General features: G+C 33.5%; 2 protein-coding genes and 1 long non-coding RNA gene across 14 annotated transcripts; 1 reads left to right on the forward strand and 2 right to left on the reverse strand.

The window, feature by feature from the left end:
• Positions 1-5,395: 5,395 nt before the first annotated feature.
• On the reverse strand, positions 5,396-11,714 carry LOC115959921. 3 transcript variants are annotated; one of them, XR_004085048.1, is made up of 4 exons: positions 11,323-11,714; positions 9,390-10,239; positions 7,150-7,279; positions 5,396-5,892 (listed from the first exon to the last, which is right to left on the reverse strand). It is a non-coding gene; the product is annotated as an uncharacterized LOC115959921 (long non-coding RNA). The 3 variants fall into 3 exon arrangements; XR_004085047.1 differs by lacking the exon at positions 9,390-10,239 and having other exon boundaries at positions 11,323-11,552; XR_004085049.1 differs by lacking the exons at positions 7,150-7,279; positions 9,390-10,239 and having other exon boundaries at positions 11,323-11,552.
• Positions 11,715-11,861: 147 nt separating this feature from the next.
• On the forward strand, positions 11,862-20,720 carry LOC115959920 (hyaluronan mediated motility receptor-like). Its single transcript, XM_031078591.1, has 3 exons — positions 11,862-12,088; positions 12,181-12,400; positions 20,026-20,720. The coding sequence occupies exons 2-3, from the start codon at positions 12,271-12,273 to the stop codon at positions 20,391-20,393; spliced, it is 498 nt and encodes a 165-aa protein (XP_030934451.1). The 5' UTR covers positions 11,862-12,088; positions 12,181-12,270; the 3' UTR covers positions 20,394-20,720.
• A 1,142-nt stretch (positions 20,721-21,862) lies between these two features.
• LOC115959848 (TMV resistance protein N-like) lies at positions 21,863-38,289 on the reverse strand. 10 transcript variants are annotated; one of them, XM_031078464.1, is made up of 11 exons: positions 37,484-38,289; positions 31,376-32,480; positions 30,962-31,270; positions 29,793-30,875; positions 28,915-29,699; positions 27,471-27,654; positions 26,856-27,010; positions 23,818-24,377; positions 23,423-23,685; positions 22,953-23,073; positions 21,885-22,212 (listed from the first exon to the last, which is right to left on the reverse strand). In XM_031078464.1, exons 1-5 carry the CDS (start codon positions 38,005-38,007, stop codon positions 29,127-29,129), a joined length of 3,594 nt encoding a protein of 1,197 aa, XP_030934324.1. In that variant the 5' UTR covers positions 38,008-38,289; the 3' UTR covers positions 21,885-22,212; positions 22,953-23,073; positions 23,423-23,685; positions 23,818-24,377; positions 26,856-27,010; positions 27,471-27,654; positions 28,915-29,126. The 10 variants fall into 10 exon arrangements, with proteins under 10 accessions (XP_030934329.1, XP_030934324.1, XP_030934321.1 ...); XM_031078461.1 differs by having other exon boundaries at positions 23,561-23,685; positions 23,818-24,845; XM_031078460.1 differs by having other exon boundaries at positions 23,818-24,845.
• Between the last annotated feature and the right edge of the window lie 15,849 nt (positions 38,290-54,138).

Below are 54,138 nucleotides of genomic sequence, written 5' to 3' on the forward strand. Positions count from 1 at the left end.
TGACATGGCTACTGATTAAAATAAAAAATAATTTTTATATCAACTTAGATGCCACGTGCACTTCTAACATGGATTAAACTTAAAAAATAAAAAATATAGTAAAAACAAAAAACAAAACAAACAAAATCCAGCTTAAGGAAGACGGCAAATTATGATAAAATCCTAAATGAATCATGATCCCAAAATCTATGCAGGGGGTTTTTGTTGCTAAGGTCATATTGCCAATGGGGAAGGGGACATAGGGTTTGTAGTCATTGCCAGAGTGAGGTCCTTTGTTGGAGCGAGTGGAGGAGCTATATGGCCTGAGTCGCCATGAAGCAGCTCGCGTCCTCTGGCGATATGGTCATAAGCTGCTAGATTTTCTAGCGGAATTGGAGGAATTTGAGGCCGGTTTCGTCGGGTTTAGGTTGGACGGGGCTGGATTCGACCACACTTGCTGGATCTGGCTCCATTGAGATTTCAGACTTGAGAGCTCCGATCTCTTGGAATTTAAATCAAACACTTCATTGATTAAAAACAAAACCAAATAATGTTTAACTCTTACACGTGAGGAAAATTTTGGGATTTTTATTTTATTTTATTATTATTTTTTTTTGGTTATAGAATTAGTGAACATTTTGGGTTTGCAAGGTCTAGGACGAACAAATTCACCTTACAAGCCAGAGCGCATGTGAGCATGATTTGGTCAATTCGGTGCTGGGTTTTACTTAGTTTACCTTGTTGTTGATAAGGTGATTGTGACAACAAAGCACAATGACGACGAATGGTATGTCTCCAAGCTAGTGGTTCATTCACTGTGATAAGGGATGTTAATGGAGAGCAACTTGGAAGGGGAAATATAAAACTAGTTATGATTTATGAGGTAGGGCAGGTGCTTCAACGATAGTAACGTTGCCTCTAGTTCCAGATCCAAAGCTTACTTGTACCTAATTATAATCTTTTCTTTACTTGATCGATTTGGTGTCTTCATTAGGCTAGGTTTTATTTTTATTTTTTAAGTTTAATCCATGTCAGCAGTACACGTGGCATCTAAGTTGACATAAAAATTATTTTTTATTTTGGTCATTTGCCACATCAGCATTTTCCATTCATCACTTAACGATTGGGACTAATTTGACACAATACCAAAAGGTTAAGGACTAAATCGACACATTCGAAATGTTAAGAATTAAATTGAAAAACACTAAAAAGGTTAGGAACTAAATTTGTAGTTTACCCACAAAAGGAAAACAGAAATTAATTAAAATTGAAAAATAATTTCATTTTGTAATACGGGATACTTAATTGAACAATAATATCTTTACTTTTTTATAAAAAGTATTAAAAGTAATACAAATTTTATTAAAAAAAAATTATTAGTAGATGTGATAATAATAAATGTATTTGGTACTAATTCATCAAGATAATAAATGAGTATTTGAAAATTTTTTTGTTATCAATAATTTGTAAGATTATGCTTCCCTCTTTTTTTCCTTTTTTTGTCACTTTCTTCTTCTTGTGTTTTTTTTTTTTTTTTACTATCAAACCCAACTTTAGCTGCTTTTTTCCCACATGGGCTCCATTTGTGCAGACCTCCATATGCATAGGAAAATACCCAGAAGCTAACCAAAAAAAAAAAAAAGAGAAAAAAAGAAATGGAAAACACTCAATTTTATTTAAGGAACCACATCCTTATCTTTTAAGTCGATTTGTAAGGACTCAACTTCTTTAATATATGCATTTGTTTACTTGAAAAAAAGATATGCACACTTTCAAGATTTATAAAAATAATTTATGTGAGTTGTAGAAGAAAAAAGAAATGATAAGTCCATATAAAAAGTTGTGAACAGAAAGTCTGCACCCTACCAGTTTTAATCAACTACTTAAACAAGTTGTAAAATTGAGTATACAATTGAATAAATTCTTGGGTTAATATGAATGAATTACTTGTAAATTTTGATCCCTTCATCTTATTGTGCCCATTCAAAATACAAGTTATTTCAGGATGATATAAAATAAAAATAAAATGGATTTACATGTGAATTTTGGTCATTCAAATTGTAGCTATAATTTCTTCAATATAAGATTTTACAGTTGAATACAAGTAAGTAATCTACTTAGTCTTTACGATGAAGTCTCCCCCCCTCTCTCATTGCAAAATTACACATGACCATTTCTAAAGACAATGGTGATGGCAATTGGGAGTAGATGCAATTATGCTGCAGTGTCAATATGTGAGATGGTTTTAATATGATAAGTCTTGTGTAGAAAAGACAATATATTAAATTATGTTAAGGAGAATTTAATAATATTCATTGAAGTAGTTTTCCTATATATTTTCAATAATTATACCCTTAATTTTAGGACCAAAATGTCACACACACACACACAGATGTATGTTGTTGTATCCTAGGCCCTTCCATGTCCAGGTCCTATATTTAAAATATTTGCCTTGTTACTTGTTGATATCGTATCATAGCCGCATAGCGGTATCTAATGTCCATGACACTAGTAGGAACTAGGAATATATAGGAATACATTATCTAGTGTTTCTATTCAAACATTTCTATCCATGCTCTATGTATCCACTAAGTGCCAATTAAGTTCAAAATGTTGTTATAACACACTAAACTGAGCCATTGTGGAGACATTTGGAAAAAAGTATTTAATTAATCTACATCAGTTTTTGTTTTTTCTTAATTACTCTTCCATTTCTTTTACCTACTTCTCTCTCTCTCTCTCTCTCTCTCTCTCTCTCTCTCTCTCTCTCTCTCTCTCTCTCTCTCTCTCTCCATTGTCAAATTGTTTTTCTCATTTCTCCTTTCTCACGTTAATGGTCCAAACAAGTTTTGTAATATTCACATGTAAGTACCGTAGTTGGTTAAGTAATGAAGTTCCATATTGAATAATCATGATAAGAGTGAGTGACTAATATAACATAATTGGGCCTAAAACTAATTGGATTAAGCTTTTAAGTTAAATGATGTCCTAATATGTTATGTTATCTTATTGATCAATTGGAGTCTCCCCAACAACGAGCAACTTAAGAACCTATTAAACACATTGAAGAATGTGAAGCGTGGGGACTCAAGATGCAGCATTAATCAGCACTCACATGCACAAAGAGGTTTAATGTGGCCCACAAAAGCTATATTCTTACTCTAATTGAGTGATTGTTTTGAAGTTTTATAGTTCCATTTTTGTTGTGACAGTGTCTCAACATCCAATTATGAGCTGGAAAGTTAAATGGAATTCCTAGTTGAAGAAAGAAAAATTAAATTGATTATTTTTGGGTTGTTTTGGTGTGGAAGACAAGGCTATTCCTTGAAATGAGATTTTTGCTTGGGAGGTAATGCAAGGGGAGAGACAACAAAATTTGGGTGTTGTTGACAAAAAAATTTGTAAAGCGCACAAATCAATGAGAATTTGTGAGACTTTGATTAACGTTGCAAAGTGAAGCAAAAAAGAAAGAGAACTTGCAATGTACATAGTAGTGAAGAAAGAATAAGGTTTTGTGGTAAGCATAATCAAGAAGAAAAATAGTGTGTGAGAGGAAAAAAAAAAATAGTGAGAATTTTCTTAACTGTGAGACATATACATAAGGTTGACAAATTTGGAATTTTATAATTGATTTCACAATTGTGAATTTTATTTGGAGTATTTCTTGTGGTTTTTTCCTTTTAAGGAGAAATGGTTTTTTACACGTAAATTTTTGTGTTTGTGTGTGATAGGTATTTTGTCTTGATAATTATGGTGATTATATTGAGTAATTGATTAAAATTGTTAGTTGATTGTCTTAATTTACGCTAGATTAGTTTGGGACCCAATTGTTTTTACCAAATAAAATACTAAATCTGGAATTAGAAGTCCTTTATTTTAAAAATTTTATATATAGCATAATTTTAGGAAAAATTTGAAAAATAACACCTGACCAAACTTACTTAGTTATATAGCACTTTTATGGAATTTGGATTTTGGTAAAGTGAAACCCGTGTTTTTCAAACTCAAGTTTCATGCGAAACTCAAATTCCAACCACAAAAAAAAAAAAAAAAGAAGCTAAGGGGCTGTTTGGATTCACAATTTTCATAACTCAATTCTCAGTTTCCATTACTCATAATTCAAAAATGATAGGACTCATAGCAAAAAGGTTGTTTGGCAAACGATAACTCTGTTTCCATCACTCAATTCTCTGATTTTTGAGTTATGAGTTATGGAAACTGAAAACACATTTTGACTGTTTTCAGTTTCCATAACTTATAACTCAATGGTAATATTGTAATTAAACACACATAGGAGACTCACAAATAATACTCAGCGGCAACTTTTGACCTTTGACTTTTTTTTTCTTTCTTCTCTAGGTTGGCTATTCGGTTTTTTTTTTTTTTCTCCTCCTGGGTTGGCTGTTCGGTCTGGATCTTTTTTTTACTACTGATTTGGTCTCTTCTGTTCTGTTTTGTTTTTTTTTTCTTCAATACCTATACTCACCGAACCTAGTGAAAAAAAAAAAAAAAAAAAAAAAAAAAAAAAAAAAAAAAAAAAAACCTTAGACCGAACAGCCAACCCAGGAGAAAAAAAGAAAAGAAGATGCTAGTGGGAAAAAAAAAAAAAAAAAAAAAGCTGCACTAATGACAAGTATGAGACCCACAAATAGTGTGAAAAATATTGAGTGATGAAAAGTGAGTGATGGTGCCAAACAACCTTGGTATTTAGAGTGATGAGTGACAGAAATTAAGTGACTAAAAAATGGTAGCCAAACAGCCTCTAAATAACTAAATAAGTTTGACCTAATGCTTTTTTTTCTAAGTATTTCCTAAAACCATGCTATTTGGCAAAAAAAAAAAAAAAAAGCCTTTTCTTCTTCCACATCTTCTCTTCTATTTTTATTTTTAAGCTTTACTTACATGTTTGACGTCCACCACCGACCCTCCCCTAGTCCCCACTCTTAAACGAAAAGAAGAAAATGGGATAAATGTGCTATTGTATGAAGACAATGACAAGTGCAACCATCAAACATATTACAAAATTTTAGTGTTTAGTTTTTGGCCTAGTCTGGGTGCTTCTCCTTACTCCTCAAGGCTCAGAGACGAAAAGATTGTTGCATTCTTGCATCCACCAAAAAAAAAAAAAAAAGTCTTGCTAGTTATTTTATGTGTGAGTGGAATTGTGGATAATTCAGGAATTTTTTATGATATGAAACAAAACAATACAAAAACACTAAGACTAGCTATTCCACTACAAGGGCATCTACCCTGACATAAACTCCCTACTCAAGATAAAAACAGTGTTGACTGTTGACATTATTCCAACCCAGTTTTACAGAGTCTAACACAAAGAGACGAGTCTTCAAACTGAACTACAACATCATACTGAATTTGTTGCTAATCAAACCCAATATATTGTTTTTGCTAACAAACCAATCACAAACCTAGAAACTAGCAAACTTTTAAGCAGAAGTCATGAAGGATGGAATGAGGTATACCCCTGTTAGAATGGAGAACTTGTTTAGGATAGAGTTGCAGCCACTTCATTTAAACATCATTCTAAATTTGACATCTTTTCTCACACTCTTTGTTATATTTTCCTCTGTTTTGATTTCTCCTCCTTGAACTTGAGTTACACAAAGACCATATTGATAGACAGTAGCCCAAACCACTCTGCATAACGAACTTCTGAGGCCCATTCATTTGATACGAGCAAACCCACATGGGTACCTACATGGCCCAAGCGCATGGCCATTACCAATAATAGGCATTTCTGAGATTACCAGAACATATTAGTAGTACAACATTTAATCATATTTCACACTGACACACCTTCTACCCAAGTATCCTATGTACATTCTGCCTACTTGGTTGAAATTTCATCAGCAAATGTTATAAAACCGAAGCCATCTGACACGTTTTTCTTTCATCCTGAAGCAAAGTGCATCCTGAAATTAGTTTTCTAAAAAGCCAACAACATATGGGCAAAACCCAAAAACGATGTGATAAATGCTAATGTATAACAACCATATACAGCATATGCAATTACAGTAAAAAATAGATTTCCATGATGTTGAATTAGCATTGTTAAACAACCATGCAAAACATAGTAATTGCCTATGTAGAACAAGGTCAAGAAGTAGCACCAATTCCCAACTATTGAAATTGGTTACCCACTCTTTGTTTCATAGTTAAGTATAGAATTCTAGTTATCTATAATACGTGGCCTGCAATACATGTAAAACAAGAATTCTTAATTGAAATATTAAAAGTAAGCAAGAGTGACAGTTTTATACCATTTAATTTATGAATTACTTGAAAAGGAATAATGGAGACCTGTGATTCACTGTTATTAAAAAAATGTTACAATATAATTGGCACCTTAGACTTTAAAACATCAAATTCATCTAGCATTTTAGCAGCCTTGTGAAGAACCAAATGCAAGTTGTATTAAAACTAGTTGTTTATTCAATGAGAAGCACATTCAAGAACACAACTGTCAGTATTTATAGCCTATTCATAGCCATGGTTTTGAAACCTAGACTGTTCAATGAACCATAAAAAGAAGAGGTTCAAAGTTTTTTAGGTTTGATTGGGTTTCGACTGAGGATGGACCATAATGATGTCATAAATAGTTTAATAATTAATTAATATGAAATTAAATAAAATAATTATGAAAATTTTAACAATCTTAACAAAAACAGTATTTAAAGATGTTCAAAGTATATCTTGATAAAAAATTAGATGATATTTCTCATAATTTACTATAAAGATTAAATAAATATCCTCTAATTATTTAAAATATTCAATTAAATTTGCAATACATTAAAATAATTAGCCAAAACTAATGCATTTAAAGTTTATTTCATTCATTCATACCACACACAGTTGAAACTATAAGTTACAATACAACGTATTATATTTATATACATTCAAAGGCCTTAAAAAAAAAAAAAGAAGGATTAATTTCCCAACAACAAATGTCTTAGGGAAATCAATCCAAATGAGCAAGAAGGTTCAAATGCAAATCTGTATTAGTCTAAAAAAATGCAAACCAAAGGTGGGTTTACATACAAAATATTATGTTGAGTGTGGTTCTTCCACTATCTTTGTGGAAATCCAGAATTACCATGTTTTAACACATGGAAGAATCTTGATGTTAATTCATATAGAAAGTGAATCACAGACCTGTATTTGACCTTTATTCCCAGCAGTGATATTTGAGATCGTCCAACAAGCTTTTTACTTGATGTCATTTTTGTGATTTAGTGTAAGAAGTTGATAGAAAACAAGAGAGCACTTGGTTGTCAACTACAAACTGGAAAATACATAGCAAAGTTACTCTGTTGCCATGTATAGGGAAGAAACACAGCACTTTCATTCAAAATGTATACATGAGAGAGAGAGAGAGGGCAATATGGCTTGTTTATTAATTAATATGGTCTTTCTAGTACATGCTTATCAAAGAAAAAAAAAAAAATTTCTTGCTTATCCTAGTTCAACAACAGGAATCTAAAATATGATGGCATTTATAGGCAACAGAGCAAGTCTCCACCGTTATCACAGATCACATATTCAAAGTAATACTAAAAAGTGGAGACACAATTATGTAGAACAAAGGGCCAAAAAAAAAAAAAGGCTACTCTTTTCTAGAATACAGGTGCTACGCATATGGGTGGAGAATCAGCAGAAACTGTAAAGAGCCTAAAGTATCAGTATGTTCATCGTTTGAAGGGACAGCTTAATAGTCAAAGAAAGGGAGTAGTTGCAGCTTTACTCTAAAAAATCATATTATATTTCACCAATAGAGAGAGAGAGAGGGAAACAAGGCAAGCAACTTCCAAAAGGAAGTTCAGAAAATTCTACTATAGAATTATAAGAGGTTAATAGAAAGAAAGTTAAGAAACCCATATCAAATCCTATCCAAAGCTTAGAAAAAGAAAATCAAATGATAAACACTAAATAGCTCTTGACATATAAATTCTGGATTTCCATAAAGAAAACATACAAGATGTCCACATTTGATTAGAATGGATATTATTTTTCTTACATGATTTGTAAACTATCTTGCAGATGTTATTAAGTCATATATAAATAAACATGGAATCTGTGAACTATTAGAAAAGAAGATATGAGGGTTTTTTCCACAGATCTACCAGACCTTACTGTCTTCCTTGAGACTTCGTTCAAAATTTTCATTCCATCATTTATTTATTCAATTTTAAATTAAAAAAGCCAAAAAAACTGAAAGGAACAAATATAAAGAGTATCCAGTTGGGCACTTCACAATTCCCATTATTTCATTCGTATTTATTAAAGGCAGAGAGCGAGAGAGAGCAGTCAATTTTTAACACGTTACAGATCACACTTATCAGTTATCACAGTTCAGAGAGAGAGAGAGAGAGAGAGAGAGAGAGAGAGAGCGAGATGAGAGCCTCATTGATGCAGTTCATTTTTAAAGCTAGCCGTTACTAGCTTATGTTGTATAATAAGTAGTTTCCTTTTACTTTTAATAGCTTTTATCACTTGTAACAGAAAATTAGTTAGCTAATAGGTTGTTAGTGATAAGTGCAATAGCCTATTCGTTGGTTAGAGAAGTTAGTTAGGCTTTGGCCAATCACATGGCAGCCACATGTTGGGTTCTTGTAACTAACTCAGCAGCTTGCCTATGTAACTATAAATAAGCAAGCTGCCCTCATAACCAGTTGAATTTGAATCCAAGAAATCTACATATGAGGTATTATTCCAAGAGTGTCTCTTGAAGAGCTAGTTCATTCTTTCTTTTCTCTAAGCAACTTAGCTTTCTAAAACATCTTTCCTTTTCACCATTTTTCCTCCATCACTCATGACGATTCTGAACAAATTGCAAATGAACAACTAATCAAGCCATTCTATATGCCATATCTTGCCACAAGTATTTTCCAACCAGTAACAACAATAACACAAGAATTCTTATAATTCTTAAAAGGCAATAGAAGAATATTTATGGAACAATAAGTTAATAGTCTTTTGTACATTGTAAGCATATACTTTCATAGATGACTGTAAAGATAAAAAAAAAATTTCCCATTGCTATCAAGATATGAATTACAGGTTTCTCTATTTAGAATTCAATCCCCATTTAATTTCCAACATTGAAGAGCCATTGTGATTATGTAACCTTGGATTTAACAGTTTTAACTTGAAAATGCGTAATTATGTACACAATACAAACACTGAATTTCCAACAACTACATCTCAGCCTCAAACAAGACAAACTTTTTAAACCCAAACACATAATCTTCAACTACTATAGAAGTAGCTCAAAGAGGTGACGGAACAAAAAAAAACCACAATCAGAAGCATAAAGTCATTAATATAGCAAAACTTTGCATAGGTTTACCACTATAATACCATGAAATAGGTGAAAGCCTGAAAACAAAACTCACATTCATTAATATAGCAAAGCTTTGCATCGCAGAAAGACCCCCAGCCTGAGGCTCCACTTTGTTTGTCCTCTGAACCTGCTGATTGAACAACATCACAACCTTCTTCTCCATCTCTCAAAACCACTCAGGTACAACAAATTCACAACCTAAAATTCAAGAAAGCTCCCAGCCTACTCCCACTTCTACTCAATCTCCATCTCTCACAACCAACTCTTACTACAAATTCACAACCTAAAATTCAAGAAAGCTCTCAGCCTACTCTCACTTCTACTCAATCTCCATCTCTCATAACCACTCAGGTACAACCAACAGGTCCAACTAATTCACAACCTAAGGTTCAAGAAACCTCTCAGCCTACTCCCACTTCTACTCAAACCCCATCATCTGTATCTGAGCAAGAACCAAAGCCAGTAGTTGTGTCTCAGCCACCATCACTAGAACCTCAACCAAAGGCATAACCTTAACCTATACATACCCCGTTTAATGCAATAAAAAAACCATTAAACAATGCAAACTGCAATTCAAACTCCAATCCTCTTCCATGGGTTCCAAAAGGTGATCAAAAAACACAATCATAACCCCATCCCTTCAAATCTTTAGTTATTTATTGTAGCACTAAATGGGCCCTTCTAGCCCATCTTTTGCTTCTCTCTCATGGAATTCACCTTCTCAAGCCTCCAACCATCATGGAGCCTAGCTATGAAGCTATCAGCCTTGATGTTCACATCAGGGCTGGGGCAGAAAATGGACCCACCAACACCAATACCAGCACCAGCAACAACACCATCATGAAATTTAACCAAATAGCCCTCATGACACTAGCACAAGAATTCTTATAATTCATAAATTCCTTATGCACAAAGAAACATGAAGCTATATTAGCTAATTCACAAAAAAAAAAAAATGGCTAGCACCAGTGCCAAAACTCTATAAACAAAAAAGTGTTTTTATTTGTTGCAATGAAGTTTTCAGGAGACAAAGACATAATTGATTGTAAATCTTAATTTTCTTTAATTTTTTTTTTATTTTTTATTTTTTTTAAGTCAGAGACATACTTCAACAAGGAGTTGAAAATTTGATACCAAAGCATTATACTAAAATTTGCCAATCAATGCAATGACTTCAAGTATGCCTTTGACCTACTCAATTCTATGCCTCTACAATCTCAATTGTAAACAATACACCAAATATAAACACATAAACAAACAGAGTATGAACATTTGTTAAACACTTTAATAGTTAACGAATTTGAAGGGAGAGTGAAATACAGAAGGAAACCCTAAGTTTTGATAACTAGATAAAAAAGAGTAAATTTATTGAATCTGAAGAAAAGCAAAATCAATTTGATGACAAGGAAAGCCATAACTCTGTTTGGTTGCTGAGAAAAAATTGAAAGGTTTTCTTAGCAACCAAATAAGAAAAGCAAAGTAATTGCAGAGAGAGAGAACTGATTCGTACCTAATCAGAAGAGCTGAAACCACCGCGTATTAAAGTAGAAAATTAAAGCTTTTATTAACATTTTTTAGTGACCGTGGAATAAAAAACTCAAGTCGTTTGTAGTGCAAGTAGCCAATAACATATGGGCAAAACTCGAAAAGGATATAATAATACTAATATGTAAAAATAATGTACAGCATGTGCAATTATAATACAAAATCAATTTCCATGATGCAATACCAAGAAAAGTTATTTCCATGATGTAATATCTCATCTCTTTTCCAGTTGGTGCTACCACTAAGTTTTTCATCATGTGTTCATTCAAAACCTTGAACAAACCCAAGCTGGTTTAACAACACATCTAATTACGTGCTGCATGGCCATGGTTTAAGAATTTAGAATGAAGTTGTCAAGAAAAAAAGATGCGGTAATATTTTCATTGGCTAACTAGTCTGACCATTCTCAATTAAACTAGATACAAATCAGCTACTTTTACCTTAGAAAGATACACGTCCAAAACATGGCCAAACTGACTGAAATGCGACCACACAATATCAACTCTAGCTTCAATTGCAAAGCCATTCCGCCGTAGATCGTCGTATATCGTCGACCAACGAAGATCAATCAAGAGAGAGAGTATGGAGAGAATGTTCTAGATCAAAAACGATTGGTCCAATTCCATTTAGCTTTAAACCCAAACAACCAAGCCCGAATAGACATGAGCCAGCAACCCAACCTATCACAATAAAGCCAAGATTGAAATTTAACCCAACTCAAGCCAAGCCCACAACAAAAATATACCTTAAGCTCTATTTTTCTTAATACAACAAACTAAAAAATGAATCAAACAAAAAAGTTGGTCCCTTTCCCTTCCCCCTGTTTCTTAATACATTATTCTTATTCATCAAACCAAAAAGTTGCATTAGTTTAAGTATTGATTTTATTGCGTCTTTACTTCACATGTGCATTCAAATATAACAGCATAATGAATCAAGGTCTATTGTATTCAACAAGAAAACTTTGCAAATAATTTCATTGCCTGAATCTTCCAAGTCATTTTCATAAGGAGTGATGCTACAGCTGCTGCTGCTGCACCCACGTATAGTTTGGTTCAGATCTTCAATGTCTTGCTCATATACCCAACGGGCCCCGCATTTTGTAACCTCTAATCCTGGACCTTTGGTTTCAAACTCAATCTCAATTTGACCGATTCCATTAGCATCTATTTGACTCCGATTCAAATTATAGGGATAGTAACACAGGTAAAGATGATGCGATTCAATCTTACCAAATTCAGTTGTTGTTCTTGGTTTTGTTTGCTGAGGGTGTTTTGGCATTTCCTCTATTGGTCAAGATTGGGCCTTTGAGAGAGCTTGTGATAAAGAGTTTGGATCAGCTGAAGACTGGGAAAGGTCCTGCCACTGTGAAAACTATAGCTGGTACCATGTCTGTGATTCTACTATCAAGCCTTATGAGCATTGTTAAGATCCAGAACAAGGGTGCAAAGCTTGGAACCATGTCACCCATGGATCAGGTTCTATGGAGGACCCATTTGCTTGAGGCTTCACTCATGGGTATGTCTTCTACTTTTTCCTTCTGTGATTTCTTGTTTGTTTATTTCACTGTTTAGAATTTTAATTTTTCTTTGCTTTTAATGCTGCACAGCAATATGGTTTTAGATGGAAAAAATTGAGGTTTCTAATTAATAGCTTTGATAGGTTGACAAAAAATTATTAATTATGTGGGGTAAGTATGAGCAAAATTAGGCATTTTAATTTCAATTTATTTTCATATTATGCGTTTCAATCGTCTTAAAAGTAATTACGTGGAGAAAGTATGATTTAAATTTGTGGACTGTTTTGAGATTGTGGTTGAAATATGATAAGAGTGTAGTTCTGTGCCAATGACCCTTAGGTCAGTTCCCACCTCTTGGTCTCCCCAACTTAATGTAGCAAAAAAAAAGTGTAGCTCTGTGACCAAATTGATGTGAGCCGGGATGTTGAGAAATGGCATGAAATTTTACAATTATATGTGGCCCCAGAAGGAGTAGAGTCAGTAGACTGGAAAAAGTAGGAGTTCTCTTGTATAATTGCAAGGGAAAGAATAATTATGCTTGAAAGAAAAGTAACTAGAACAAATAGGCACTAAATGTAAAGACTATGCTCAGAGGATGAAGCCGGATAAGTTAAAATCCCCAGCTTGTACTTAAGGTCTTGGTTCTTCACTTAGCCAGAAATATCCCTGTTGGTTGTCAAAACGATTTATGTCATATAGTGGTTAAGAATTGCTGCTGGAGCCCCATTTTTGTATTGACGGTAAGTTATGATTTGTTGATTGCTAGAGAAAGAAACTTTGTCCAGAAGTAGAGTAGGCAAGAGAATTTTTTTTTGATAGGTAATGAGAAATTTTATTTAGAAAAAAGAGCCAACCCAAGTACATTGGGGATGTACTGTGGGGGCAAAAATCAAAAACCAAAATTACAATCATCAAGTAACAAAAAGGGAAAAACAAGAAAAATGCGACAGAGCCACACTCCATACAAGGAGAGTATGTAAGAAAAAGGACTTAATCTCTAGCAAGGACCGTTTGCATCCCTCAAAGCATCTAGCGTTTCTTTCACTCCAGATACACCACATCAAGCAATGTGGCACAAGTCTCCAAAAATCTATATTGCATTGTCCCCTGAATTTACCTTGCCAAGACTCAAACAACTCAATTACCTTATGTGGCATAACCCAATGAAGTCCAAACAAACAAAATATTTCGAAGACCACAGCTCAAAAGCTATGGGGCAATGAAGTAGAAGATGATCCATTGACTCTCCACACCTCTTACACATGTAACACCAATCAAGAACAATAAAGAATCTTACCCAAAGAAGCTGACCATGAAAAGAAGGCCACCCTTGGAGGAACCTTCGATTGCCACACCAATCTCCAAGGGAAAGAAAGAGTAGGAGGGTAGAAAGAAAGATGAAAACCTCTAACCTCAAAATCTCTACTCCTTGCTGGCTTCCAACAAACCTTATTAGGACCAACCCCCTGCACTTTCCAAGAGTAAACAATGTCCATAAACCGGTCAAAAGATTCTTCCTCCCAATCTTGCGGTGAACGATAAAAATAAAAATTCCAATGAATCATCCCACCAGACCAACACATAACCTTTGCCACTAAAGAGTCCCTTGCCCTACAAAGACAGTAAAGATCTAGAAAAGTGTCTTTGAGAGTACAATCCCCACACCACACATGCTTCCAAAACTTCACTCTAGTACCATCACCCACATCATACTGCAGGAGTTTAGAGAAGGTCAACCAGCCACTTCTAACCGCTTCTAATAAATCTCCAGAGGCTAACACCATATGCACTTATCTCCTTTTTCATGCACCAACCACCCCAAACATTCCCATATTTCGCCAAAGCTAAAGCTGAAAAAATTGAGGCTAGCTCCATATGCACTTGTACTTAAGGTTTTGGTTCTTCACTTAGCCAGAAATATCCCTGTTGATTGTCAAAAAGATTTACGGAATAAAGCAGTTGAGAATTGCTGCTAGATCCACATTTTTGTATTGATGGTATAGTGATGATCTGTTGATTGCTATCGAAAGAAAATTTGTCCAGAAATAGAGTAGCAAGAGAGTAAAGAATCAGAAAAGTAAAAAAATAAAAAAAAGAGAAAAAGTAAAACAAAAAAGAAAAAAAAAAATCTTGGGAATTAAGAAACTGTATTTTTATCTGATGAAATAGCACAAGGTATTGATTCCATTCCTAGGCCGTGAGTCTGTATGCTGGTTAGTCATTTACTGGAATCAATGAAATACTTCACCTTGTGGTTGTTGCCAGACCCCAGCTTCTCTTGTGCCCATAGACAGTCCTGTCTTAGCATGGAGTACATCAGGTCAGTTTTCATCCAAAAGAGCCCATGTACTATCCTCTCTTGATAGCGTTCTATTGGTGTTTCTAATTCTTTTGTTTATATGTTATTCCTTAGGGCTTAATGTGGAGCAGTTGGAGAGAGGAATGTATGCACTTTTGAGGGAAACGAATTATTGATAGTGCAGCTGAAGTAACTATTTTTGAAATCCCTATACGAGTGGCCAACGAGCTCTTGCTCGATTGGCAACTTTTCCCCTTGCAAGTCTAGGTGGAGGGTGAGATCGTGGGTTCAAGACCCATTGGGTCCGTGTGCAAATTACCAATAATAATAAAAAGAAATCCCTATATGAGAGGACATTGACTACAAGTCCTTTCTCTTCCCTGAACTTTATTGAATTCCTATCTCATTTGAATTTTAGATGATAGTTTACTTATATTTATTTCTTTTTGGCTCTTCTGTTCTATACTTCCAATGTACATAATGGTAACCCTTTTTGCACTTTTTAAATGAAATTTAGTTGCTTATAAAAAAGGCACAAAATTCTTTTCATGTTTGAAATATAACTAATTTTTTTCATCTCTAAAATTTAAAAAGTTCTATTTATGTCCCTGAAAATTTAAAATGCCCATGATTTTGTCATTTTGTCCACTTTTGTTAAGGTTTTTGTTAGCGTGGCCAACAGAATATATGTTTTAGAGATGAAAATAGAAAAGGAACTAAATTTCAGAAACAAAATGAATATAATTTAGGTTTTATTTTTGACCCTGAAATATCATCAAGGTTCTAATTTTATCCCTTCTGTCAAACATGTTGGCCAAAAACTTAATGATAGTGGACGGAAGGATGAAATGCAGAACATTTTCAACTTTAAGGATGATAGCATGGGCTCCAGCTATATTCCAAGGATGAGACAGATATTTTAACTGGAAAAGAAAAAGAACCAGGTCTAGTACTAATGCTTTGTTCCTAAACTATTATAAGATTAGTAAAGCTTCTAATTTCTAACCAAAACAATTAAAGCATAACAATTTTGTTTTTTCTTTTTAATTGCGAAAACGCTGGGTTTGAAATTGGTCTCAAGTTCCTAGGGTAGTATTGTTGAAGATTTGAAGCTATATATATGGGTTTTGCTTCTAGGGATTTTTAGGCGTTGGTCAAAAGCTACAAGGGGTCAATGACATGGAAAGTGTGTTTATTGAGCCTTTTGGTTGGAGTGTATCTGCAGTAGCAACAGCTTGTACCTCCCATGAAGTTTGTAGTAAATCCCAGGAATATTCCTTCCCCATAGTACAGTGGTTTCAATGTTGTTGAGTATGGGATCTTGACTAGCCTGGCTCTCTTAATGTGATTCATTCATAAGTTCTGCTCGGTGATGTATATAATTGGTTGGAATTGGCTTTATGCTTAATCCTTTTACTGATCCATCCAAGCTTGGTTTTTGTTTGAATCTTCGTGAATAGTGAATTGGTTGGTATCTTTATCCATGGATTTGTTAAGTGAACCATGTGTTTTGTTTCTTATGTGTTCCTAGTTTGTTGAATTCTCTTGATTTCCATGCTTTTTCTGGCAGGATATGGGTGTTTTGTTCTATGTTTTAGAAATTTAGTTAATATTAATTGTATGATTTGGAAATAGAGGCCAGAAGCTGTAACTTGACTAACGTAAGTCATGAATTTGACCAGTAATGCTCCCTTGTACTTGCACATTACGTTATGTTATGTCACATGTGCAGTACACCATTATGTATTAATGAAATTGTTTTAGATTAATTGACCAAATTCACCATTTTGTACTAGTTTAATTATTTAAGACAATTGGTAATTTGTCATGGTATCATTGGATCATGCCATGTGGGGTTGTGGATCTTATAGCAAGTTGGTCAGGCAGGAGTTGTAGACTCAAAACTAAGTTGCTTTGGAGTATGATGCCTCATTTTCTTATGTGGGTCATATGGAGGGAGAGGAATACACGTACTTTTGAAGGGGGTGAAAGGTGAATTCATGAGTTGAAGCTTTTCTTCCTTCAGACTTTGTTAGAATGGGCAAATGCTTCGGGTTTCGTTACCTTCATGTCTCTTCCTGACATGCTTGGTTTGAGTGAGACAGAAAGACGTGATCTTGCAATGGAGGAATGTCGATTATCAGGCCATTTTCCTTTATCATTTGACAAGATCTTTCATCACCCTCTCTTATCATTAATGACATGCCAATAAATGTAGAAAATTGGGCAAATCAACTAAAGACCTCTAAACATTGGAAGCTTGCCTTCACGCCTACACCCTTAGCCAAGTCATCATTCCTCAAGACAGTCAATCGCTTCTCTCGCGATCATTATGCTTAGTCACCAACAGCTTCTTATGAAAGGGGAGCTTCTAATTCTTATATATATATATATATATATATATATATATATATATAAGAATTAGAAGCTAAGGGGGCTAGGAATAGCCATCAGCTGGAAGTAGTGCAGAAATAGGAGGAGAGCTTGTCTCAGCAAGTGATTGGGCTTGCCACCTTCCTAACCCGCTGACATAGGCATAAGCTGACCTTTTTCAATTTCAATGAAGTTTATTACTTATCAAAAAAATTTATCATGGTATCAAAACAAGAGGTTTTGGATTCAAATCCTGTCTCCATCTTAAATCCCATTTATAGAATTCCCATGTGTTTGGCCCCCATTTAATAAGGCCAATTTAGGCCACACGGAAGGGGGAGTGTTAGATTAAATGATTAATTCACCATTTTCTAACAGGTTAAGTTTTTAACACAATTGATAATTGATCAGAAATGGTGATGTAACCATGAATACATGAGGATATGCTTTGTATTTTCCACTTTTGTAGGCAGTGTTCCTGTGTTGCATCAACAATTGATAATTGATCAGAAATGGTGATGTAACCATGACTACATGAGCATATACTTTGTATTTTCCACTTTTGTAGGCAGTGTTCCTATGTTGCATTAACTTGAATGGTGAATAAATGGAGAAGCTTGAGTTAAACTTAAAACCCTATGAGATAATCAAACTCTATTTTATTTTATATCATTAAGGCAAGCCAAAAATAAGCTTCTCGAGTAAATATATGATTGTTTTATATTCACTTCAAGCAAATATCACTGCACTAAATTAACAAGTGATTTTATTTTTGAGAGGAAAATTAATGAGTAATTTAGGATCAATTTATTCCTTATAATTATTTGAACTTTCTAAAAAAAGAAAAGAAAAATCTTTTCTCAACTATGTAAATTTGATTGCTATTTCTTAGTATTATCTGCTGTTCCCCAATTATTATATAAATTACTTGTCACTCTTTTTATTTTTATTTTATTTTATTTTATTTTTTCTCTCTCGGACACTGAAATTCAAAGAGAAACTATTGTTTCTATGATTGTCTTAAACTACTATGTACCTGTAATCCAAGGAAACGTTAAGCCCCCCATCAAATGGGAATTTAATGCAGATCTCTAATAACAAAGAGTCCATACCAGCCAAAGTAGCTGCACCTTGACTTACATTTCCCGCTTAATGCTTTCATCTCCAAAGCATTGATGTTCTTTCATTCATGTCTAACCATGTCAAAGGAACTCTTAACTGTAATGGTTACAACCTGCAGTGATGCTAGATCAGTCTAAAAGTCATGATTAAAAAAATAATTGTTAACTTTATGGTGGAACTGCAGCGTGTATGTACTATTTTGAAAATGCGTTTTAGTCATGGTCATGATAGCCAGAGTGTATGACTAATTGGTTGAAAGGCCACATAACACCTATCATTTATGGCTAATGTGATACCCTGGATTGCTTATATTGTATTTAATTGTTTGAGTGTGTGTGTATTGAGTTTCACATCAGGTGCATATTAAGTGGATCTAGGCTACTATATAAGTGATTGCGAGGGGTCTCAATTGTAATTTGACTAGTTCTTTTAGGATATAGCATAGATGTTAATATTTTCCTAGAATAGTGACAAATGGTAGCAGAATGAACCTAGTAATGCTATGTGACTTGGTTGAACCACAACGTGACGTAAGCCCTGACTAGAATGCCATGGATTTTAAGTGGGGGGAGATTGTGATATCCTAGATTGTTTGAATTGTCTTGATTGATTTGTATCTGTGTGTTGTGTGGCTGTGTGGTGAGTCCCCTATCCGGCATGTGCTAGGTAGATTTATATAAGCAATTATGAGGAGCCCTTTTTGTGACACTCAAAAATAAATGTTAATACATTGTTATTCTAACATCTAAGCAAGATGGCCACACATGTTGTTTGGGAGGAGTCAACCATAAATTTTTTATCAGCACATTACACGGTCATGCAGTGGGTGTTGAACCCATGACCTCACTCATTAAATGTTCCTTCAAAGAATTCCACCAGAAATTTCACACCTTTTTTTTTTTGGTTGATAATTAACTTATAAAGGAAAAGTTATTTATCTTACTTCCATCAGTTTGATGCGAGGGTTTTGTGGTCACAATATGAAAGGCCAATAAACATTTACAAGAATGTAAATGCTAAATGTTAGTTTAATGCTATTCGTTCATTTGCATGTTTGTATATAAGGCGTATGTGTGCATATATGCATATGACTAAGGAGTCAATAGTCATTTGGTGCAAAAATAAATTGATAGTGAAGATGCTACCCTACATGTGCAATCTTAATGATCTCAAAAATATATATAGTAAAGTAGGAGCTAGGTGGGATGTCTTGTTTGACATTCTAATATTATAAAAGCTATACAGGGAGGGACTAGCCCCATCTACTTGTGAGGATTTAAATCAGGTGGCTACCTATATGACCATATGCTCATCTAGATTACAAATTGATTGTTGGTGGCTTCTGATTTATGCAAACTATTATCTGGCTTTAGGAAATGACTAGTTTCATTGAAGTTACTGTCTACTGCTTACTTTAGGATGATTGCATTCCTCAAAATTATGAGGTTTACATAACTAAAATCTTGTTTGAATAATGCTGGATGTTTTCTTTCGCCATTGGCTAAAGCGATTGAATAATGCAGTTTCATTACACATGTTAATGTAATTTCTTAACATCCATAAAACATAAGTTGTGGTTAGAGGCAACTGTTCTTAGTTTTGAGCGCTGTTTACCAATTTGAGCTTCTCTGGTTTTGTACAATCACCAATCAGAGCATAGCACATGTTTTGGAGCACGCTGTTCTTATTGACCAAAATACAGTGAGCAATAAGCTGATTGTAAATTTTCCTTCATTAGCAAGAAATGCTTCTCTTGCGGTAATGTATGCTTTAATTTCCTTTCAGATTGGTCCGACCAGTGTTTTCTGAAAGCCTGAATTTGATTTGCAGGTTTTACCCTATTTCTTGGATTCATAATTGACCGTATGCATCACTATCTCCAAAAGCTTATTGGATTGAGGAGTAGTGTGGGAGCTTCAAAAGAGGAAGTTGAAAGGCTTCAGAAGGAAAAGACGGAACTCAAAGAAAAAGAAGAGAAAGCTTCCAAGGAGATAAAGCGGCTGCAAGAAGAAATAGCTTCTCTATCAGAGAATTTGAAGAAGGTGAAGCTAGAATCTGAAGAGAAAGATAAGAGAGTTGAATCTGCTGAAAGCCATGTTGCTGCCCTTCAAAAACAAGCCGCAGACCTACTTCTTGAATACGACCGTCTATTAGAAGACAACCAAAATCTTCAGACTCAGGCTATGGGATATAGATAGGACTTAATTCTAAAAGACACCAAGGTTTAGTCTTGGCAGTTAATTTTGGTCACTAGTGACGTTGATGAAAATCCCATGTTTCAAGGAAATGGTCTTTATTTATTCGGCCCTGCCATTGGGGAAAGTAGATGGAATAGGTTTGTTTTTTGGTCCACTGCTATTGAAATTTTAGTTAGTCCACCCCAATGTTGTTCTAGTTGATAGCCACTATTCTTCTCTTTCAGTTTTCTGGAACAGATATCATAATTTTGTTTACTAATTTTTTCTGTGAGATAAATGTTACTAGTCTGAGGTTTGGTTATGTATCAGTTAAAAGGGTGTTAGTGATTTAATACAACAAATGCAAATAGAAAGAACAAAAAATGAAAGATAAATGTAATTAAACAATTGAAAAGAGTGAATTCACTTGCATCAATGGAAGAAGTGATTATGGTAGATTTTGTGCTTGGACCTATCGGTATCCAAGTGTAGAATGCAAAAAGTACTTGAAAATCTATGCCACCAGACTTATTCCTTTGATAAGAGAAACATCTTTGGTATTTTTTTTTTTTGAGTTTTTTGAGGGCATGATATATTTTCAAATGTTTTAATTTTTATCACATCTTTATAAATATTTAAAAAAAAAAAAATTAAGACTAAGAACTTGAAATAACGATTTTGAACAAATTGGGCACCTTACGGTCCCTACCTCTCATAGGTACACCATCAAAGAGCCTTCTGATGAGTAGATGGGGATACAAGAAAATGGTTGTTTTGATGATGCTTAATGCTTAATGTGTTCTCTCTCTCATCTTTGTAATATGATTTTCCGCAAAATCAACTTATCAAAGTTGTTGTTATTAACTTACTATCATGAAATTATGAAAAATATGAGTAATTTATCTTCAATTATATAGTATATATAGGGCCAAAAGCCTTGTAACTCCCTTAACTTCTCTTAGGAGACCAAGATATTTATAGCATATTAGCATGTCTAGGTGTTATGTATCATGCATCCCAACATCTCAAGACAACAAGATTCTACAAATAACAAAATTGGGGAATTTTGTGAATTTCATTATATGGAGAGCAAAATTTGACCCCCTAAATATGGTTGTTTATTTATAAGCAATGAAGAGCTGTAATAATAATAAAAAAAGCAAATTTGAAAGGTGACCTATACCTTCATTGCCAAAGAAAATGCACATTTGAAAGGTCACTTCTGCTGAAACAAATACTCTAAAATGTTGCCTAGGCTCTCTTGTTTTTCTACAAAATTTTCTAGTAAACTTGCTTTTTTTTTTTTGCAATTGTTTCTTGAGTGAATGACCCTTCTCACTTGAGTAAATTCTTCAATAATAGAAAAAAAAATTTCAGACTAAAAGTCTCACTTTTCTCTCACTAAAGCAAGATCTTTACAGAAAGTTGCTTGTCCTTTGCTGGAGCAGAACTTAAATCACTTGAGCAAAACTAAATTTTGCTAGAGAAAATTTAAATCTTGATCAAGTGAGATTTTGAAAAATTCAATTTAATTTTACATTAAAATACTCTATTCTTCTAATTACAGCCATGTAGAACTTCAATGTGGTAAAGGGTAGGAAATATCTGTCCCAAGAAAGATTATAGTATTATACAACTCTTTCAAGTGATTACATAATTAGCATGCATTTGACAACAAACAGAAGAAAAATACAAACTACATCACACTAAATTTATCATGGTCCATCTCAACAGATTTGATTACAAGGGAAGAAGTATATTGTTCATAATCAATGACAATGCTTTCTGTGCGTCCAGTCCATGCCAGCAACACCAATAACTACTACAACTTCAGTCCTCCCTATTGCAAACAAGCAGAAAGAAATAACACAAGTTAATAAACAAAAGTGGGTCTAGAAATGGACTTATATCTAATTACAAACATCAAGTTTAGATTGAATAAAAACTCAAATGCATATTGACTCAGCTAGAACCACTTCTTAATTAAAGTGACATACATATGAAATCAATCAATGTTTAGTCCAAGGTAATATAGGATACTAAGGATAGTATGTAGACTTTGGAAATTTTGATTGGAAAGAAAGTTAAACAAAGGAAATACATCAATTTGGATATGATAAATTTTTGGTAACTGTTAGAAGTAGTTGTCCATCAAAATTTTGAAAAAAATTCTAAATTCTAAATACTTAATACACACACACGCACAAGATTTTATTAGAATTTTGCCCCCTTGCCCTAACATAGATCTGCCAATGCAGACGCCATTGTAGGAAATTCTGGAAGCGGGACTGAGTTTACTGAAAGACTCCCAGCAAGCCAAAATGCGAGGCCAGCTGTGATAAACCGAACTGGTTGTCCTGATATGATGGGTCTAATGAACTAAGAATGTAGGCAGTTTTAGTTTGTAGCATGTCACAAAGAAGGGTTGTAACGCTATGGTGTGGAACATGGTATATTAGTTCAACAATCAGTAGCCTAATGTTATATTTACACATGTAATCTTTTCAGTAACAACTTTGCTTATTTCTTTCCTCAATACTATCAATCATCAATTAATAAAGAAGCCATGTAGGGCCTTACCGTTTGCTTGAACTCTGAATATTATCATGCTATTATGAGACGAAGCCCACACTTCTGCACTGCCAAGCTTAGGCAACAACTTGCACCTTTCAGCTTCAATGTAACGGCCACATCCATTCACCTAGATGCAACAACATGATATTGATTTCCAAGTGACAGACAAATGAGACAATGAAAAGTTTCTAATTCCAAACTGTCATCAAGAAATACCTTAGGCTCTATTTTTCTTAATACAACAAACTTAAAAATAAATCAAACAAAAAAGTTGGGTCCCTTTCCCTTCCCCCTGTTTCTTAACCATTGATTTAATTGCATCTTTACTTCACATATGTATTCAAATATAACAGCATAATGAATCAAGGTCTATTGTATTCAACAAGAAAACTTCGCAAATAATTTCATCACCTGAATCTACCTATTTCTATAAAAACTAATTAGAAGAAGCAAAAGGAAAAATCTCTTGAATCTACCTTTGAAATGATTGATGAAGTGAGGAAAAAAATAACACAAACACATGGAAGGCAACCTCTCTGGTGAAAAACAGCCCTAATTTTTTGCTTTCCTTTTGAATACCAAGAGAGCAACAAGAGTGCACTATCTGTCTTTACCCCACAAAATAATCGTGAGTGTGCTATCTGTTGCACATATCTTCTTTGATCCAGACAATGCCACAGTTTCTCCTCACCAATAAACTACAAAGTCCAACAACTTCTTCGTATCCAGTGTGGGGAAACTAGCAGAAATAAGAATCACAAATTACCGAACTCAAATGAAAGCATATATGCCAATGAATTTAAAAATGAAAAATGAAATATAAAGCTACAGAAAAAAATCTGTAAAAGGGAGAAAGATATTGGTGACTTACAAAAAATTCAGCTGCACAGATTCATCAAAGCCACCACTTTCACTCGGATTTCTCTTCCTCTCAATCAATGTTACATTGTCCTTGTGTGCTTAAATTCCCAATCCAATTTCCCAAACATGGAATGAATCTTTCAATTAGATTAGAGGTACCTTCTCCATTAGTTCCATTCTCATCCCTATCATACTCATCATGGCTTTCACTCAGTTTTGGTATCTTTTGCTGAATCTTCCAAATCATTTTCATAAGGAGTGATGCTACAGCTGCTGCTGCTGCACCCATGCATAGTTTGGTTCAGATCTTCAATGTCTTGCTCGTATACCCAACGGGCCCCGCATTTTGTAACCTCTAATCCTGGACCTTTGGTTTCAAATCCAATCTCAATTTGACCGAATCCATTAGCATCCATGAACAAATGATTCATGGTTCACCTTTTTCCAATGTTAGTAATACTAGTGACTAGAGGTAGAGGATTCCCTGCCTCACGTATGGTTTTTCACTCCTCTTGCTTATGCAGTATGGACATGAGCATGATCTGAAGGAGAGGCAGTGTCAACAGCAATCTGCACACCTCCCCCCCCAAAAAAAAAACAAAAACAGTTGACAGCTTAAGAGCCGATATATTAGCATAACATTGTAAATATTTTCTAATTTACAACATGGACATCAATAATGACAGCAAGCAGAACTAATTGATGTCCTGTAAAATGGAGCACCAAACCAGAAAACACAAAGATGCTTGGGAAATTAATTGTAGTTATAATATATATATATATGCAACAAAGTTTCTTTGGCTTTTTCATTGGTGCAGGAGCATCAAAAGGTCTGATTTCAATTACAGCAGTAGCAACAATAATCCAGCAGGAAGGTTAGTTCAGCAGTACATTCAGTCAGCCAGCAGCCTAGCCTAATGAAACTTGTTATTTGCAGCAGCCAGTTGGTGATCACTTAAGGAGATTAACTGAGTGTCTGAGTCTTTGCCAATTCATATGGAAGCAGTTGGAAGGAGCTTGGAGGGCTGGAAGTCTCAGCTGTAACAGTCAAGTTAGAGGCAAGTTATTTAGGCTTGTAACCAAACAGTAGGCTAAAGGTTGCTAGAGAAAAGTAAACATTGAGAACTTTTTGTAATATGTTAGTCAGGATGTTAAGTGGTTATTTAGTCTAGTTCAACAATAGAAAAGATCAGATCAGGTTGATTTTTTGGCTGCACTCTGATACAGCCTCTATAAATAGGCATTTAACTTTCTGTTGTAATCAGTTAGTTTTGAAGTTAATGAAATATGTAGCCTTGAGTGCTGTTTGAGAGAACTAGGTGTTTTTTGCATAGGTGTCATCCACCTATAAGCTTCTCTAATCAACTTGCATCCTAATTAATCAACCAAGCCAAAATAGCCACCCTTCTTATCATTCATTTACTGAAGTATGTTCAATAAACCATGAAAAAAACAAAACATTAAGAATATTAAGAACAGTAGTTTTACTAGCATCAAGGCTAGTATAAAGCTTCTCATTATATATACTTTTTTACTTACTAGAAAAAATCATTGTTTAAGTTTAAGAAAATTAAGGAATATTAAGGGCTCATTTAAATCTTGAGGATATATTTTCCAGTGCAGGTGGACATACAGAACAGGTCAGGGACGGACCTAGGAGGGGGCCTGAGCCGCCCCCCCCACCCCTAGGGTCCAATTTTTTATTTTTATATATATGTGTCTATATATATATATATATATATAGTTATTATATATTTTATTTTTGTAGTTGAGCCCCCTTCCAAAACTTTAGGCCCCTCTTCTCCCCAATCAACCTAGTTAGTCTAACCCAAATAGCAACTATTCAACCCAAAAAGATAACAAAAACAATAAAAACATTCACAATGGTGATTGTATTTTAGCCCCAAAAAACTATTTTACCACCAAAGAACCAAAAAAACATGTGTTATTGGAGAAGCTAAAACTAAATTTTTTGCAACTAAAGTAAATTGGTATAAATACCAGTTGACTATAGCAATTTGTTAAAAATAAAATACAATATTTTATTAAGATTATATCTTTTCATTTTATTAAAAAACTCAAATTCTCTCTCTTCCTTTATTATTTTAATGAGTTGTTTATATTATTTTAAATGAAGTGATAAAAAAATAGAACTCCTAGCCAGCCTAGTATTAAAAAAAAAAAAACATTATTTTGTTTTTGTTTTTGTCTTTTTTGGTAGATGATTGCATCTTAATGTATTTAGAAATAACGATTTTGTGCATTTATAATTTTTTAATACTATATGGATACTTATTTGGATTTTTTTTTCCTTTATACTTTGGTCCCCATTAGCTTAAAATCCTGGGTCCGTCCCTGGAATAGGTTGACATACAGAGAACAGTATAAATCATGCACATGAGATCAATCAATCCAAATTGGGATACTGTCCCATAAAATGTTTGTGGACAGTATCACACAGATTGTATACACAAGCAGTATGCTTCTCTCACACAGATTATATACAAAAATGGTATGCTTCTCTCATTTGTTACTTCCTATGACCACTCAAAATAAAGTGAAGTGCTAGTAATCATGTATTCTAAATTCATTTTCTTTTATGTCCGTGCAAATCTAATTCAATTATAACCTACAAATAACAATGATCTCAAACCTCTTTAAGTTTTCAATGTTTATCCAAAAGAATAGAAAATATATAAATGTAGGCAATATTAATCTATCTAGTTTGGTTACCCATTTTGCAATAAAATTTCCCATTTTATTAAACTTCTTATCTTAGATAACCAACATCCATATCCTACCAATGATTAATCGACAAGGCAAAGTGATGGGGTCCATGATCTAAAATCAAATTGTGATGTCCATAACAGAAGAGCACACATATAAGATCTAATCAAAACAGAAAATAACAGATCATGTAGGACAGTTTTCAACTTTGAAAAATTTGATTGACAAGAAAATTGAACCGAGCAAATGCAAATTTCATTTTATATATATATATATATATATAGGCATTACGAGAGTAACAAGAGTGCAGATTTTACTCACCAACATAATTGAACAAAAATGATTAGCACACAATTTGTTCCACTCTTCTTGTCTGCTAGTAGTTTGAGAGTTTTTCCTCCCCAACAAAGTCCAATAACTTCATCAAAGCTACCAGGTTCACTGGGATTCCTCTTCATCACAAATAGAATTACCTCCTGTGCATAAATTCCCAATCCAATTTTCAATTAGATTAGGGTGCTCTATCCACTTTTTGGAAAAGCCACAACAACCAGTTTTTTGTTTGTAGCATGACACAGAGAAGAGCTGTAAAATCTTACCATTCTACTTAAAAAAAAAAAAAAAAAACTCTTTTAAATAAGACTATTGACAGAAGACTAGGAGGTGGATGACATACCATTAACTTAAGAATAGCTCAAAAGTCACAAAGGAAGCAGTGAAAGTAGATGAAAAATTATTCTTAGTTTTCCCTTTTTCCCTAAGCATGGGATCAACGGATATCTTCATTCTTTCAAGTTATAATTCTCGATTACAACTTCTAGTTCTACTGGGTCATATTACACCATTACAGTTTTGCTTATTTCTTTCCCTAATATGAATTATAAAATAATAAATGAGACCCCATTTGTAAGATAAAGAAGCCATGCAGTGCCTTACTGTTTGCTAGAACTCTGCATATCATCGTGTTTTTATGACTTATGAGACAAAGCCCACACTTCTTTCCTGCAAAGCTTGGGCAAATGCTGGCAACTAAAAGCTTCAATGCAACTGCATTGATTCAACCAATCTGAAAGCGATGCACACCATATATATGATATATAGGACACCCACATCCATTCACCTAGACGGAAGAGCATGACATCAGTTTCCTAGTGACAGCCAAGTAAGACGATGAATAGTTTCTAATTCCAAATTGTCAAAAAGAGATACCTTAGGCTCTATTCTTAATACAACAAACATGAAAATAAAACAATTGTTCTTTAGATGGACAAAATTTTTTGAAACCACAATGTGAATGCTCTTAACTCTTAAGCCACATTAGTTACTGATATGGACAAAGAGAATATTTTGAAAACAGAATCAGATTTTATAGACAAAAATTAAACCAAAAATTAAAACAATGCCACACTTGAATAGAAAAAAAGTGTAATTTTTAGAAGTTTAGAATAGCTCATATTCTATCCAAATTGTAAATGAGTAGACCCCAAACCTCCAACAAAAACCAATCTCACTCTCCCTCCCTCCCTCCCTCCCACCCATCATGATTCCCATCCACAAACAAAAAACAACATGTTCACTCCACCATCATGGCCCGCTCTTTAACACCCCAACCCCAACTCCTCCTCTCCCACCACCACCACAACCACCACCCTCCTCCTCCTCTCCACCTCAACCCCATAATCATCCGTTGCTCCCTCCTCCTCTCCACCACTTCACTCTCCCTCACCACCACCACTCCGTAACCACCCTCACTAGCCTCTCCTCCACTTGACACCACTATCACCAACCGTATCTTCATGGACTTCAGCCTCTGCCCCACCACTTTCCTCCCCAACACCAACCCAACTCTCTCCCCTGACCCCTCCACTCCTCTTTGCACTGAATCCTTCCTCTTAGGCTGCCTCATTCTTGGCCTCTATGGCCTCTTTGTCCCTCTTACTGTCTCCAACTTCAGTCTATGCGTTCCTCCACTTCCTCTTCCTCATACAAGAACACCCTAGTCCACAAAATATTTCCACTAATATGGCTTAAGAGTTAAGAGCATTCGCATTGTAACATTATTCTTATTCATTAAAAAATAAAAAATCAAAATGAATTAAATGGGGTGAGTTTTGTCTTTATGGCATTTACTACATTTTTCCAATTCCAGTATTGTTGTAAAATCAAATGGAAAGAAGTAAATTTGGGCCATTTTTCACCAGAGAGGTCACCTTTTCTCAGACCAGCAATGTGATTTCTTTTTCCCACAACATAAGTGAACAAAAAATCAAAAAATGCAGATGGTTGAACTCAAATGAAAGCATATGCCAATGAATTTAAAAAAGAAATATATAGCAACAAAAAAAGATCCGTAAAAGGGAGAAAGATATCAGTGACTTACAAAAAATTAGAGGAAAAAGATTATCAGCTGTACAAATTCATCAAAGCCACCACTTTCACTGGGATTTCTCTTCCTCTCAATCAGAGTTATATTGTCCTTGTGTGCTTAAATTCCCAATCCAATTTCCCCAACGTGGAATGAATCTTTCAATTAGATTAGAGGTACCTTCTCCACTGGTTCCATTCTCATCCCCATCATACTCATCATGGCTTTCACTCAGTTTTGGTACCTTTTGCTGAATCTTCCAAATCATCCTCATAAGGAGTGATGCTACAGCTGCTGCCGCTGCTGCACCCACGCATGGTTTGGTTCAGATCTTCAATGTCTTGCTCGTATACCCAACGGGCCCCGCATTTTGTAACCTCTAATCCTAGACCAGCGGTTTTAAATCCAATCTCAATTTGACCCAATCCATTAGCATCTGCTTGACTCCAATTTTCTTTCAATTTCTGATTGAATGATTCATAGGGATAGTAATACTGGCAAAGATGATATGATTCAATCTTACCAAATTGTTCTGAAAATGTAAAGCCAGTTATCGGGCGACTTTCATATCCGTTGGCTTTCAAGTATAAGTAAAGCGTGTGCGTAAATATATAACCATTTTTTGAAGGAAGTTCGTGAAGTGGATGATGTTGGCGGAGTACAAAAAGTGCACACACAGCAACTCCTTTCAATTTATCTGAAGGCACTTGCAAACTCACTGAAGTCCCCACACTTTGATGGCTAAACCATTTCGAAATTTCTCTTCCAGGAATCATAATACCATAATTGTCTCCATCTCCCTGAAACATACAGAATTACAAAATCATTATATTTAGAACCTCACAAGCAAGAGAGAGAGAGAGAGAGAGAGAGAGAGAGAAAAAGAGAGAGACCTTAAATTGAATGTGATGTCTTAGCGTTGTTAATAACATGTCACCGTAGTCTTCATCATTAACCAATTTAACACAATTGAGAAGATAGAGTGTCGGATAAGGACCATCTTCAGGTTTTAATGGTAATATTTCCAATGACGTACAACCATCTGCATCAAGAAACCTAATATTTAATGGAAGCTCTGGCAAAGATCGAAGATGTGTGCAACCACACAGTTGAAGAATCTTCATATTAGATAGTTGAGTGGTACTCTCAGGAAGGTAAACAAAATAATTTCCCCTAAGATCTAAATTTGTTAAAGAGGACAAACAACCAAGACCATCAGGGATTGCTTGAAGATTGCAATAACTTAGATTCAATTTGGTCAAAGACCATAAATTAGAAAGAGAACGCCCTAACATGCCCGTGGGGTCTACTCTTCTTTTTCGCATTAAAGGAAAACTGATGAGTTTATTTGATGATATAGATGTTAAGCCTTCACATCCACGAAGAGATAGTACTTTGAGATTTTTTAAGAGAACCAACGAAGAGGGTAATTCTGTTATAGCAGTTTCACTCACATCTAGCTCCTCAAGACTTTTGATATTCCCCAAATTCTCTGGCAGTTCATTAAGTTTTGAGCAACCAGACAAAGTGAGAATTTTTAGAGACATCAAATAACAACAATCATTTGGAAGACTTGAAAGGTTTTTGCAATCTCTTAGATCTAATTTAGTAAGGCTAGTTAAATGTTCGGCTGATAATGGTAGATGTTTTATGGCAGTCCCACTGAAACAAAGTTCTGATAAATGTGACATATTTCCAACAAATTCTGGAAACTTCTTTAGTCTTGAACAACCACCAAGATTGAAAATTTCAAGTACTTTTGAGTTGATCTTGTGAGGAAGGCTTTCGAGACATTTGCAACCATTCAAATCCAATCGAATAAGTTGTTTGTGATTTCCAAGAGATGCATGAATTTTAGATAGTTTTATACAACGTTGAAGAATCAAGTGCTTAAGCTTTGGAGCTCCACTAAGGTTTGGCATCTCAATCAAGTTTTGGGAGTCACTTAGGTCAATGAGTTTTAACTCGTCTAAATTCTGTTATAAACCAAAAAAATTATTAGATAAACTCAAGTATTAATGAAAAGGAAGAAAAAACTCATTTGCTTGAGTGAAAATCTTACCATAACTCCTTTCCATAGGTGTTTGATGCTGCTGCAACACATTTTGAGTTCAACAAGTTTGTTTGGTTCAAAACTAGTTGGCATGGATTTAAAGGGATATCCATGCCATTCCATAATGCGTAACTTGTTAGAAAGATAATTAAGACTTCTTGGAAGTTGCTTAGTACCATTTATGAAGTCTTGTGGAAATTTCTCATTACCAATTTTGAGCAATCTCAAATTTTTCATCTTTGAGAAGGCTTCAGCATGCAAGTGTTCCATTTTTTGAATAGGAACTTTTAGCATTATGCCTTCAACTGCCTCGGTTCCCTAATAAATAAAAACAAAGAATTTAGAGTAATTAGTAAATTCTTAGAAAATTTTATAGTAACATATATACTTTTTAAAGTTCAGGTTTATACTAGTCTAACTTACAGTATTATTCTTCAATACATGAATGACATCCTCAAGAATCCACAACCTACTACGTCCACCAGGCTCTCGGGATTTGCGATGAACAATTTCTTGACCCATATCTTGTAGCAAATCATGCATCCACAAAATTCCGTCGTAACTAATGGTTATGAGAGATTTGTCCTTAAGAACATCAATATTGTATTCCGGACAATAACCAAAACTTTGTAGTACATCTCTTATGCAATCTTTGTTCTCTCCTTTGAAAAAACATGCAATATCTAAAAACAATCCTTTCTGTGTATTTGTAAGCCCATCAAAACTTATTTGAAGTATAGGCATAATTTTGTCACCAAATTCTGCTTTTAGATTATTTAGGGCACCATTCCATGCATCTATTGTTTTATCAAACAACAAAGAACCTAAAACTTTAAGAGCTAAAGGAAGGCCTTCAGCATAATTCACAAAGTCCATAGACAAATTTACAAAATTTTCTTCAGGATGAGGTTTATGGAAAGCTTTCCAACTAAAAAGCTTCAAAGCATCATTGTCACTCAACCTCTTGGCTGTATATATATATTTCACACCACATCTTTTCAATAAATGACTATCTCTGCTTGTTACAATGATTCTACTCCCAGGACCAAAGCAATTATCTTTTTGTGCTAATGCCCCTAATTGTTCTTCTCCATCCACATCATCAAGAACAATAAAAATCTTTTTATTATATAGTGTTTTCCTTATAAGACTGATTCCATCACAAACATTACATATTTTTTCTATTTCACTTTTCATGAGGATCTTAGAAAGAAGTTGTTTTTGTAAAGAAACTAGACCTTTATTTTTAGTTTTTTCTCTAACATTAGCAATAAAGTTGCTAACTTCAAAGTTACTTGAAATTCTTCTATAAATTTCTTCTGCAAGAGTTGTTTTGCCCATTCCACCCATCCCGCATATCCCAACAAAGCAAACATCACCCAACCCTTCACCTAAGTATGAACCCAACATTTCCTCCACACGTGAGTCCATTCCAACAGGGTCCTCACAAACACTTGAGAATTTATGATACAACTCATGATCAGTGCATATCTTTCCAATGATTTCTTGGATAACTTTTGATTCAAAACTGCAAAGAAAATTGTAAAACAATAATTTTGATGAGGCAAAGCTAGCCACATTTCAAGATAAAACATTCAACTTATAATTATAATCTTAGATTCGTTCAGCCACCTTGAGAATGCCTAATTATATTTAGTCCTCTTTGTTTTACATTTCTTGGAATGCTATTTTCAGGCGCCCTTTTTTCATTAAAAAAAAAAAAAAAACAACAACAACAACAATTGAAGTATTGACTGTATAATTCTACTTTTCTCCTAACCACTTGCTTTGGACATTTTTACTTGCTTATTTTTTTCTTCATATAAAAAAAAAAAATGATGTATTAACTGTATAATTCTACTTTTTCGCCTAACCACTTGCTTTTGATGTTTTTACTTGCTTATCAAGACAATTATGCCGAAAACATAAAGTAGCAATTCGAATGAAAACATTACGGGTGGGTGGGAAGCTTATATAAAGCAAAGCTTTGTAGACTCCATAAGTCACATGTACAATGAGGATTACCAAGTTCGTGACATTTTGCTCATATTGGGTAATTTAGGGACTATTATGCCAAAGTCAAACTATACAAATCCAAAGTCCAATTTGAGATTATAATTTCCAGAGTTTGTAATATACATGGGACAAAGAAATTCATTGCAAGATGTGTTATGGGGGCAATTTTAGAGATATTAGGGGCCAAATTTGTTGTAAGGCCCAAGTCTGTCTGTCTCTCTCTCAATTTTTTATTCTTTCTTGTAACTTTAATTTAGGTTGACGAATCATTGTGTTTTTTTTTATAACTCTATTTTGGGTTAATATGTTTTAGTGTTGTATTTTTGAGTTCCCCATTATAAGTAGTCTTTCTTTCTTTTATATCTTTGGTTTGAGTTAATACTTAGTTATTTTGGAAGTGAGAGTTTGAATTTATATCAAAACATAATATTGGCTACATATTTGAATGCGCCTAACAATTATTTAAGTGATGTTAAAAAGTAATTTTGTTATGAGTTATGATTATCATGATAATCTCTTTTAAGAGAATGAAGAATATAAATAATTTATTCGAATCTTAAAAAGGTTAGTTGTACCAAAAAAAAAAAAAAAAACATAGACACTATAACATAATTTCAAAGAATATGAATCAGCTCATAAAGGAATAATATTAATTAAACACATAAAAAATAATAGAATAATATATTGGTAGAGATAGAAAAATGAAAAATAATTTTAGAAATTGTTTAATTTTTAAGGAGAAAAAATTATTTTCAAGAAATTTTAGAAAACATAATAATACATTATATAACAATTACAAAATAATTATCTATTCTTATACATCCATGAATTTGCGACTAAATATATTAAAAGAAGTAATCTTACATTGAAATTAAAAGAAGTAGGAAGGTGTGTTTGTCCCTATAAATAGAGTGGTGATGTAACTTTGTTGAGTGTGTGTAATAGTTAGAAGCAAAGTTTTGTCTTGTGAAAGAGACAACGACTAAGTTTTGCCTACTGAGCATAAAGTTTGAGCTGGAGCGTTTTTATGGGAAAAAAAATTTTAATTTGTGGCAAAGTACTGTGAAAGACATCTTGGGGCACGAGAATTGATTGAGGCGTTGTATGGAAAGTCAAAGTATCCAAACAGATGATAAATGGGAGGATATTGAGATGAAAGGAGAAAAAACTATTTGTTCATGTAATCATGTCTTACCCCTTAGATAAAGTCTAGCATGTTAAATGAGACCTTTCCCCCAAGCGTTTTGGAAAAAGTTGTAGAAAGTATATATGTTTAGTCATTGACAAATCGATTATATGCTTGAAGAAAAAGTTGTATTGCATGAAAGAGGGCACTGACAAAATTTTCTCTGATTTGATTGGGCTAGAAAAAGTAATAAAATTTGTCATGATAATCCATTGGAAAGTTGGCAAAGTTTTAGTGTAGAAAATTACGATTTTGATATTTGATATTTGGGGCTGTAAATAAGCCGAGCTTTGTTGAGTAATGAATGTTTAACTCAGTTTGACAGTAAAAGTAGAATGTTCAAACTTGAATTGAGCCCGATATGAGCCTACAAATAATGTTCAAACTTGAGCTTGTTATAAAGTATAAATGCTTGAGCTCGACTTAGATTGGCTTGATTCATTAGTCAAGCCAAGCTCGAGCTCTATATCAAGCTCAATATCATGTTTTTGAGGTTCAGATCCAACACAAGTGTATTATCAAATTTATATCAAGTTTATTATCTAGCCTATTTGGTTTGGATGAGTGGTCTCAACTTATAATTAAATAAAGTCTTAGAAGGATATGAGTTTATATGTCAAGCTCATATCAATTTTATATTATGAGATGAGTTCAAGTTACACCTGGTGTAACTTTTGTAAAATTACACATTTTTAAACCGTAGATTTTTAAAAGATCTAACGGTTAAAAAAATATCATTAAATGTTAATACTTTCCACCTCATTCCTAATTAATACTAGCAATTTTTTCTCTCTCCTTATTTAATGTTTTATTATTTTTCACTTGATTAAAGGCACATGCCATTTTCAACAACCTAGAAAACATACTAGTCTACTTCAGAGCCAATGCACAATAGCAAAAGCTTTTTGTTGAGATGATTCTTATCCTTATTTTTGCCGAGGCACTAGCTCTCTATGGTCTCATTGTTGGCATCATCCTTTCTTCCCGAGTTGGTCAGTCCAGAGCTGACTGAAACTAAAAGAGCACATTCTTCTGGGTGGTTGCAGTTGTGGTTGTGTGGTTTATGCTATTAATTTGGAAGTGCTTTTTAACTAGAGATTCTGGTGGCTGTGGGTGAGTGCAATTGTTCTACCAATATATGTTTTAGGAAGTTGCCTCGTTATGGTGATAGGATATAGAATTAGAAATTAGTTTCTACTCTTAAATTTTAATAAAGTCTTTTCTCATCTTTGTGATTCGGCATTGTGAGGATTTAAATTTAAAGTTAAAGTTGTGTAGAATTATTGTATTATCATTTTTGGAAGGATTTGTCCTCGTGCCTTTGTTATCTTTATCAAAAAAAAAGAAAAAAACCACGGCCAAATCAAGTGGATTGGGTGGAGAGAGTTTACTGACTCATTTGAAAAGTGGGTTGTTGAAAATGGCAAGTGCCCTTTAATTAAGTGAAAAACAATAAATAAGGAGAGAGACAAAAGTGGAAAGCAATAACATTTAATGGTGTCTTTTTTAACCGTTAGATCTTTTAGAAATCTACAATGTAAAAAAGGTGTAACTTTACAAGAGTTACATTAGGTGTAACTTGAACCCATCTCATATATTATATCTAAAAGCTGAAGCGTAGTATTTATTATTACTACGCTTCAATTGAGCCACCTCACCAGTAGCCACATCATCTACATATTTCCAACTCTCTCTTTCTTATTTTTAATTCTTTTTCTTCTTATTAATTTCCAATTTATTGTTATACTTTCTCTAACCTTTCTCCTCCCTTTTACCTTTTCATCTTCCCACTACTATCTACCTTAATATCACTCTTTCTCTATACATAGCTTGCCCCCCAAAAATGTTATTTCTCTCTCTCTCTCTCATTTTTTTTTTCCATTTTTTGGTGGATTTTTTTTCTTGCATCTCTGATTTAGGTTGATTAATTTTTGTATTCTTTGGTACTTTACTTTGGGTTGATGTGATTTAGTTTTGTGTTTTTAAGTTGTTACCTATTTTCTTTTATTTGATTTCATAGATATTATCCTATTGCATTATAAAGATGGTCTATACGAATATAATGTTAGTCTATTTTATAACATAACTTAGGTAATTTGGTATTTATTACTATATCCTTTAATTATACTCTGTTTCTTCTCATTTTATTTTCTATAAATTTGTTATCATCTCTCACATTCTCTTGTGAAATAAATAATTACTCTCTCTCTCAATTTTTTATTCTTTCTTGTAACTTTAATTTAGGTTGACGAATCATTGTTGTGTGTGTGTGTGTTTTTATTTTTATTTTTTATAACTCTATTTTGGGTTAATATGTTTTGGGGTTGTATTTTTGAGTTCCCCATCACAAGTAATCTTTCTTCCTTTTATATCTTTGGTTTGATTTTTGTTTGAGTTAATACTTAGTTATTTTGGAAGTGAGAGTTTGAATTTATATCAAAACATAATATTGGATACACATTTGAATGTGCCCATCAATTATTTGAGTAATACTAAAAAGTAATTTTGTTATGAGTTATGATTGTCATGGTAATCTCCTTTAAGAGATTGAGGAATTTAATCATTTATTTGAATCTTAAAAAGTTTAGTTGTACAAAAAAGAAAAAAAGAAAAAAAAAAAAACATAGACACTATAACATAATTTCAAAGAATATGGATCAGCTCATAGAGGAATAATATTAATTAAACACACCAAAAATAATAGAATGATATATTGGTAGAGCTAAAAAGATGAAAAATAATTTTAGAAATTGTTTAAATTTTAGAGAAAACAAATTATTTTCAACAAATTATAGAAAACATAATAATACATTATATTACAATTACAAAATAATTATCTATTCTCACGCATCACATGAATTTGCGACTAGTTATATTAAAAGAAGTAATCCTACATTGAAATTAAAAGAAGTAGGAAGGTGTGTTAGTTCCTATAAATAGAGTGGTGATGTAACTTTGTTGAGTGTGTGTGCAATAGCTAGAAGCAAAATTTTGCCTTGTGAAAGGAGTAAAAACTATTTGTTCATGTAATCATGTCTTACCTTAGATAAAGTCTAGCATGTTAAATGGGACATTTACTCCAAGCGTTTTGGAAAAAGTTGTAGAAAGTATATATGTTTAGTCATTGACAAATCGATTATATGCTTGAAGAAAGAGTTGTATCGCACGAAAGAAGGCACTGACAAAAGTTTCTCTAATTTGATCGCGCTAGAAAAAGTAAAAAAAATTTGTCATGTTAATCTATGGGAAAGTCAACAAAGTTTTAGCGTGGAAAATTATGATTTTGATATTAGTATGAACAAAATTACTCTAAAAAAGACAAATGTTACCTATCATGCACATGCCATCCGGCTATACCACCCACAATTTTCAAAGCAGCTTTCCATGCTTGCACATCTTCTGTGTTAACTTTGGTCTCTTCCGCATGTTCAGCAAAGGCTTTAGCAAGATTGTCACTCATCTGGTTTCTTACATCCGAGGGGTTCACATGATAAAAGACAGGCAAAACTGTCAATTTGGTCTTCTCCATGCATTCAACAATTTTTGCTAGTTCTTTTAGACACCACTTTGAAGAAGTATAGTTTGTTGAGAGAACGATAATAGCATACTTGGACTCTTCTATTGCTTTCAAGAGCTCTTCAGAAATATACTTTCCTCGCTCAAGTTTTTCATCATCCCTGAAGGTGGTAATACCCTTTTGTTTTAAAACAGTATAAACATGGTCTGTGAAATTCTTGCGAGTGTCAATACCGCAAAAACTGAGAAACACATTGTATTTCCATCGAGGGCAAGAAGAAGAAGAAGATGATGAAGGAGTTGAAAGGGGGGAGGAGGAAGTTGCTAGAGTGGCCATGGAAGCAATTGGTAACTTACTAGCTTGTTAAGCGATATGTAGCAGAGACTGTTGTAGACTTAGAGAATGGGAGCAACTATAAGAGACTCTAAGTTTCTCTAGCAAGGCCTTGGTTGGTGATATATGCAATCGTTTCCCTGCTTTGCTGAAAAAGTAGTCAAAACGAGTAAATTTCCAGGTGACCAGCTATGAAATTTCCCACTTGCTTTTGTTTTGTCTATCAAGTTGGCCATTTTCACACCATAAAGTCTGGCTTTTTCGTCTTGTTCTGACCGTGCCGGACAAGTTAAGTTAGTGACAATTTAAATTTGTCATTGTTTTTTGGACTTTCAAACCCAACTAAATTTGCTGTTTTTTTCACCTGGGCTCCACGACCTTTTGTTTCTTCTTTATTTTAATTTTACTATCAAACCAGCAACTTTTGTAGCTATTTTCACATGGGTCCATTTGTGCAGACTTCCATGTGCTTGCACAGAAAAATACCTGGAAGCTATCCAAAATAAAAGAAAAAGAAAACACTTAAACATATGGAGGAGGAAGACAAGGGCCACTTTCACATATGCACTCACTCAAAATATCACAATTTATCAAAATGGTCTACCGTGAGTCGTGAAAAAAGGGGCGATAAGTTGACGTAAAAAATGGTGATCAATTAAGTTTCTACCTTATCAACCACTTAAACATATTGTAAAATTGAGTATAAAATTGAATTTTTACTTATATTTATTTGAATGGATTACTTGTCAATACCAGTCACTCTCTAGGTTATTTTTGCTAAATAATACTCTTTAAAAAAAATAATACTAAAGGGCAAAGTTTATTTGTAGCTAATGACTACAACTCCTACGGAAAAAATTAGCATGTTTATATATTTTGAAAGTCTATCTGCTGGAGTGCTTGTTCTTTATGTTCTTAACTTGTATATTAAATTTCATGTTAATACATTATTTACTATTTAATCTATAAATTTATTTTTAATGCATAATTTTAGATTACAAAAACTGAAAATTTAAACATTTGATTGATGATATAACTATTAATTTTTAATCTTTTGAAAATTTTACAAATATAAATGATATAAGAAGAAAATATTATCCAACAGCACATTAATCAAAATTCGCATTTAATAAAAAAAATAATTAGTAAAGTTAGAGCCTTTGGCAAACTTTGTCCTAAAATAAAAGGAAATTGTTAGCCAGACAAAACTATAAAGATGAAATGATATATGCACTTCTCTATTAATCAAGTGGCCATCCACTCTGTAGCTATAATTTCTTTAATACAACAATACAGTAATGCTATTATGCCAATAAGTGAGGTGATCTTAATAAGATAATACCTTGTAGAAAAGAAAACAAATTGGATTATAGTAAATAGAATTTTACTTATTCATTGACGTACGTAGTATTTCTATATATCTTCTTATGTTTCACTGTTTTTTCTTTTTTCTTTGTTCGCCTTCTTCTTCTTTTGTTTTCTTTGACTATCAAACCCAATTTTAGTGGCTTTTTCCCCACGTGGGCTCCATTTGTGCCGACCTCTGTATGCTTAGGAAAATACCTGGAAGTTATCCAAAACCCCCCTCCCAAAAAAAAAAAAAAAAAAAAAAAGAAAAGAAAAGGAAAAGGAAAACACGTAGAAGTGGAGGGTCACGTAGAAGATGGGTCAAAAGTTCATTTTCTATCACTATCATTTAATTTTTTATTAGAGTCGGTGGGCATCCCACTATAAATTTTCGCATAAAGTCTTTATTCTTTATTTATTGTCAAAACAAACTTTTGCTTTTTTCACGTGGACGTGGGCTCCATCTGCGCAAACCTTCATATGCACAAGAAAGTACTTGGAAGCTATCCAAAACAAAATAAAAAGAAAACGGAAAATGCTAGGAAAACAGCTGGAAGTTAAGGGCCACTTTGCATACGAAATCTAATACAAAATGCACTCACTCAATATCATAATTCATTGAATTCTGGGGATACTTTAATTGAACAATAATATCTTTATTTTTTAGTAAATTAATAAAAATAATAAATATTTTATTAAAAAACTTTATTAATAAAATATTAGTTCAATAAGATAATAAATAAATAAATAAATATTTTTTTTGTGATTGATAATTTGTAAGATTATGCTTCACACTTTTTTCCTTTTTCTGTCACTTTTTCTTCTTCTTCTGTTTTCTTTGACCATCAAGCCTAACTTTAGCTGCTCTTTCCACGTTGACTCCATATGTGTAGACCTCTATATGCATAAAAAAAATACCTGGAAGCTAAAAAAAAAAAAAAAAAAGGGAGAGGAAAACACTCAATTTTGTATGAGGAACCACATCCTCATCTTTCATTTTTTTAATTTTTTTATTATAGATTTTGGAAACTCTAATGCTCTTTTGAGTCGATTTGTAAGGACTTAGGCCCTATTTGATTAGGGTGTTTGAATAATAGTTTTTCAGTGTTTGAACACTAAAAACTGTGAGCTAAAAAAAAAAAAGTTTGGTAAGAGCGTTTTTTACTAAAGTGTTTGAGTTATATTGGTCATTTTAAGGTGTTTAAACACGAAATTTAGAAAACTTATCTTACCAGTTTTTAGTTTTCAAATAATGCATGGAGTCCACTTGACTGACTTCTCTCTCCTCAAATAAAAAAATATTAAATGGTATTGTGCTCGTCATCTTTTTAAAAATAAACACACAATTATGTTTTTTTCACACACTGAAACATGTTATTTGAAACATAATACTAAACACATTTTTTACTTTATAAATACTGTAAACACGTGTTTCAACAATACTTTTTAAATCATAGTTTTCACATCATTTTAAAAAATTACATACTCAATTTCAAGATTTATTAAAATAATTTATGTGAGCTGAAGAAAAAAAAGAAAAGAAAAAGAAGATAAGTTCATATAAAAAGTTGTGGACAGAGTCTCCACCCTACCATTTAATCAACTACTTAAACATGTTATAAAATTGAGTATAGAAGTGAATGTATTTTTGGATTAATATAAATTAACTTGTAACTTCATGCACATGCATGTATACACTTAAAGATATACAATAAGATGCATAATATAATATATATATATAATTTAAATACTATTGATAATCACTTTTATATTTTGTTAACTCTTGAAAAAAACTTGTAAAGATATTATTAAGTATAAAATGTAAATTGTTGTTTCTAAAAAAAAAGTAAATTGTCCGTATTTATTTATTTATTATTATGAAACATTTTTTTTTATTGTTTATGATTAATTTATTTAAAACTTTTTTATTTTTTTGTATTTAATATGATATTTGAATGAATATTAATGATATAATCGTAGTTGTTTTTGTTTTGTCAACCAAGTTGGCCATTTTCACACCATAAGGTCCGGCTTTTTCGTCCTTGTTCTGACCGTGCCGGACAAGTTATGTCAGTGACATTTCACATTTGTCATTGTTTTTTCGACTTTCAAACCCAACTAAATTTGCTGTTTTTTCACTTTGTAGCTATTTTCACGTGGGCTCCATTTGTTCAGACTTCCATGTGTTTGCACAGGAAAATACCAAGAAGCTATCCAAAAATCCAAAAAAAAAAAGAAAAAAAAGAGAAAGGAAATGGAAAATACGGGAAAGTGGAGGGCCCCTGCAATCGGAATCTTTTTTTTTTTTTTTTTTGTCTAAAAAAAAAGTTGTATGAGGAACCCTTCCTCACGTGGAAGATGGGTCAAAAGTTGATTTTATATGACCCATCAATTAATTTTTTATCAGAGTTAGTGGGCAAGTGGGCATCCCACTATAAATTGTCGAATAAAGTCCTCTTTTTTATCAAACCAACTTTTGCTTTTTTCACAAGGAAATTCCTAGACATGGCAAAACGGGCGGGTCGGGTCGGGTTCGGATCGGGTCAATCGGGTCACGGGTCAAAAAGGGTCATTTTAAGCGGGTTGAAATCGGGTTCGGGTCAATCGGGTTACGGGTCGGGTTGGGTTGGGTCGGGTTGACCCGTATTTTTCACATGAATTTTTTTTTTTTTTAATTTTTTTTATAAAGAAAACAATATGTATTTGCCATTTGGATAGTTATACAACATATTACTTGATGTAAAATGCATTATTTTGCATTCACTACTTATATCAAAAATAAATTCAGTTAAATTTATTAATATTTATTCAATAATTTTAAAATTATACAAATCCTAACATTGCTATCTAAAACAAAACAACACAAAGATAAGTAAAACAAATATACAAGTTTATTTTTACACAATATCAACATTCTAAAAAAAAAATTACAAATGACTTATTGGATAACTCATTTGATAAAGAATAAAAACATATAAGAAAGTTACAATTTTAAAAATTAATTTTATAATCTATTATCAATTGTGGTTGACAGTCTATTTCAATTTGAGATATACATTAAAGTTTGATTGCTTACTTATTTATACTTAGTCTCTTTTATGAAGATCATATCATTGTTAAGCAGCACACAGTCTAGGAAATATCATAATTTATTTTGAAAAGCCGTTTATTTTGAACATAAATTGTTAAAAAATAGATCTAAGCATTTATAATTTATGCTAATTTGATACTTTGGCGTTACTATTTTCACTCTCGTGAATGTGTCTCACACATATCTACAATTTTAAATCTGTTTTTAACTTTACTGTAACCAGATTATCTTGGCATGTACTTTGCTATTTGATATCTAAAAATCTTTACTCATTACAGAATGCTCAACCATTTATTTTTCAATTAATTTGCATTCAGTTATGTAAATGTATCAATTGTTTCCTTAAATCTCACAATAAACAATTAAACCAATATTGTCTTAATTTCACTATTTTTTTTACCCAAAAAAAAAAGTTTTAAAAAAATGGTTCGGGTTCGGGTCGGGTCGCGGGTCGGGTCGGGTTGACCCGCACAAAACACGGGTCGGGTCACGAGTCAACCTGTTTTTGCTTCGGGTAAAAAAAAAAATCGGGTTCGGGTCGGGTATTTTTCGGGTCGGGTCGGGTCGGGTCAGAAAATTCTGACCCGTTTTGCCATGTCTAGAAATTCCTCTATATCTATACTACTATTTAAGGAGTTTTCCCTATTTAGATTTCACATTTTTTATACTTAAGATACCCTCATCATACCTACTTATAAGTTTTTAACTACCGGATATAGATATGTAATTTAAAACTCCTATATTTTAAAACCACAAACTCATGTACACTTTGCAGTTTCTATCTCACTTTCTCTCTCTCATTTTTTTCCTTCAGATTGAAGACATTTAGTTTAGCTCTACATCCTCCTTTCTTTTTCTTCAAATTAAAGACATTTACTGTCAGATGCTTCAACAAATTTTCATGTTCTATTTTTTGCAAGTTCTTCTTTATTTTCTTTTCTTTTCTTTTGTTTATGATTGACTTTCTTTAAATTCTACTTTTTTTTTCTTATATGTATCAGGTTAACTTTTTTTGTTTTTTTTCTTCTTTTTTTTTTTTTAAACGTAATTTTGAAATAAATGGTTCCTTCATATACTCTACCATTGCACTTCTTAATGAATTATCATTTCATGTTGTAGGTATTATGATCCAAAGACAGGGTTGTCTTATACTACAAAAGAAACATTTAAAATCATTCGTAAACAGTTAAACAGTATGACTTCTCTTACCTCCTTTAATAGCCTCTGTTTACATTTTATTTAAAAATTTTGAATTGAAATAAAAATAGTTTCATATCAATTACTATTTCCTTCTCCTTCCTCACTTCACTTTTTTTTTTTCCTTCTTCATATATATATATATATATATATATATATATATATATATATTACCATCATTGTATATGTTTTTGGCGTTAAATTTTTTTATTTAGGTATGTAGCAACCTTGAGTTCTACATTTTTTTTTAAATGTATCACATTAACTATCTTTTTTTTTTTTTAATGTAATTTTCAAATGTTGGTGGTGACTGAATGTATATGTTTTTGGCGTTAAATATTTAGGTATGTAGCAACCTTGAGTTCTACTTTTTTTTTAATTTTTTTATTTTATATATATATATATATATATATGTATCACGTTAACTCTTTTTTTTTTCTTTTCTTTTTTTTTAAAATTTAATTTTGAAATGTTGGTGGTGATTGAAAACAAAAAAAGCCACGTTGTATCAAAAAAATTATCTACCACGTTTCTATTTTGAAAAAAAAAAAATCCTACGTTTTGTGTAAAAAAAAAAAACTCTGGCCGAAAATTCTCTGGCTGACCCTTTTTTTTTTAAATTTAAAAAAAAAATAGAAAAAAGAAAAAAAAAAAAAAAAACCTTAACACGTTTGAATTCCACTCCCACATTTTACTCCTAACAAATTGTTTGAATTCCACTCTCCCATGTTTTACTCCTAAGAAACTGCTTTACTATCAAATTTAAAAATTTTTAACTTCTCTTTAATAACATGCATGCTAATGTTGGTTTGTTAATTAAAGTTTTTTTTTTAAAAAAAAAAAACTTGGTTCCCTAATTCTTTTATCTCTCTTAGGTTCACGTATGCACAAACTTTTTGGATTGCATTGAGGAGTCATTGGAATGGACATGTAAAATAGTAGGGTTAGACATGTAAAATTATCAATTTAAAGAGTCCTAAATTTTAGATAAATTTGACAAAACATTACCTACAAAATAGGAACACTTCTACTAACCCACTTATTCTAACACATGTTTCTAATATTATATTCTTAAAAAAAACCTCACGTTGAGTAAAAAAAAAAAACACAACTAAATAGTAAAATTTCTAATATTTTATTCTTAGAAAAAACCTCACGTTCAGTTAAAAAAAAAAAAAAAACCCTAATGAAATATCCTTAATTTAATAAACTTATCTTTATCTCTAAATCATAAGAAATGGTTTAAAATCTTAAATTGATAAAAATTGAAAACAAAAAACCTAATGAAAAAAGCCACGTTGTATCAAAAAAATTATCTACCACGTTTCTATTTTGAAAAAAAAAAAAAAACCTTAGCACGTTTGAATTCCACTCCCACATTTTACTCCTAACAAATTGTTTGAATTCCACTCTCCCATGTTTTACTCCTAAGAAACTGCTTTACTATCAAATTTAAAAATTTTAACTTCCCTTTAACTTCTTTTGCTTATCCAGTTTTTATTTTATTTTATTTAAGTTTCATGTTATATCCTCCTTCCTTTTCATCTTCTTCTTCTGGATATATGAAAAAAAAAAAAAAAAAAACCGAATAGAATATTACTGCACTGGAATAACAAAAGACTTCATTACTTGACTTCCAAGATTATCCGGATAAGTATATAAGAAAATATTATTCTTTTACTTATAATGTTTTTTAGTTTTCTATTTCTTACATTCAATTGATGCTTTAAAATATTGTATCTGTTTTTGCTCTCAACGTGTCTTCTCTTGAGTTCCATTCATTGTTATCCAATTTTTAATGCCTTGGGTTGCAACCATTGTCATACAGAATATATGGTGACTAGGGTTTCTTTTTTATTTATGTTGTAATAAATTTATTTTATAATTTTTTTGAAAAAAAATTTAAATGGATTTAATCTCAATTGCAAGCTAGGCAAGACCACGTGTGGTGCTGTTAGCAAACTGTGGAACCCAATATGCAGAGCATTCCTCAAAATCCCATTAATTCTTTGATTTCATAAGAAAATCAATGGAACTCAATGGATGGTTGTGCCGCTTGATCATTCCTTTGCTTGCACAATTTATTTGGTTTTATTTCGGATTGAACATTTGCATCTTTGGCCTCTATTCTACAACACCATTTTGTGCTTTGTGTGGAGCCCAGGTCTTACCATTTTTTTTTTCTTGCAGATGTTATGTACATGTGCAAAGAACATGAGGATATTAGCAAGATGGGAGAACAATTGACTGCCCTGGCTTTTGATCTAAGAGAGATGTATTTTTTTTTTTTAAAGTAAATATTATGTATTGTAAGTAGCTGACTTTTTTTTACCATTTATTCATTTTATTGAGAAACTACCTTTTGATTGTGGACTTAGTAGAGGGCATAAACAAATTTTTGAAATCATTTTGTTTACATTTTACTAACTGAATGGCGTATACCATTTTGTTTGATTATTTTCTTTCTTTCATTTTAGAATTCTTTTCATTTTTTATGTTGCATTATATTCTTCATTTTTTATTTTTTATATTATTCCCTTTTTATTTTTTGTCATTTGAGAGTGCAAGTTAGCTAAGAGTGATATAGATAATTCTGAGTATATTTTAGTAACCATTAAATTTGATTATCCAAACATTTTAGCAGGGAGATTGTGAAAAAGAAAAATATAAGGCGGATCAAAATTTTAGTAACAAATAAATTTTATGAAGCTTTAAAAAAAAAATTCCAAACAAAATGACTACAAACATATCAAAAGGAAAAAAATTTTAGGTGGGTTTGTGGGAGACATGAAACGACAGTATAGGAAACCCACATATAATGTAGGAGAGAGGTTTCATGAGAATCTCTCATAAGATAATTTTCCTCTTTTCTTATTTATTCATTACATATAACCTTACAAAATTTATTAACAAAAAACTAGCCTCTGAGCGCGTGCTCAGAGGCTTTTCTATTTTTTGGGTAAGGGTTAATTTAGAGCATTTATTATTGTGGGGCCCGAAATCTGAGGTCCCAGCCCACTTTGTGTTAAGGGCCCAAAGCCCAGGCCGAGGAGCCCTACTACCGAGGACGCGCAATGAAAAACTCCTTGAAGGCCCAAGGATGTGGCCGAGGACGATCTCACGCTCAATACCTCATAAAAGCGCCTGAAGAAAAGGACGAACTCAGTACAAGAGCAGTACAAGGGAGAAAGCTGCCAACACCGTAATGTGGAGCCCAGCACTTGACAGGCCCATACTCCAGACCATGCTATCTCACTTTTCCCAACCACTCTGACGTATGGATTGATAGGACGAGTAATTACCCCAAAAATGGAAAAACTGACACGTAGATGAAGAACGGGAAGTAAATACTAGTATAAAAGGGAAAGAGAGCGGAGAGAAAAGGGAGGATCCTAAAAAAGGAGGAAGAATGGTGAGAATGTGATGCTCCTCGGACTAAGTCCGAAGAGTCAAACCTTTCAAGCTACATCGACGTAGGGCTTAGCTATACAGGCCAAGCCTACCTTTGTATGAATTCTCGTAGAATCAGGACCGGACCGTTACCCGGCGATCAAGGGCAGGCCTTTCAAACCCACTCTCTACAAATCGTATTATTTGGGCCTTTACTTACGAGCCCACGATTATGTGTGGGTCGTTACAAATCGTGTCCTTACAATTGGCGCCGTCTGTGGGAAGGCTTACGTGTTGGCGCAGGTGGCGGAGGAGTTAAGTCTCTATCAAGCAGAGGTTCGCGAAGTCTCCTCCATTTCCAGTGACATGCAGTTGCTGCTCTGACATAAACTTCCGCTAGGGGCTACGCCTTGCAGTGCTAACGGCCCGGGCAGCTCTAGGGGCTTCCAGCCTCAAGCTAACTCTCCCCACCTTGGTCGAGAGGCTAACCTTCGAAAAATAAGTAAATACAAAGAAAAACTACAAGTTTTGGACAGAACCAAGGCCTTGCATGGTCCTTGGACTCAAGCCTATGGGGAAACCAACTACTGAAAAGAAAAACTGCAAGTTTTGGACAGAACCAAGGCCTTGCATGGTCCTCGGACTCAAGCCTATGGGGAAACCAAATACTTAAAAGAAAAACTGTAAGTTTTGGATAGAACCAAAGTCTTGCATGGTCCTCGGACTCAAGCCTATAGGGAAACCAACTACTTAAAAGAAAAACTACAAGTTTTGGACAGAACCAAGGCCTTGCATGGTCCTCGGACTCAAGCCTATGGGGAAACTAACTACTTAAAAGAAAAATCGCAAGTTTTGGACAGAACCAAGGCCTTGCATGGTCCTCGGACTCAAGCCTATGGGGAAACCAACTACTTAAAAGAAAAATCACAAGTTTTGGACAGAACCAAGGCCTTGCATGGTCCTTGGACTCAAGCCTATGGGGAAACCAACTACTTAAAAGAAAAATCGCAAGTTTTGGAAAGAACCAAGGCCTTGCATGGTTCTTGGACTCAAGCCTATGGGGAAACCAACTACTGAAAAGAAAAACTACAAGTTTTGGACAGAATCAAGGCCTTGCATGGTCCTCGGACTCAAGCCTATGGGGAAACAAACTACTTAAAAGAAAAACTACAAGTTTTGGACAGAACCAAGGCCTTACATGGTCCTCGGACTCAAGCCTATGGGGAAACGAACTACTTAAAAGAAAAACTACAAGTTTTGGACAGAACCAAGGCCTTACATGGTCCTCGGACTCAAGCCTGTTGACACCTTGTTTTGCAACCCGTATTTAACCTCACATGGAGGGTAAAAGGGTGATTTCACATTGGAAATATGCATCTTGATTCTGGTCATTAGATCCTTAATCTCATTTCACCAAAATGATCTTGATGTTGTAACGATCAAATCGATTGGTCATGAGCCCTAATCGGACCATTAGATTGAAAGTTATCATCAAATCAAGTGTTAATGACTGAGATGTACTATTACAAATTGAGTCTGACTATATGTGATTATGAACGATTGATTTCAATTGGTTATAAATATAATCAATTTGAGATCGATGATGTGTCATAATTTGATTGGTTAGGACTACATTTTATGGTAAAGTTGCACACACCTAATTAACTAGATAGTTAAACATTAATTATTCAATGAGTAATTTGTTCAATTATCTTTTAATTAGAGTAAATTTGGAACCAATTAAGTTTGAAATGGGAGTGATTGGAGCCATTTAATGTTAATTGGGAGCTAATTTGGGGACCTTTTGGTGTTAATTGTGCTGAAACTATTTTCTAACAAATGACATCTGCTTACCATTTCATTGATATCTCTTAGAATATTTTGAATCTGTGAATGAAGTTATTTTTCCCAGAAACTAGATATCCGGGGCTTCAATTTGAGTACAATAATGAGACAATTCCGATCAGAATTGAGGCAGATATGATTTTTCAAAGTTGGCTCTATGGGCTGTGACAGCAACTACGGGAAAACCGAATTTTGGCTTGCTCCTCACTCCCACCAATCTTTCCATTTAATGCACCAGATTTCCCCAAAGGCTAAAATGAGGTCTAGGTTCATGATTCCTTGTCAACTCTCATTAAATGGCCTTCCATTCATATTTCCTCTACCACTACTATATAAACCCTCCTCTCCTTCATTCCAAAGGACAACAAAAAATCTCCCTCTCTTCTCTTCTCTTGAGTTCTAGTGAAGTTGAGTAGTCTTGTCATATCTTGGTCTTCCTGAGACTCAAGGTATTGAGTGAGACTCACTCTCCCTCTCCTAGTTCTTCTTTTCCTCCACCCTTAGGACCTCCATCAAGAATCTCCTCCTCCATTACATGGATCTTGCATGAAGGTATAATCCCCTTCCCTAATTGTTTGCTTATATTGTCATGATGAGAATTTAAGATTAAAGCATGATAATTCTCTTGAATATGTTTGAATGTTCTTAATTGTTCTTATGTGTTCTTCAAATGTTCTTAGTTGTTCATCATATGTTCATGCATATCACTAGATTTAATCTTAAATGCACATCAAAAATATGAAAAACATGTTTGTTTAGTAATTCTTTCAAATCATTGAATCTAGGTTTATCACTATCCACACACATTCATTAGAGTTCATTTTTTAATCAAAACGTCATGTTTAATAAATTGAATTAGGGTTTATCACATGCATACACATTAAATTCAACATACAAATTGATTGACATATTGGATGATGTGATATGAATGTTGGCCATCATAGTCTAGAAGACCGGTTTCACCGGGTAAGGTGGGTGCCTAACACCTTCCCATCTTGTAACATAGCCTCCGAGCTTAGATCAAGGGTTAGTAGATCAAATACTTATCCATGTAATTTTTTATTTTTAGATTGTAACTAGGAAATAAAGCCATGTACTTTATCTTAGATTGTATCTAGGACCAAAGCCATGTAATTTTCCTATGATCAATGTAAATTCAATTTCAAATTAATAAAATGAGGAATTTTTCATTCATGGTTTTCTTATTTTTCCAATAATTAAATAAGTGGCGACTCCATTGTAAAACCCTTAATCTAAAGGGAAAAATATAACTAGTCGAACCTCCATTTTGAGAGGCAATAACACGACTCCACCCATTCACGTGGGCTTGGCCCAACATCCCATAAAAACGGGCCGGGGGCGCGGTCTCTCACAGTGGCGACTTCACTGGGGACATTGAGGGCTAAGCTTCAATTAGGTTATGGTGGCCAACCATGTCATTGTTTGTTTATTACTTTTTGTAAATAATATGTCTAATATGTCATTATATTGCATGTCATGCATCATTTGCTTGAATGAAATTCATTTTATTTGTGTGTTAGCCCGGAAGCCCGGTAGTATTAGCCGTGGATTGTGGTCTTCCTGAGACTCACATACCCAGTGGTGAACCTACCACCCACCGCGACAAGGATCATCATGGTTATGCCATGGTGGTTCATAGGGACAAACTGTACCGTTCGGACCAACGCGGCGCTCCTAGCGTCACAAGTTGGGAGGTACGACGTCCTAGCTTGTGGGGACCTTTAACCTACCTTCTACCCATGTTGTAATGACCCATAGAACCTACCTTTAGGTCGGTCCATGTAAATTGCATTTCATTACGCATTTGTTTGGCTGTTGTTTGAACCATGATGACTCAAGTCCAACGCTTGAGCCTATCATGATTGTTTGAACATTGCATATTGTGAATGTTCTCAAACCCAAAAGCTTAAGATTGAACTTTACTTGAAATGGAAGCCCAATTTGTTTCTTGAATGAGTCTAAGCCCAACACTAGAGCTCATCAAAGGTGTATACTCATGATCAACATCAAAAGCCAAAAGCTCACAAGATGCATGCCTTTCAAGTGTAAGCCCAAGTCGTTTCAAGCAGATACCAAGAGATCATAATCAAGGTTCAAGCCTTCCAAGTGAAAGCCCAAGCCATTTCATCATAATCAAGGTTCAAGCACACCAAGCCTCAAGCATCCTAAATGGACCAAGAGGAAGCAAGTGGCCCAACTTTGCCTCACTCTACATTTGGTTTGCAATATCATGGTTAAGCTTAAAGTTTGATTGTTTATTCCATTTTTCTATGTTTCTTTGAATTCAAATTCTTCATGTAGCATTTAATGAGCTTTGTTTGTGTATATATATAATAAAAAAAACAAAAAAATTCAAAAAAAAATTCAAGATTTCCAAATTTCCCAAAAAAAAGAGAAGAATTTTCAAATGAAAAAAACCTTTGGACAAGGGGCATTGAGCCCTTAAGTCATTTAAAAAAATTCCTTGAACTAGGGGCATTGAACTTCCTAGTGGCTTTTTTAAAAAAGACCCAATTTTTTTTTCTTTCTTTCAAGATTAAAAAAGAAAAAAGAAAAAAGAAAAAAGAAAAAGAAAAAAAGAAGTCTCCTTTTCAAAATGGTACATGAGGATCCCTTTGACAAAACATTTTTAGAATCTTGATGTTTAAAAGCTTGAGCAATCAATTTGTACCAAGGAATGATTAATTTCATTCGATTCATGTAAAAACTTTTGCTACTTGACTTAGAATATAAGAAGAAATGGTCTTAAAAGGCAATCAAAAGGAATCCATCCATTGGAAAATCCCAAGAATCCATGCACTTGATCCAATTTTCAAAAGTCTTTTGTTTCACAAACATTAGAGCATTTGTTCTTTTTCTTTAAGATGAATTTATTAAAAGAGCTAGAGTCACTGTGCCTACAAGCAAGCATTACTAGGGATAGGAGGCCATCTTTGGTTAAACCAAATTATTTCCTATTACCAAGAATGTTCATTATCCATTGCTAGCCCATTTGAGCCTTTAAACACTTAGCCTCTTTTTCACATGAACCCACTAAAATCTAAACCTAGGGTGGGAAAATTCAAAGTATGCATGCTTAAATCTCATGTTGAGGAGGAGTCGATCTTGTAGCTTTGAAGCTAATTGATAAAGCTCTCCTAGAAGACATGAAAGACAAGTGGAGAATTCATTAAGCTAAAGATAAGAGATCATCAAAGTAAAAGGAGTTTTCACTCAATCAAGGAAAGAGAAATGAAACTCCATCAATGTGAGAGAAAACAAAATGTGCATCAAGTTTGAAGAACCTAAAATTCATCATGCCAAGAAGAGTACAGGGTTCATCCAAAAGAAAGTTCATCAAAAAAGGAAAAGATTCATCAAGCATAGAAAGGTGCAAGTGCATTGAGGCAAGAAAGAAGTCTAGAGAGTGCATCAAAATGATCAAAAATCATTAAGCTGAGAAATACAAGGAGGGCAAAAGGTCCCCAAAAGTTCATTCAATCAAGAGATGAAAGACCCAAAAAAACAAAAAAAAAACAAAAAAAAAAAAAAAAGAAAAAAAGAAAAAAAAGCCCGCTAGGCTGAAAACCCAAAGGGCGGTCTAGGCAAAAGTTAGGGCAAAAAAAAAAAAAAAAGAGCCCGCTAGGCTGAAAACCCAAAGGGGTGGTCTAGGCAAAAGTTAGGGCCAAAGAAAGAGAAAAAAAAAAAAAAATCAACTTTGGAAAATCCTACCAAGTTGGAAACTTGAAGAAGCAACCTAAAAAGAGAACAATTTTACAAGATGAAAGTCTAGAGGTATGATTCAAGATGAATGAGCATAAAAATGATTGTTGATACAAGTGACCAATGAAGACTAGTGCGAAGATGACAAAGAAGAAATGGGAAAACTCCATCAATACTTGATTTTCAAGTAATGCATACTTGGGGGAAACATCATAGGGAATTTTGAGCCTTTTATATCTTTCATTTCATAACCCAAACCCAGCCTACATTACAACCCATGAATAAGACCTCCTTGAAGTCTTGCTAATTGTAGGCGCATCTTAAACTCTAATAATATTTTCTCTTGAATTGAAAAGGAAAAATGCTTAAAATTGTCAAACCCCACAGGATGACATGTCCAAGAAAAAATTTATCAAATTCTCAAATCCTCAAAATGACTCAAAAGAACTTCCAAACTTGGAGCACTCTCCTTGTTTGCAACCAACAATGTGATTCATAAATATTATCACATTTCATTTCTTGATTGCCTTTGGAGACTTAATCTGACGATGTTCAAAAGGATGAAGCAAATTTGATTACATGAGTTTAATGATCTTAATCCTTCCTAATCAAAGAGATTTGTTCGATTCTTAAACACTTTGATTTGCCAAAATGGTTGTTCAAAGGATCACCTCTTGTTCCAAAAAAAAAAAAAAAAAAAATTTGTTTTTTTTCAAAAAAGAAGTGAAATCTCATTTCAAAAAAAAAAAAAAAAATCATTCTTTTCGAAAATCCAGTTCTCTTGAACTACGTCTTGACCTGATCCTCTATGACAGAGGTACGTAGGCAGCCTTGCAGAGGCCCGGTCCCATTCACCCAAACAACCTTGGAGAACAAAGTCAAAATAATGTGACAAAATTGTTTGGGTGCATGTTAGGCTAACTCATTTGTTTTGCATTAAGCATGTTTAAACTTAGAGCATTGGCCTATTTATATTGTATGCAAGTTTTCATGATAATTGGTTTCTAACAAGCTAGAGAAAGAAAGCCTTTTTGCAGGAACCAATGATGACGACCGTGATCTTCTTTCATGTTCCCCAATTGTCGCAACATCAAATGAACTCAACTTCAATTTAAGCATGGAATATGCCTCAAACTAGGGGCATTGGGTAAATACTTCCAATTCATTTCAATGAATAAATCCATTGCTAATTGAAATTATCTTTTTGCAGGAATTAAGCAAGGACTTATCCAGCAATCTGCATCAACTCCCAACCAAAGTTGTTCTCATTCAAAGGATAGGTTTTTCAAAAAACATCATCATGAATAAATCTTCATCACTTTTACTCCATCTTCATCTTCATCTTCTTCACTTTTTGATAATGAACAAATCTTCATATTTCAAAAAAAAAAAAGAAAAAAGAGAGAGAGAGAGAGAAGAAAAAAAAAAGAGAAGGAAATTTTCAAAAAGGGCCTTGGGACTAGGGGCATTAGGCTCGTACTTCTTAGGTTGCTTTCAAAAAAAAAAAATCATCAATTCCTTGAAAAAATTCAAAATTTCCA

The sequence above is a fragment of the Quercus lobata genome, chromosome 9, assembly GCF_001633185.2.
Source record: "Quercus lobata isolate SW786 chromosome 9, ValleyOak3.0 Primary Assembly, whole genome shotgun sequence".
NCBI classification, from domain to species: Eukaryota; Viridiplantae; Streptophyta; class Magnoliopsida; order Fagales; family Fagaceae; genus Quercus; species Quercus lobata.

Excerpts from the sequence above, each read along its gene's own strand:
- LOC115959920 (XM_031078591.1), top strand. The coding sequence starts at position 12,271 with ATGTCTGTGATTCTACTATCAAGCCTTATGAGCATTGTTAAGATCCAG. Across the intron at positions 12,401-20,025 it reads GCTTGAGGCTTCACTCATGG|GTTTTACCCTATTTCTTGGA; the intron begins GTATGTCTTCTA and ends TTTGATTTGCAG.
- LOC115959848 (XM_031078467.1), bottom strand. The coding sequence starts at position 38,007 with ATGGCCACTCTAGCAACTTCCTCCTCCCCCCTTTCAACTCCTTCATCA. Across the intron at positions 32,481-37,483 it reads GGATGGCATGTGCATGATAG|TTTTGAATCAAAAGTTATCC; the intron begins GTAACATTTGTC and ends TTTTCTTTGCAG. Across the intron at positions 30,876-30,961 it reads ACCTATGGAAAGGAGTTATG|AATTTAGACGAGTTAAAACT; the intron begins GTAAGATTTTCA and ends GGTTTATAACAG.